At 37.4% G+C, this 55,862-nt stretch overlaps 16 non-coding genes across 16 annotated transcripts; all 16 read right to left on the reverse strand.

Annotated features, from left to right (window-relative positions):
* Positions 1 to 34,874: 34,874 nt before the first annotated feature.
* TRNAS-CGA (transfer RNA serine (anticodon CGA)) lies at positions 34,875 to 34,956 on the reverse strand. The gene has a single exon. It is a non-coding gene; the product is annotated as a tRNA-Ser (tRNA).
* Positions 34,957 to 35,028: 72 nt separating this feature from the next.
* Positions 35,029 to 35,110, reverse strand: TRNAS-CGA (transfer RNA serine (anticodon CGA)). Its single transcript has one exon. It is a non-coding gene; the product is annotated as a tRNA-Ser (tRNA).
* Positions 35,111 to 35,183: 73 nt separating this feature from the next.
* Positions 35,184 to 35,265, reverse strand: TRNAS-CGA (transfer RNA serine (anticodon CGA)). Its single transcript has one exon. It is a non-coding gene; the product is annotated as a tRNA-Ser (tRNA).
* A 73-nt stretch (positions 35,266 to 35,338) lies between these two features.
* On the reverse strand, positions 35,339 to 35,420 carry TRNAS-CGA (transfer RNA serine (anticodon CGA)). Its single transcript has one exon. It is a non-coding gene; the product is annotated as a tRNA-Ser (tRNA).
* Positions 35,421 to 35,493: 73 nt separating this feature from the next.
* On the reverse strand, positions 35,494 to 35,575 carry TRNAS-CGA (transfer RNA serine (anticodon CGA)). The gene has a single exon. It is a non-coding gene; the product is annotated as a tRNA-Ser (tRNA).
* Positions 35,576 to 35,647: 72 nt separating this feature from the next.
* TRNAS-CGA (transfer RNA serine (anticodon CGA)) lies at positions 35,648 to 35,729 on the reverse strand. The gene has a single exon. It is a non-coding gene; the product is annotated as a tRNA-Ser (tRNA).
* A 73-nt stretch (positions 35,730 to 35,802) lies between these two features.
* TRNAS-CGA (transfer RNA serine (anticodon CGA)) lies at positions 35,803 to 35,884 on the reverse strand. The gene has a single exon. It is a non-coding gene; the product is annotated as a tRNA-Ser (tRNA).
* Positions 35,885 to 35,956: 72 nt separating this feature from the next.
* On the reverse strand, positions 35,957 to 36,038 carry TRNAS-CGA (transfer RNA serine (anticodon CGA)). The gene has a single exon. It is a non-coding gene; the product is annotated as a tRNA-Ser (tRNA).
* A 73-nt stretch (positions 36,039 to 36,111) lies between these two features.
* TRNAS-CGA (transfer RNA serine (anticodon CGA)) lies at positions 36,112 to 36,193 on the reverse strand. The gene has a single exon. It is a non-coding gene; the product is annotated as a tRNA-Ser (tRNA).
* A 73-nt stretch (positions 36,194 to 36,266) lies between these two features.
* TRNAS-CGA (transfer RNA serine (anticodon CGA)) lies at positions 36,267 to 36,348 on the reverse strand. Its single transcript has one exon. It is a non-coding gene; the product is annotated as a tRNA-Ser (tRNA).
* A 73-nt stretch (positions 36,349 to 36,421) lies between these two features.
* TRNAS-CGA (transfer RNA serine (anticodon CGA)) lies at positions 36,422 to 36,503 on the reverse strand. Its single transcript has one exon. It is a non-coding gene; the product is annotated as a tRNA-Ser (tRNA).
* A 73-nt stretch (positions 36,504 to 36,576) lies between these two features.
* On the reverse strand, positions 36,577 to 36,658 carry TRNAS-CGA (transfer RNA serine (anticodon CGA)). The gene has a single exon. It is a non-coding gene; the product is annotated as a tRNA-Ser (tRNA).
* A 73-nt stretch (positions 36,659 to 36,731) lies between these two features.
* Positions 36,732 to 36,813, reverse strand: TRNAS-CGA (transfer RNA serine (anticodon CGA)). Its single transcript has one exon. It is a non-coding gene; the product is annotated as a tRNA-Ser (tRNA).
* Positions 36,814 to 36,886: 73 nt separating this feature from the next.
* TRNAS-CGA (transfer RNA serine (anticodon CGA)) lies at positions 36,887 to 36,968 on the reverse strand. Its single transcript has one exon. It is a non-coding gene; the product is annotated as a tRNA-Ser (tRNA).
* A 73-nt stretch (positions 36,969 to 37,041) lies between these two features.
* TRNAS-CGA (transfer RNA serine (anticodon CGA)) lies at positions 37,042 to 37,123 on the reverse strand. The gene has a single exon. It is a non-coding gene; the product is annotated as a tRNA-Ser (tRNA).
* Positions 37,124 to 37,196: 73 nt separating this feature from the next.
* TRNAS-CGA (transfer RNA serine (anticodon CGA)) lies at positions 37,197 to 37,278 on the reverse strand. Its single transcript has one exon. It is a non-coding gene; the product is annotated as a tRNA-Ser (tRNA).
* Positions 37,279 to 55,862: the final 18,584 nt, after the last annotated feature.

The following is a 55,862-nucleotide window of genomic DNA, read 5'->3' on the forward strand; positions in this document are numbered from 1 at the left end:
GCTTTTATTATAAATGGTGGACATTTATGTTCGTGTAATCGCTGAATTACAAAGCCTGCTACATAATGCAACGTATCTAGATTTGTCTTCCGTTCTTCAGCATCCTCGTTGAAATTTTCATATAGAGGAATATTTAATTCTTCTCTTAATTTTGATTCTTTTTGCTTCTTTTTAATACTGATTAAAACTGCATTTTCAACACCAATTTTCAGCTCTAACATTAGTTTGTGGAAATAGTCTTGTAGAAATAAGCTAATACAGAACCTTTTCAAATTGATAGTCATGCAATCGTATGATTCAAGTGTTTCAAATATGGTTTTTAACTGATTACTAATATTTTCATTCATACATATTTTGTGGACTTCCACAAAATAATCCTCACGAGTTTTACTGCTCATCACGTTAGATGTGACAATTGAATTCAAAAAATTGTTCAATGAGTAGAAAGTGGTCTCAAATGACACTTCTTCATAATTAAATAGAACATTGAAGAAAGAAACTGCTTTCAAATGGGAAAAGTCCTTCGATTGTTGCTTCATATATTTCAGAGTGGATTTCAGTGCAGCAATACAAGCATCTATGCAAGAAATAAAATTAATTAAAATTATTTGTCATTATTAAACATTAAGGGTTTTTTACCTTCTCTTTTGGTATTCATCATATTTTTTGAAAACAATTTCATAAAAGTACAATAGATTCTTGGCCGAAATCAAAAAATGTATTTTACAAAACCATGCCGAACTAAAGAAACCTAGGCCCGTAAAAGTACGAAAAAAAAATTATTGAGCAGACGATTTTTAATACCGGAAGTTCCCACGACACCCGAAAGCCGCGGCCAATAGGATCCGACTTTCCATTCCTGGGGTGTATATTCTTTGGTTGAGAGAGACAGCGACATTAATGCAGTGGAAGCTAGGCGATTTCTCGTCCCCTTAGGGATATATACTGTCTATGCTTTTACTGAGTTCGCGCCGGAAGTCGGAAAAATCGGGCTCTATAGGCTGCCGCGGAGCGTCCGCCATCTATTGATCGAATAATGAATTTTGGATTAAAGTAACATTTGACATTTCGAAGATGGGGAAATCGCGTCAATTGAGTTTTGCCAAAACTACTGTTGTAAATTTCTAGAGAGTCAACTATTTGATTATAAAATAAAAGTACTTTAATGAAACAGTTATTTACATGATTGTGAGTCTTCCCTTTTGGGTCACTTGCTTATATACACATTTAGGATCTAGTATAGTTCACGTGACATATATTGTTTAGATTATGGTAGTAGCGCCATCTAGCTACTTGGCCATACATATGGCGCGTAATTTAAATCGAAAGATTTTAGAGAGTTAAACAATATTACAACTACGTTACATCATTAACTAACAGTTCTGTTCGTTTAAAGTTATATCTAAATTTATCGAATACATCAGTTCCTTCAACTGAAAATATTGATAAATAACTTCATCCGTAACACCAGTTATATGATGTTCTCTTAATTTTTCAAAGCAAGTCTATATAAACAAGAGCATTTGAGAAACGCATAAGCTGAAATATTACACCCTGTTTTCACTGGGCCATTTTTATGCGATTTTCGTATTGTTTTGCGGAAAATAAAAAATATTTCCTGTTATTTTTGCGAAATTCGTGTTTTTGCGTCGGGGGTCTTATTTCTATTTTTGCGATATATAATTTGCTGCTTTTTTTTCCCCGTAGACGTAGACCAATCATATCCATTCTTCTAGTCACGTGATTTAGGAAACCGAGGGAGCGCGTGTGTTTTCCTTTTTTAAGTAGCCATTTTGAAATTTTGAGATAAGATCTATAGGCTTAGCTCTTCGATCTGATATAGTATATCATCAGCGGTCTGCACTCTGCAGTGTATGGAGTTAAAATGACAAAAATTAATTCGGATTGTCTTATTTCCTGTACAAGATTTGCAAAGTCTAATTAGCGAAACCTGCTAAAATACAAATAACGCACCCAGAATCGTCTAGTGTATTGTTTTTTTTTGTCCAACTTCGATACAATAAGTAAACTTAAAGGGTATTAATAACTTCGACAACTACGTCGTCCTCCATGTTTGTTTACAGACGAGATTTTTATTGATTTTCTTTTAACACGAGTCAGTTCTGTTCCGGTTCCGAATTCGAAATTAAAAAAAAATCGTTTCGCCCAGTGAAAACTCACAAGCGAAAAAAATTTAGGAAAACGGATTTTACGGTTTCCGCTCTTTTTGCGAAATTATATACGCAATGAAAATTGCCCAGTGAAAACCAAGTGTTAATCATGCAATTATTCACTTTCACAAATGGCATGTCCCGTGCTTCAATCTCCTCTTTCTGTAAAGACAATTCAGTTTCGATGCATTTTCCAAAATCATATTTAAATGTTCGTTGATACAATTTTCATCCAATATTACTCCTATTAATATTTAAAATGAAAAAGTGCTTGAGAATTGTTTGATAAAAGCATGAACGTGTTTATGATACATTCATGATAAAAGCATACAATTTCAAGATTATATGGGGAGGCTGAATAACGTGGAAACTGAATAACGTGCATCCTGAATAACGTGGAAAATGACAGCAACTTGAATAACGTGGAAACTGAATAACGTGGAAACTGAATAACGTGGAAACTGAATAACGTGGAAACTGAATAACGTGGAAACTGAATAACGTGGAAACTGAATAACGTGGAAACTGAATAACGTGGAAACTGAATAGCGTGGAAACTGAATAACGTGGAAACTGAATAGCGTGGAAACTGAATAACGTGGAAACTGAATAACGTGGAAACTGAATAGCGTGGAAACTGAATAACGTGGAAACTGAATAGCGTGGAAACTGAATAACGTGGAAACTGAATAACGTGGAAACTGAATAGCGTGGAAACTGAATAACGTGGAAACTGAATAACGTGGAAACTGAATAGCGTGGAAACTGAATAGCGTGGAAACTGAATAGCGTGGAAATGTTTCCCCTTGTCGTTGTTAGAAGTCGCCACTGACTGAATTTTAAAGGCGTCGTTTTCCATTTAAACAAGTTGGACAAAATCGTACAAATAGTTTCACTTGCTGATTTATTTAGTGAAACATTTATTATTGCTTCTTCTCTATTCTCGAAATTGTTTTTATTTGATAAAAATAGGGCCTAATTATGCATTAAGCTAGAATGGGAATATAGCCCCAGGGCGGTAATCGCTCAATGGTGGCTGTTGTTTCAATATTGCACAGAAAAGAATTACGATTTTGTATAAAAGGGTGGAAAATTTTTGGGCGGCAAAAGTATAAAGACGGCCCTGACTATAGTTTTAAAACAATAATAAATAAATTATATTAAATAGTCAGATTTTCTATAACGAAATTTTCTTAAAAAAAGGTTAATTAACTAAGAAATATAAATTAAATATTATTCTTATATCAATTGTCTAAGAACGAGTGACACTATCTTTAGAAAAGTAAATTTTAGACTAGAAATGAAGTTTATGAGTGGAACAATTTTTACCAAAGAAAATTGCGTTATAGCCAAAAACGTTTCTTTATTCACTATATGAGGTAAAATTTATGAAGTCGCAGATTTTCTTAATGAAATTTGAAGAATTATAGTAAAGTTGCACTTGGAAAATCCACGACTTGAGTTTTGGTCTACAAGTGAGCGGAAGTGATCTGCGAATGACCGGAAGTGGAAGTTTGTCTTCCCCTTATAGATGATTAGGGAAAAAAGGAAAAGTTTTCTTCCGTTAACGATTTTAACAGGCTACTTTGCACATATTGAAACGTTGAATTTATTAGAACTAAATTGAAGTGGTCGTTTATACATAAGAGGTTTATTTAAGGTTTATATCTGGGACGAAAAGTTCGAGGTCGGAAGTTATAGCGTCGTGGCTGGACGGCAACGGCTGCAGATGGAAAGGGAACGATTTGCGGCGGTTGCGGCTCGACGGGAACGGTTGACGGAGGCGGCGGATCGACGGGAATGGCTGGCGGCGGCCGGACGGGAACGGTTGACGGAGGCGGCGGATTGACGGGAATGGCTGGCGGTGGCCGAACGGCGGCGGTTGGGGATCGACGGGAATGGCTGGCGGCGGCCAGACGGGAACGGTTGACGGAGGCGGCGGATCGACGGGAATGGCTGGCGGCGGCCGGACGGGAACGGTTGACGGAGGCGGCGGATTGACGGGAATGGCTGGCGGTGGCCGAACGGCGGCGGTTGGGGATCGACGGGAATGGCTGGCGGCGGCCAGACGGGAACGGTTGACGGAGGCGGCGGCCAGACGGGAACGGTTGACGGAGGCGGCGGATTGACGGGAATGGCTGGCGGTGGCCGAACGGCGGCGGTTGGGGATCGACGGGAATGGCTGGCGGCGGCCAGACGGGAACGGTTGACGGAGGCGGCGGATCGACGGGAATGGCTGGCGGCGGCCGGACGGGAAAGGCTGGCGGCGTCCGAACTCGTTGTAGAATCGGTTTATTAGACTCGGAGTCGGACTCGTTCTCCCTCCCAAATATATTTTTTTTATAAATGTGATCAGGAATTTGAGGAATAACGTGGAAACTGAATAACGTGGAATGTTTCCCCTGTTCGTAATGGAACTGCTAACGGCGGCTGCGGGTGAACGGAAATGGCTGGCTACGGCTGCGGATGGACAGGAATGGCTGGACGGGAACGGTTGGCTGCGTCCGAACTCGTTGTAGAATCGGTTTATTAGACTCGGAGTCGGACTCGTTCTCCCTCCCAAATATTTTTTTTTATAAATGTGATCAGGAATTTGAGGAATAACGTGGAAACTGAACAGCGTGGAAACTGAATAGCGTGGAAACTGAATAACGTGGTAAGTGAATAACGTGGAAATGTTTCCCATGGTCGTAAGGGAACGGCTAACGGCGGCTGCGGGTGGACGGAAATGGCTGGCTGCGGCTGCGACTGGAAAGGAATGGCTGGACGGCAACGGTTGGCTGCGGCTGCGACTGGACAGGAATGGCTGGCGGCGGCTGGCTGCGGCTGCGGCTCGACGGGAATGGCTGGCGGCGGCCGGACGGCAAAGGCTGGCGGCGTCAGAACTCGTTGTAGAAGCGGTTTATTAGACTTGGAGTCGGACTCGTTCTCCCTCCCAAATATTTTTTTTTATAAATCTGATCCGGAATTTGAGGAATGAGTTAAGGTTAATAGAAACCTTTTCTAAGTGGTTTTATTGCAGTGTACGTTTATACATAAGAGGTTTATTTAAGGTTTATAGGAAGTTATAGCGTCATGGCTGGCGGCGGCTGGATGGCATCAGCTGGTGTAGGCTGCTGCCGGACGGGGTTTGCTGGCGGTGGTTAAAATTAACCTTTAACCTAAGAATTAAATATAATTTATACAGATCATAGAATCAATTTAATACACAATCTAAATCATTAGATATGAAAAATTTTAAAAAGTGTTTATAGTGATATTTTATTAAATTCAATATTTATTCTTCTGCTACGCAGTTTTCGAAGAAATACTCTGACACTTCATTTGGGAATTATTCACAGTTTCCTTCACATGGTTTCAAACAAGTGAAACAAATCCAGTCCTAACAATTATCGCACTTTAATCCTTCATCGTTCTTTTTCCTCTTACTATAAAGTAAATCACATGTAGCGCATCTTTTACCACTCTTAAATTTAAGTTTTCTTCTTAAAAATTTTATCTCTCGTTTTCTCTAGCTTTATTTTTCGGTGGCAAAAAAAAAGAAAAAGCAGCATGCTTTTAATCCCCCCCTCCCCTCACACGGCCTTGGCAGAGGTGGGTGGAGTCGACCGTAAACATTTTCATCCATTAAACATCAATACCATATTTTTAGGATATACTTAAAAGGGCTTTCTCTACCCGCTGGTTAAACGTAGTTAGCGGTGATTCTTCAGCCCCTCTTAGTGCTTCCAACCGACTCCCAGATATCAGTTGCGATATCTGATCTGAGGATAAGAAAAAAATCAGATCGATATCTGATTATCTGATTTTAAAACCAGGTTAGGATGAAGTGCTAAAAAATAACTTCATCAAAATTATAATTTTTAATTTGGTTTCCATAGGATATAATGCTAAAAATATTAGTCAGATAACTGTTCGGATAACAGTTAACGGGGAAATTTAACCTGAATGAGCAGATCAGTTGACCGTTGGAAGCGCTAGCCCCTCTCATCCGAACCCCTTAAACACGTTTAAAAAAATACGCAGTCTTATAATTTTGGATCCGATTGACTTTTAAATTAAACCATATTGACATGCGCCAAAGCTTATAGAGCCTACACGAATTTTCTTCGTAGTTTGCATTGGATTTGAGATAGGGGTCTCATTAAAATGCCCTACGCCAGCATCAACTAGCCCGGACAGGTAACAACCCTAGCATGGGTAGTAGTACCCTACTACTGATGGTCTCACTTTCGACGCAAGCCATTCAACGGACCAAAGTCGCAGCAATGGCTTGACCAGTTTACACTTCGCTTACAGCTGTGGGATAGAGAGTGGATGCTATAGCAACTCCAGCCGACACCCTACCTACATAGATAGAGAGCCATACCCTTCATCAAGGGCTCGTAAAGGGGAACGACTGGCACACAGCGGTACACATAACTTGGCACAGCTGGCACCAGAGTTCCGGGTGTGACCCAAAAGACCAGGAAACCGGGCAACAGCTCCTCATACGGAGACCCGCCACCCCTCAGCAGGTTACCCAAACTTCCGAGGCGGCCGGTTTGACCAGATCCTCTCCGCTAGCCTGAGCCGTAGCTCAGTTTCCAGCCCCTACCAATCTTAGTCGGAGGTAGAGATAGGATCATGATATCACGGCTTACTTATCTCAGTGCACCACCGCCCTTATGGTTTACAAGAGCCGGACCTCGCCTCACCCGTAAAGCCAGCTATTATTGCACACCGTGACCCGTTAAGGGCCTTTGTTTGGGAGGGAGAACGAGTACGACTCAGAGTCTAATAAACCGCTTCTACAACGAGTTCGGACGCAGCCAACCGTTCCCGTCCAGCCATTCCTGTCCATCCGCAGCCGTAGCCAGCCATTTCCGTTCACCCGCAGCCGCCGTTAGCAGTTCCATTACGAACAGGGGAAACATTCCACGTTATTCAGTTTCCACGTTATTCCTCAAATTCCTGATCACATTTATAAAAAAAATATATTTGGGAGGGAGAACGAGTCCGACTCCGAGTCTAATAAACCGATTCTACAACGAGTTCGGACGCCGCCAGCCTTTCCCGTCCAGGCGCCGCCAGCCATTCCCGTCGAGCCGCAGCCGCAGTCAGCCGCCGCCAGCCATTCCTGTCCAGTGGCAGCCGCAGCCAACCGTTCCCGTGCAGCCATTCCTGTCCAGCCGCAGCCAACCATTTCCGTCCACCCGCAGCCGCCGTTAGCCGTTCCCTTACGACCATGGGAAACATTTCCACGCTGTTCAGTTTCCACGATATTCAGTTTCCACGCTATTCAGTTTCCACGCTGTTCAGTTTCCACGTTATTCCTCAAATTCCTGATCACATTTATAAAAAAAAATATTTGGGAGGGAGAACGAGTCCGACTCCGAGTCTAATAAACCGATTCTACAACGAGTTCGGACGCCGCCAGCCTTTCCCGTCCAGGCGCCGCCAGCCATTCCCGTCGAGCCGCAGCCGCAGTCAGCCGCCGCCAGCCATTCCTGTCCAGTGGCAGCCGCAGCCAACCGTTCCCGTGCAGCCATTCCTGTCCAGCCGCAGCCAGCCATTTCCGTCCACCCGCAGCCGCCGTTAGCCGTTCCCTTACGACCATGGGAAACATTTCCACGCTGTTCAGTTTCCACGATATTCAGTTTCCACGCTATTCAGTTTCCACGCTGTTCAGTTTCCACGTTATTCAGTTTCCACGTTATTCCTGATCACATTTATAAAAAAATATATTTGGGAGGGAGAACGAGTCCGACTCCGAGTCTAATAAACCGATTCTACAACGAGTTCGAACGCCGCCAGCCTTTCCCGTCCAGGCGCCGCCAGCCATTCCCGTCGAGCCGCAGCCGCAGTCAGCCGCCGCCAGCCATTCCTGTCCAGTGGCAGCCGCAGCCAACCGTTCCCGTGCAGCCATTCCTGTCCAGCCGTAGCCAGCCATTTCCGTCGAGCCGCAGCCGCAGTCAGCCGCCGCCAGCCATTCCTGTCCAGTGGCAGCCGCAGCCAACCGTTGCCGTCCAGCCATTCCTTTCCAGTCGCAGCCGCAGCCAGCCATTTCCGTCCACCCGCAGCCGCCGTTAGCCGTTCCCTTACGACCATGGGAAACATTTCCACGTTATTCAGTTACCACGTTATTCAGTTTCCACGCTATTCAGTTTCCACGCTGTTCAGTTTCCACGTTATTCCTCAAATTCCTGATCACATTTATAAAAAAAAATATTTGGGAGGGAGAACGAGTCCGACTCCGAGTCTAATAAACCGATTCTACAACGAGTTCGGACGCAGCCAACCGTTCCCGTCCAGCCATTCCTGTCCATCCGCAGCCGTAGCCAGCCATTTCCGTTCACCCGCAGCCGCCGTTAGCAGTTCCATTACGAACAGGGGAAACATTCCACGTTATTCAGTTTCCACGTTATTCCTCAAATTCCTGATCACATTTATAAAAAAAATATATTTGGGAGGGAGAACGAGTCCGACTCCGAGTCTAATAAACCGATTCTACAACGAGTTCGGACGCCGCCAGCCTTTCCCGTCCGGCCGCCGCCAGCCATTCCCGTCGATCCACCGCCTCCGTCAACCGTTCCCGTCTGGCCGCCGCCAGCCATTCCCGTCGATCCCCAACCGCCGCCGTTCGGCCACCGCCAGCCATTCCCGTCAATCCGCCGCCTCCGTCAACCGTTCCCGTCGATCCGCCGCCTCCGTCAACCGTTCCCGTCTGGCCGCCGCCAGCCATTCCCGTCGATCCCCAACCGCCGCCGTTCGGCCACCGCCAGCCATTCCCGTCAATCCGCCGCCTCCGTCAACCGTTCCCGTCCGGCCGCCGCCAGCCATTCCCGTCGATCCCCAACCGCCGCCGTTCGGCCATCGCCAGCCATTCCCGTCAATCCGCCGCCTCCGTCAACCGTTCCCGTCCGGCCGCCGCCAGCCATTCCCGTCGATCCGCCGCCTCCGTCAACCGTTCCCGTCGAGCCGCAACCGCCGCAAATCGTTCCCTTTCCATCTGCAGCCGTTGCCGTCCAGCCACGACGCTATAACTTCCGACCTCGAACTTTTCGTCCCAGATATAAACCTTAAATAAACCTCTTATGTATAAACGACCACTTCAATTTAGTTCTAATAAATTCAACGTTTCAATATGTGCAAAGTAGCCTGTTAAAATCGTTAACGGAAGAAAACTTTTCCTTTTTTCCCTAATCATCTATAAGGGGAAGACAAACTTCCACTTCCGGTCATTCGCAGATCACTTCCGCTCACTTGTAGACCAAAACTCAAGTCGTGGATTTTCCAAGTGCAACTTTACTATAATTCTTCAAATTTCATTAAGAAAATCTGCGACTTCATAAATTTTACCTCATATAGTGAATAAAGAAACGTTTTTGGCTATAACGCAATTTTCTTTGGTAAAAATTGTTCCACTCATAAACTTCATTTCTAGTCTAAAATTTACTTTTCTAAAGATAGTGTCACTCGTTCTTAGACAATTGATATAAGAATAATATTTAATTTATATTTCTTAGTTAATTAACCTTTTTTTAAGAAAATTTCGTTATAGAAAATCTGACTATTTAATATAATTTATTTATTATTGTTTTAAAACTATAGTCAGGGCCGTCTTTATACTTTTGCCGCCCAAAAATTTGCCACCCTTTTATACAAAATCGTAATTCTTTTCTGTGCAATATTGAAACAACAGCCACCATTGAGCGATTACCGCCCTGGGGCTATATTCCCATTCTAGCTTAATGCATAATTAGGCCCTATTTTTATCAAATAAAAACAATTTCGAGAAAAGAGAAGAAGCAATAATAAATGTTTCACTAAATAAATCAGCAAGTGAAACTATTTGTACGATTTTGCCCAACTTGTTTAAATGGAAAACGACGCCTTTAAAATTCAGTCAGTGGCGACTTCTAACAACGACAAGGGGAAACATTTCCACGCTATTCAGTTTCCACGCTATTCAGTTTCCACGCTATTCAGTTTCCACGTTATTCAGTTTCCACGTTATTCAGTTTCCACGTTATTCAGTTTCCACGCTATTCAGTTTCCACGTTATTCAGTTTCCACGCTATTCAGTTTCCACGTTATTCAGTTTCCACGTTATTCAGTTTCCACGTTATTCAGTTTCCACGTTATTCAGTTTCCACGCTATTCAGTTTCCACGTTATTCAGTTTCCACGCTATTCAGTTTCCACGTTATTCAGTTTCCACGTTATTCAGTTTCCACGTTATTCAGTTTCCACGTTATTCAGTTTCCACGTTATTCAGTTTCCACGTTATTCAGTTTCCACGTTATTCAGTTTCCACGTTATTCAAGTTGCTGTCATTTTCCACGTTATTCAGGATGCACGTTATTCAGTTTCCACGTTATTCAGTCGGTCCGATTCTATTACTCACGAGCTATAGGCATGATCCATTATTGTTTGAAAACAGTATAACGCAAAAATATCTGGTATCTTAAAAACCGCAAGTCAAAAACCACGGTGCAATTTTCACTAAAACTTAACGTTTTAACTAGATGTCGGTAGTCCTGCCAGCTCCATGGAGGCAGATATTTCCGACTTCCGCCGGGAACTCAGTAAGAGCCTGCGTTACATGCAAGGAGCTTGATTTCGAATCTAGGGTACGTAGTTATATTATCATAAACGCAAAATTTAACCATGGTTAATTTAAACTAGTAAATAGTAAGTATAGTATAGTATATTATTTACTATTTACTAAGTTATATTATCTTATGAATTCTCCGTGTTGTCAGATTCAGATTATTTTGTTTGAAATATACCAAAAGTGGCCAACTTTCGTCTTATCGCCAAATGTGGATATAAGAAATTAATTAATTAATTATATTCGACTAGGACTGTTTCCGAAAACATCAAGTAATTTCACAGACAACGATCATGACGATTCCAAGAGTTTCGTAAGAAGAGTAACACGCGTGACGGTAATGTAAAAAAAATGGAAAAAAAGTAGCTAGCAATCGCAGAAACGATTTTACGGTTGTGACAATCGGGTAATTTATAGCCCTTTTTATAATGAGATTTCGCGAAATTCGTTCATGCTTGATTACCCCGGGCGCGCGCACATACGGGGACCGAGGCCCGAGCGAAATGATGATGCCTTGAGGTGTACATTTCATCGGGTCTCTCTCTTTGGCAGTAATTCCTTTTGCGGAAGATCAATTGACAATGACAACTGTCGGAGAGAACGCAATAATGAACAATCCTCGATACATTACAAAGTGAACATCTGTAAAAAAGAACTAAGAACTGGTGCGCCATTTAATTTCTCGGCCGCCATTCTGTTCTTGTTCGGCTCGTTATGGATCGTTTTCGTGTCGATGACCAATTCCGTGTTATTGCTCTGTTTTTAAAAATCCGTATTTTCGGTGTTGGTCCATTTGATCGAAAAATATGTGATCGACAGTCGATCATTATACGTTGCAATTGATCGAAATTCCATTTGATCGAATCCCATTTGTCATTTGTTTCATAAGATCGAACCTTCAAATGATCGAATTCTATTTGATCGAATTCAAAAGTATTTATAGTACCAGTTGGTATGTTTTTATTTTACCGAATGTCAATATGGAGTGCAGAAGGAATAATGATGGAATAATTAATTGCTTTAACTGTATTAAGCCACAAAGATGAAGAGATTTTTACTTTATACACTATATGATGGAATTTTTTATGACATCGACGATAACGGCCCGTTGTTTTTTATATATATAAATAGGGTCAGGTTAGGTTAGGTTAGGTTGATGTACGCGCGCCGTAGGCGCGTATTCAGCGTTGCCTTTTCGATTTACTCCCAAAAACTAGTAGTTTTACCCTACAGTAGCTTTCGATCAAATGCCATTCGATCAAATGCAATTCGATCAAATGGAAATTCGATCAAATGGGACCCGTTCGATCATTTGGGAATCGATCAAATAGACTCAAACCGTATTTTCGATATTTAAACATTCTTATAACTTAGAAGTCAGATGGTTAAAGGATCTTTAAAATTTGAACAACAGACGAAAAACTATTCTTCAGCTTCTGAGGACATGCTTATAGTGTATGTCTTTTTGTCGAAAAAATTACTATCTAGATGATGGTCACGAATACCACGGACATTCAATATGTCCCTGCTAATACCAGTAAGACGCGTTTATTATCTCAAATTTCTAAACAATTATCCTTGAATAATAATATAATAGTCAATTTTACGTTCCTATTGAATAATTTGTTATAATTTTCCGAAGCCAGCGCCAGTTTTCATGATGAACGCGATTTATTTTTTAATAGGCCTTGGTCTCGGGCAAAGAATATATGGTGATTGAGGAGATTCCATGCCGACCTTTACACACAGCGCCCAGTGCGGCATATGTATGAACTTCATAATCAGGACGATAATTTTTAAGTGCCTACGAGTCTAGATGTAGCACCTATGATGATATTATCAAATTCGATAAAAATGTTGAACCCTAATTTATATGAGGAAAATTGCAATAAAATGCAAATGTTAACCTTCTATAGTTTCTATTTCATCCAACATAATATATTTCGACTGCACCCAAAAAGAGTGCTTATGGTCGCGAATAGAAAGTTAAAAGACAACAAAAGTGACACTGCAACATTGAAGCAGGTACCTTTGACGTTGTATGGCAGCGGACTTGCTTTGAATTAGATCTTGCTTCATTTCCCCCTTTCGCCAGGGTCAAGGTGACGTTCCGGCAGATTTTGCCGTATAGTTTTCCCCACGCCACTTTTGTTTTCCTTTAAAGCAAGTGTCGGCTTGACGTGAAGTAGCTCTTTTTTCAACAGATTTCGCTAGCATCGAAATAAAAACCAGATAGTTAAGCTACATTTTGACCCAAAAGGCGGGTACTCATTGGTACCCCTCGCGTTGATTGGCTCGTTTGTAAATTGATCAATAACATAAATTAAAGTAATTTTAAACAATATATTTTATTTGGGATATATAGTTTAGGTTAAAGTCCACTTATTAGATTATAAGAGGTCTAAATATAATAATCTAAATCTACAAAGGCTAACTAACGACGGTATCGTTTCGCTATTTTAAATATTAGCTTCCTTTTCCATAAATAGATGGCACCACGCTCTCCAGTAAAGTCGTTTTTTTTCCCGAAGAATCGGATAGATTCATGGCCATCTCTAATAACAGGGGCCTTATCATAATAAAGGTGACAATGATAGAGCCAACAGTTGCTTTAAAGCTAGGAGGATGGACATATGGAGAAGACTGGGTAGGTAGGCTTGGCAACGTTAAACCATTGAACGTAACACAATATAGACATCTAGCGGAAATAGTTTGAACTGAAGAAAATATTTTCGTCTGCTAGTTGTTTTTATAGTTTTTACAATGAAACAACGAAAAGCGTTCAAATTAATTTTCCAACAACACAACTATACTGTTTTTTCCAAAAGTAAAAAAGTAATGGTTAATATATTGTTTAATTAGATATTACAATATTTTACTACTTAAACCAAAAATTCAGCTTCCTCCACTAATTAAAATCCGTTTCCACTACTAAACCAAGGAAAAACCCGTTACTACTTCTTATTTCGAACGTCTAGAAGACGAAATTATACGAACAAGCATATACGTTAATCTAGTAACACTGCCTGCCGTAAGATTGCGCTACAGGCTTAGGTTAAAGTTTTAGCTTTGACTGAAGAGCTACGCGACGGGAAGCCCGTATTGGGGGAATACAGTTTTCCATTAGAGGATACGGGTCATTCATATGCCTAGTTTAAAGTCCATGTCGGCTCGACGCGAAGTAGCTCTTTTTTCAACAGATGTCACTATCGTCGAAATCAAAACAAGATGCTTAAGCTACATTTTGACCCAAAAGCGGGACATAAAAGTATCCCTCGCGTTGATTAGCTTGTTTGTAAATTTGTCAATAACTTAAATTATAGTAATTTTGAACATTATATTTAGATGGGATGTATAATTTAAGCTAAAGGCGACTAAAAAGTAAGTAGAGTATAATTTGTCTAACTATAATACTCTACAATGGTCCTCCGACGACGTTATTATTTCGTAAAGTCGTTTTTTTGAAGAATCGGATAGATTCATTGCCATCTCTAATAACAAAGGTCTTAAGCCGCATTATCATAATACAGGTGGCAATGATCCAGGGTTGCCACAGTTTTTTCACAATCAAATTCCCTGACTTTTCCAGGTTTTCCCTGACAATTTCCGAAGATTTCCCTGACTTATTTTGTGCCAAGATTTTGTATATTTAAACCTATATTTTAGTAAAAGTTTCCTATTTGCAAACGAAATTAAATTCCCTGACATTTCCCTGATTTTTAGACTAATTTTTAAAATTCCCTGACTTTTCAATGATTTTATACCCATATTCAAATTCCCTGACTTTTCCAGGAATTCCAGGTTTTCCAGGTACCGTGGCAACCCTGTGATCGAGCCGACTGTGCCGACTGTTGGCTTTAAAAGGTAATGGCTACCAGGAAAAAATGTAATCGTCCATAAAATGGAGGTCTAGAACTTTTGAAAATGACAAAAGGTACCAAGGTTCAAAGCAGCTTCGGGAGTTTAGTATAGTATTCCGGTATAGAATTGGTCTGGCGAAATCAAACGAATGACGTAATTTTGGAATTTGTTAATTATTCTTGAAAAGTGTACCTTTCTAATGGACCCGACGAACCACGGATATTTACCCCGCATCACAACTTAACATTTACCGCCGATATTACTACGAATTACGATGTTAAATGTACAAATTAAACTGCCTAGACTATTAACTCTATTTAAAAATCATATTTTCCAGATGGATAAGTTTCATCGGGAACCTACTAACATATTAATTATAAACTAATAAACAAGGCCAATGAAGATTCGATCCATTTTGGATTCACATAAATCCTAAAAAGCTAATACTGAATCACAATGAATTTGATTGATTCATTTATTATTCATGGAACATGACTGACGAACTCATGGCGTATGTTTCATTTGCTGCCGCCACTTTCGTTATAAAGGACCTTGCTTTTTAGATTCAATAAGTTCAAGTTGACCTTAAAATCTTTTCAACACAGTTATTCTCCCTAAGTATTTATAAATAAATTATCGATTTTTCCATGTTTGCAAAATTTTTATTGCTGATGGTGATGCGATGCTGAATTCATTTGTGGATGGTAACATAATAGTGGTCATCAATTTAAATTATTCAGTTTTTCAGTATAAAATACGGCTGACATTATTTACCACATATTCAGAGTCAAGTTCCGATCCCTTAAAGTGCTATATTCTCTAAAGTAATCGGTTGCTTGTGTTTAGCTGATATATTTATCAGCGCGTCTGTGATAAGATTTTTCCCGTGTGTTCAACTATAACATGCTGCAGGAATCCATACCTCTATTTGGAATGCTTATCCTTCCGTATCGCGCATGGTGAGATCACTCTGACGGCTTTGGCCCCGCCTACGAGAGAAAAAATCCCCTCTGCGCGCGCTCCCCTCTCACGTTCTTGTTTGTTAAGTTAACAGTGACGTCAAAAAACCGTTAGCCACATCGAGACGAAAATCTGTCGCGATATGCATTCCAAGTAGAGGTATGGATTCCAGGTTTCTGAGCCAAACGAGGCAGCGCGTTGGCACCTCAAAAACTTGTTGAGGTTAACGGTAATAGTTAGTGTAGGGAGCTGTTGGCTCGATCGCGTGCCATGCAGGGCTTGCCACCACCCTCCTACGCATTGTAACCCGGCCACCTGAATTAAAGGCTTCAAAAGTCGCTTGACGACTTAGGCCTAAGGTGGTGCCTTGGGTATTAGCCTAGCTGATTATTATTATACCGTATCGCTCCAAGACACAATACACGCGAGCATTGCGGTGAACCTAGGGCTTGCCACGCAGAACCCGGTATAATTTCGTATATAATTGTTTATAGCCAAAATTAAGCGTGAAATTCAGTCGCATATTGCCATATTTTGAAACTCGAATTTCCCTTATGGAATGGATATTTGGATGTATACTAGAGGGCTTTTAAAAAAAATACGTGTAAAGTAAAACTGCCTGAAAACGTGGTTTCTAGACACAGAAATTGAATGTAGACAAAAAATAAAGACACCCATGGACATGATTTTTGTAGTAATAATAACGCCATAACGGGCTATCGAATGTCACCAACGAAAACTTTGTACTCCCAAAGGGAAGCAAACTTCACCGCTAGAGGGCGCAGGGGAAAAATTTTGGTTCTCGGTTAATCACTGTTCATTTTGTATATCAAATATGCAAACATTATTTAAATTAAAGAGTAAGTAAGTAGATGTATGGATTCCTGCATACTGCTTTATTTATCAGCAAAGCGTGTTAAGTAAGTGTGTTCAACTATATCATACTTTTACGTTTAACAGCAACGTTTGTTAAATGATTTGTCCCGTGTGCTCAACTACGAGATATCTCCGTAAAATTTAAGTATAGGTTATCTGTGAATTATTCAACTAAAATATCGAAATCGGTTCTGTATGATCGCAATTATTGGGAGGTGTAATTAGTATCGTAACGAAATAGGAAAATTTCTACTTTTCAAATCGCAATTTCCTAAAATTACAGATACGAACGAAGGGTATTCCATTTTGGGGAATGCGTGCTTTGCGAATAATATAATTTCCGTTTTTCATTTGGCATCCTCGGATAGTGATTAATATATTTGAGAGAGCCGAGATGTGGGCATACAGAGAGAGCCGTGCCCCGATCAATTATTTAGTATTCCCCGTAAATGGAGGTTTTTTTGCTTCGTAAACTTTCCGAGCAGACTAATTATTAGCAATCGTTTATCAAATCGTGAAAAGTCCCTCTAATAGTCGAGAGAATCAAAGATGTTTAATTTGGTACGAGACACATTTGAAAAAGTGTCTTCTGTCTCTGCCGTCGTTAACAGGGTGTACGCTTTCCCGTCGCTCTGCTTTTATCCACATACACTAAAAGGCCTTTGACAATTATTCAACTTTTAAAAGCTAATTAGATTGGCAACCAAATTTGTCTAACTAATAAACGCTTCAAGGAAATCGCCAAGAAGTAATATTTCCGAGAACCAGGAGCGGAAAGTTACTGTTTAAATAGTGCTTGTGGAAATAATGGAAACTTTTCACGTATACAGTATGCAACAAGTGTTTCCTTTTAACCAGGTAGTTTTTTTTTTTGGACATATTAAGGCTTACCAAAAACACGACGTTCTGTTTACCGGTTAAAAGTTTCAATTATTTCAACAAACTTGCAGGTTCTGGCTCTCGGATTTTCTTGAAAATGTTTTATTTAAGCGCCTGACGTATCATAATTATGGTACAATTCCATAATTTTAGCTAGAAATTTGGAACGTAAGATAATTTAACCAGTGTGCCATGTGGTACGCCTTTTTGCAATACATGTAATTTTAACAGACTGTACCATATTTTCATTATTGACAATAATATTGTCAATAATTTTCGAACCCACTAACATTTTGAACTCATGTTCAGCCCCAAAAGGTTATTGGACGCCTTTGTTTCAATTAAATCTTGACGTCGATAACCGCAATTTTTGATGGTTTGCTCTTTAAAATTAACTTTTAATTTTTAAAAACTCACAAAATAATTATTGTACTCTCGAAAATTGAGTACTGGCGCATTATTGGGTGGAAAGGTTTAAACAGCGTAGGGTGACCAATTACTAGGTACATCGAACATGAACGACTAATGGGCACCAAGAAAATTGTATAGTTTGCACGTTACTCAATTTCGAAATCACGTTTCGTCAAAGTTTTAAGTAAAATGAATGTAAATAGCGACAAAAAATACTATTTTACAGACATTTTATTATACAAACGAAACCCAGGGTGACCATTCTTCCTTTATTTTATAATTTTTAATATTATTTCAATGCTTTCCTTTATTTTCCTATAATTTAACCATTTTTCCTATATTTTCCTATAATTAGATATTATTTTGTATTTCGTGCGGTTTTTACGAATTTCCCGCGTGCCTATAGTTCGCTTTTCGTAATACAGATGTACTTAATGCCTTTGATAAAATGTAAACTGCTTCTCTAAAGAACTGCACTGAACGGAATTAAGAATATCATAGTCTGCTTAAATAGAGTTTCTTTTATATTAACACAAATTTAAATTTTATTTATGCAAAGATAATACTCCTATATGTTCCTGTTTTTTTTTAAAGAAAATACTCCTATATTCTCCTATAAATCGACTGTTTAATTTCCTATATTCCTATAAATTTTTTGGGGTTTTTCAGTGGTCACCCTGGAAACCCAACAATAAAAGTGTTCACTGATCGCATTCTCTGACGTTTCTTCACTTTTCGAAATAATAAAAATAATATCATTGGTCTACTTACATTTACGCGTTCCCAACAGACGTTCTATTTTTTAGGCTTAAACTCACTATAATTGTATATTTTATATGTATGTATGTATGTTAAGTATGTTTTAACAGTTTTGGCTTGTTGAAAGTTTAAACACTCTAACAAATGTAAGTGTAATTTTAATAAAGTAAGAAAACATTTTTTTTTAAGTAATAGACCTTGGTTTATTATGGTCTCGAATTTTAAAAACACTATTAAAGTTTTTCTAACAGGCCCCTCACGTAATGTTTTTGAAACATTTGCATTATTTTCTTCTAAAATTTAAAATTTGAGTCACGTCGACCTCACAAATGAACGAACTTTAGCTCGCCGTGTTAATGTACAACGAAAAATCAAATGTTTTCGGTTCAATCTATTATAATATAATAATAATAATAATATTTTTATACATTGCAACAGTATTTACACGTAACAAAGACGCAGTCAAACAGAAGCAGTCCGAGGAACACGAGATATTCGCCTAAACGTTCGCTTACTTGCTGTACAACTACATTCAAATACATAAAATTGCACTCTGATTTTTTTTATTACAACTGATTATTAAACAAATGGAAATTTTAATTTGTTCATGTTTAAATTATTCATGAGTGATATTATTTGCTAATTGATCAAACTCTAGCTGAGTTAAGCAGATTGTCTTTCTCGTAATCACATTAATTAGGGGTGTACAGTTCATCATATATTCCTAAAGGGTAAGTCTCCAAGATATATTCCCTAATCGGCAAATCGTTGATCTCGCACTACTTTCCACATCTGATAATGCAGCGTTATTACTTACGAAACGAAGATACAAAACCGATTCGCGTTATAATAATAATTAGAATATTTAAAACATTAATTAAATAATAATAAATAACATGAATCAAATTAACCAAAATAACCACAGTGGCATAACAGAGTTTCGAGGATCAAATTCATGAGATCATGGCGTTGGAATAAAGTAAACTATCTATTTTTTAAATAATTTAGGAAGAAATTTAAGTGTCACTATCAGTAATTCGGACACCCTGTATATTTGGGAATATCATTTCGTTCAATGATTGCCGGTATGTTTAACTGTCAGGAGAAATTAATTGGTTTATTTGATTGGAATTACAGGTTTGGCCCTCAACACGCCCAGCTGAATTTCAAATATATTCTTCTAGCCTCCCCCCTCCCGTTTCGATTCCAATGGTAATTTTTATATATTTCGATTGCGCTGGTACGTGAGGGGGGCCAACACCGTCGCTATTAATAAGAAAGTCCTGTTTATTCACCTTTGAAGTAGAGGAACACGTTTCTTATCGTCGGGGAAATTCCTGTATCAGGCATTCAATACATTCCCATTTGTCATCGTGATATTTTTATTATTCGTGCCCATGTTTACGGTAATTTGGGTAATAGCATTTTGTCTTACGCGCTTAACACTAAAGGCCGCGAATGGTACTTAAAAAAAACGTAATGGACGCTTAAGATAAGATATTAATTTATAAATTAGAAAAAATTAATAAACGGGTTTCTGTTTGTTTGATTGTAATTTTGGCATCCTTTTTAAGATACATGATTTATATGTGAATACATTAATTATGAAATCTTAAAATTAAAGGAAATTTGGCATGTGAAAAATTTGTCTTCATTTGAAATATCATTAAAAATGGAGTAGTACCTGAAACCAATAAATGTGGCAATTGTTCCGATTTCAAAAGTCTTTCTTTAACATTTGCCTTCTTGTTTTGATTCGTCACGGGTGACGTATCGATGACGTTTTACTACGAAAAGCCACGGACATAAGAGTAAATTCGACGAGGCACCCTGTTTTTAAATATAAACTGAAGTGAGCTTCTACGCATTTCGTGACGAATGATCTACGTAAAAATAAGTTCAGCAAGCGTAGCTTATTTTATAGAAGGCCTAATTCATCCGAATTTTACAACGAAATTTCAGTTTAAGATTTTAACTCGGGTTATGCGGATGGTGGAGCTACACAACGTTTGGGGGCGCTCAAACTGTCTTCCATTTAATAACGGTGCGCGACGCACGCACGCTCGTTGTTACGTGTTAATTGGAACGTGCCCCCGAGCCTGCGTCACCCGCTGTTATTAAATATAAGCTGGAAAATGTTATCTCATTTGCTCTCTAAATCGTAAATTGAATTTAAAGCTAAACGATGAAGTGCATTGGGCCAAAATAGTCACTCTCCCGTAAAATAAATAAGTCCGTTCTTGGTAGTTGCAAAATTGTTGATCTTTTTATTTTGGTATTCGTCGATAAATTTAATTATAGTTGACACCATTACGAAAGGTAGAACACCACAGCATTTCAAGAATTTTTTTTTAAATAATCTATTTTTATATATCAGTACATTTCTTTCGTTTAATCTTAAACAAATCAATTGTAGAATTGGTTAATATTGTGGCTTTGCCGTTGGCTGCAATATATGTCAGCGCACGCGTTAGAGGAACATTTATTTAACGCAAGAATTAAGAAAGAAATTATTAATATCAGTGATATCGTGTTATTGATTGTGGGAAAACTTTAGGTAATAGTTTTTCCACGGAAATCGTATCATCAAAAGTACGTAATTATCTCTCCGTCGGAAGTATATCCCGAAATTATAATTTATAAAAAATAACGTGGGAATCTGAAGGATTTTAAGGGTTCCCCCCTGTGAAACCTTTTAAAAAATGAAATTTTTGAAAATTTCAGAAACGTTAGAAAAAGATTTATATTGATTTAAAAAATTTAATATAATCAAGTTTAAATGCAATTTGGTCAGTTACGGGACCCTTTATATCCTTCAGATTCCCATGGTATTTATAATGGAAATAATTCCAAATCATGTTGTCAAAAACGTTTTCGTTTGCCATGGCAAAACGAAAGCCCGTCGCAACTTTTCCCTTGCACGTTTTTCAAGTTACACGGAGGTGTACATTAGACCCGACTTTGAACAAAATCGGTGATTATCACCTCGGGTCGTCTGCTTGTAAGTGTAATTATTACATTTTCGAATGTTAGGTCGTGTTACTGTGCGGGAAATTAGTGTTTATAGTGATTTTCTGAACCAATATCATCGCCAAAACACTGAATTTTTACATCATCCCAGATCGACATACTTATCACGTAAGCGAAGTATTATATGCTTCTGATAACGTATTTCATGTACACGTAGCGGTACACGTTCTTGTCTTTACTCTTCCGCGGGTGTTGCCTAAGGCGCGATGTATAATTACGGAATATCGAATAATTACTACTACATTTTACGCCGCAATTTTACCTTGACTATTGGTCGCGTTGTCTCTTTCCTTTTTATTTTCCCAAACTCGCATTCAGCGCGTTAGATGTCGCCACCGGTGCCGCGTTCGCTCCAACTTACTCCCTCTCTCTTCGTACGAAGAATAAAATTGATCGGCTTAGCCCAAATAGTGCGTTTTACCGCACCTTTTCCAGCCTTGGGTCTAGCGAACAAAGCTCCCCGCCAAATAGAAGGACTTAAGCCGCTGTCACAGAATTTAATTGGCCGTAAATGTTATCACGGGGTACGGAATCGTAATATAGTAATAATCAGCTAGGCTAATACCCAAAGCACCACCTTAGGCCTAAGTCATAAAGCGACTTTTAAATCCAATAACTCAGGTGGCCGGGTTACAATGCGTCGGAAGGTGGTGGCAAGCCCTTCATGCCAACAGCTCCCTACACTAACTATTACCGTTAACCTCAACAAGTTTTTGTGGAAGGGGAAGAGAAGAGCAACTTGAAATTTGGGCCGAATTTTTCTAACGATTCTGTGGCCCTTTAAAGGGAAGATAAGCACTTTTAAAAGGCTACCCATTTAGTTATTTACGAAATTATATTTTAAAATATCTCAAAATTCAGTTTACATATATCCGCGTAGCGGCCAACACGAGAAGCTCTTTAACTGCTCGATCCTCTCTACCCGTACAATATCGAATGATATTTTATATAATGTCACGAGAAAATGACACGGATCACGCGATGCTAAGGTTGGAATTCTTGAAAGATCGCTATAATTATTTTGTTAAAATCAGATTTCTTTTAAGCCTACTTTTCGCGGTAAAATTAATTGATAAGTTATTGTACTGGTTATGTAAATTAAGATTGATATTTCAATTAATGCCATATAAATTTAATTATTAGATTCAATTTGGTGTGCTCTGAATTGGTATAAACTTTGTGTATAGGTTGTACCATAAGCCTATCAACCCTAAGTTTGAATCGAAAGGCAGTGTTGGTTCAAGCAAACGGCTGTCGAAAGTACAGCGCTAAATCCACCCGGTGGCGGAAAAGAGAAACGTAACGCGTCCCGCAATGCATGATGCCATCTGCTTTGGTAAGAGAGTGGTGCGTAGAGAGAGAAAGGGGGAAGGAAGAAGCTTCAATTTATCTCTACCAGGTGCCGATACTATCGCCTGATTTCTTCTTTTTCGCCCGTCCAGTGGTGGTACAAAGGGCGCTATGCGCGTTTCAAACTTATGGTTGTACCATCTAATATTGGCATTTACTCGATAACCAATCATAAGATCGATTTTTCGTACGTAGCTAAAGTGACCGACTATAATATATGGAACATTATAAAAAAATATTGAGATATATTATTATTGATTTGCGTAGAAAAAATTCTTTAAAATTAAATATATTCATTTTAATCAAAATCCTCTATTTTGGACAAAACAAAATATTTTGGATCTGCCTATTAATAATTTAATTAAAGTTTTTCAAAAAAGCATTTTTTGGAATTACACCAAAAGTTATGCAACAACGAAAAGCATAGCAATAATTGGTGAAAATTAGCATATTTTCCTTGAGCAAAATAGATAATAAAAAATAATGCACAACGTAGTGTTCTTATAATCGAGATTTAAATGTTTATTATAACAAGTATTTTCCGAAAGTACAAAAATATTCATTTTAAGGGGAAACCATATGTAAATATTTAATAACCTTTTCTATCGTCAGATGGATCATGGATGGGGTAGCAACTGTTACGCGTTTATAATTGTTGAAACTGTAATTAACAATTCAAGGTGTGACTTATAATTCAGTCTAAATGGGAAATGTTATCATAGTTTATATTATTACATTTTTAACGAAGTAAAACAAACCACATCCATTTAAAATAAATTGATTTAAAAATTTCCAAAATGTATGGTTTTAAGTGAACCGGGAGGTGTAAGATTTCTTTTTGAACAATAGGTGAAACTATAAAGTAAATTTGGTCTTAACCAACTTGCTAAAATGGGAAAACAAAATCACGTGACTACCATATCACAGCCAACTTCGATTCGGTAACTCGTGTTCATAGTTGGCCGTGCGACGGTAAAGAAAAAATTATTCCTTCCAGATATTGCAGACAGCTAATTAACTTCCACTTTTCTATTACAATTTTTTTTAAATAATAATAATAATTAGATAATTTGGCTGAATCGATAAAAATTTAAACCGCCATTAGCCAAATAAAATGAATAATAGTTCGTAATTCTAAGGATAGATGGCGTTGCCGTTCTCCATAAAGTCACGTGACTACCATCTTTTCAGCCCCCCCCCCCCCCCGACTTTATAGTTTCGGCTATTAACTAAAGTGTGGTAAAAAATTATCACTGAACAAATTTTAGAAAAAGTATAATATTTTTATCTCCAAGAAAAATAAAGAATTATTCTATCGAAAATCAAACGACCTAGGAACTGATTCAGAAAATGAAATAAATCGTGACGTCACTGGATTCCCTCAGTGCCAACTATTGGGATTGAGGTAGAAATTGAACGTTGTTACTTTGGGAACAGTATCCCGCAATCCTAAATAATCCTACATCGATTGGTCCTTCCTAGTCTTTAAGCAGTCATAGGACTTTCAGTAGGGTAGGCTAAAATGTTCGTCTATTTTTAAAAATCCTTATGTCCTATCCTGTGATATCTAAGATAGAACATAGAGCAGACGAATCTATGAATAAGAAAGGACTTAGAAAATGACCCGGTACTACGAGTTAAAACTGTAACGAAGTTCCGAAGTTCCTGTAAATAAATGTTTTGATTTTCATATACTTAAAAGTGTTTTGAGATAAATTAATATATTAAATTTATTAAAAGTGGACCCTGTTAGTCTTTTAGATATTTTGCGTAACCTGGCTTGGGGAGGAGCCCCTTCAAATTGATTTGGGGGCCCCAAGTGAAAAAAAGTAGGTAAGAGGCTCCGTAGACTGCCCCGGATGGAGATTAGCTTTATTTCTAGCATATATCTAAGGTAAACCACATTATACTAATGTATATTCCAAAATCGATCGATATATCAAGTAGAATATTTACTCTGTACCTCAGATTTCGTTACTTAATTGTTACGTTATGTTTTGAAATGTATAGTTTAAAAAGAAATCCGATAAAATTTATGATTTAAGTGCAAATTTTAAAATTATAGTTTATTAGGTCTCTCAAAATGATATGAAATGTTATTTTTGGCCGTAATTTATGATATTAGTAGGGATGCACCGATATATCGGCAACCAATCTATCGGCCTATTTTTCTAATATCGGTATCAGCCAATATCGGCTTAAGCGAAGTCGAGATACCGGTATTCGAATATTTACAGAAAAACATTTAAAAATAGGAAAATTCTGATGTTAATATTTGATTTGATTGGCCGAGCCACGTACGCCAGACTTCAGAAGCTAGATAATACCTTTTTTTACGAGCGTAAACAAATAACAAAACAATGATATTCGATTTGTGATAGAAAATATGTATCAAGTAAAATGAAAAGAATCATATTCGGATATGCTCTTGCAAACATTTTTTCAAGAGAAATGATAATAAAATGGTATGACAGTATACTGAACCGTCTTTTACAAATATTTTATCATATACACTACTGTTATGATAGATAACTTTGCTAATATCGGCCGATACATCGTCCGATATTACCGCCGATATATCGGCTGTACTCATATCGGTGCATCCCTAGATATTAGTTTGTATTGTAAAATACTCTATTAACGTAGGCCATCTTAGTAATAAACAAAATATCGACCTTCTGGTTGGTGAGTTAGAAAATACCAAAATAAATGGTTATTTTCCTACTGTACCATTTATACTGCGTACTGCTAATCAACCATGAAGGCCGGTTATGGTTTGTAGAAAATGGCGCGAGTCAAAGTATGTAGTGTCAGAATAAAACAATCACCAAAATATTTCGAGGCAATGAGTGGTTCTTCGCTCCTTTTAAATTGATCAGACACCCTACTTCTAGCCGTTGAGAATTTCTTTAAATAATAGCAGAGATAAGCGTCTACACTTTTCTCAAGACTGAAACTGCGCGTATTTGTACATGAAGCGGAGAAGCGGTTTTCGGCAGCCCTAAAATCGTCTTTATAATGTTAATGAGGCGCGCTCAGAAACAATTACGACCGAGATAAAGAAAGCGGCGCTTATAATCTGGCCTAAATCTTCTCCTTCTTCCAGATGCGTTGGATTGGCTTCCGAACGGGCGCGCACACCACTCCAGCCGAGATTAGTTACGCTAATTTTACAGCAGTAATGGCTTCTTCGAGTCTGACACGGAAGCTTTTTAAACGGGTCGTTTACTTTCAACGCTCGTACTTCGACTATCTCGCTCCCTGCCGACGCAAAAAAAATCTGACACATACATACGTTCACACTACGCGCCGTTTTCGCCTGCCAAAAATTTAAAGCGTAGTTTGAATAGAAAAGTTAGGCCTTGGTTGGCAACTAGGCGGTTTCGCCAATCGGTCGATTTTGAAATTCATTTTGCGCGTGAAAAAACGTCGCCGTGTTAGGGTATAAACGAAGGTAAATAAGTATACCAGACCTCGTAACGTAGAAGTAGGGTCACGTGCCAATACGTCCTTTTTAAACCGGTCATTTAACCTTTATATTTAACATAAAACCACCTAGCGGTGGACGCCAAAAGTGCATTAACTGAAAATTTATAGAGTAGTGTTTATTAGCGAAGATAGGCCTTTTTTGGTTAAATGTTGTCGTGGTTATCAATTAGCCTTTTCAGTTCTACCTAGTGGCCATCGGCAGAAGTTACTTAACTCCGGTGTATTAAAACCGAGAAATACAAGTACCTTTGCTTGATCGAGGTAACTTGCACGGTTCAAAATTTGCTTCACCTAATGCTAATCATGGAAAATAAAAAAAACGTCAGTCGGTACTTATTTTCGAAACATATTTTGGGAAATCAGCAAAATTTGTTTGAGGTTAACGGTAATAGTTAGTGTAGGGAGCTGTTGGCTCGCGTGGAATGAAGGGCTTGCCACCACCCTCCTACGCATTGTAACCCGGTCACCCGAATTAAAGGCTTTAAAAGTCGCTCGATGACTTAGGCCTAAGGTGGTTTGGGTATTAGCCTAGCCTAGCCTAGCTGACTTACGAAGGTGCATGTTTCACATAACCATAAAATTGACATCTTTGAATATGAGGGAAGTATTCGACCAAGATGGACACGGATCATCTCAACATACTCATTCTGCCTTAGTGTGTATAAAAACATTCTTGAAGGTCGAGATCACCAATTTTAAAGTCGTGATGGCCGTTTAGTTAAGATGACCCATTCGTATAACCGCGCTTTAAGAGATACCAATAATTTATTATTGTGTACTCGGATATAATTACTATGTCGAGACGATTCGCGTGTACCATGGTCGTGTTTTGCTTGTTGGCAGTGTGAATGGGATAAAGATGGCCGTGTTTTGCTTGTTGGCAGTGTGAATGGGATAAAGATGGCCGTGTTTTGCTTGTTGGCAGTGTGAATGGGATAAAGATGGCCGTGTTTTTTGCTTGTTGGCAATGTGAATGGGAGAAAGAGGGTCGTGTTTTGCTTGTTGGCAGTGTGAATGGGATAAAGATGGCCGTGTTTTGCTTGTTGGCAGTGTGAATGGGATAAAGATGGCCGTGTTTTTTGCTTGTTGGCAATGTGAATGGGAGAAAGATGGTCGTGTTTTGCTTGTTGGCAGTGTGAATGGGATAAAGATGGTCGTGTTTTGCTTGTTGGCAGTGAGAAAGGGATAAAGATGGCCGTGTTTTGCTTGTTGGCATTGTGGATGGGATAAAGCTGGTCGTGTTTTGCCTGTTGGCAGTGTGAATGGGATAAAGATGGCCGTGTTTTGCTTGTTGGCATTGTGGATGGGATAAAGCTGGTCGTGTTTTGCTTGTTGGCAGTGTGAAAGCGATAAAGATGGCCGTGTTTTGCTTGTTGGCAGTGTGAATGGGAGAAAGATGGTCGTGTTTTGCTTGTTGGCAGTGTGAATGGGATAAATATGGTCGTGTTTTACTTGATGGCAGTATGAATGGGATAAAGCTACGCGACAAAAAAATTTGTTAGTGCGAACGTACCTTCAAGCGCTATCGAGATAAAAGTAGTCTAAAGTGTGGTCTCTACTGCGCTAAGGTATTTGTCACAAATAAATTACGATCTTAATCGTCAGCTTTATTCCCGGATTAAAAATCAATCTGAACGAACATTTAAGGTGAGGTACTCTTATCTGATTCAAATTGTTAAGTATCTCTTCTTTCACTTTAAACCCAAAAGAAACGTATTTTAGGCTCTCAAAGTTTTTAAACCTCAGAAGCAGGGCAAGGTTATTGAAAATTTATACCGAAAACTAGAAAGCTTAAAGGCGCCATTTATTAATTGGAAAGTTAAATAAAGATATATTATTATATTAGAGTTAGGTTAAATATATTGTTTGAAACAAAAATGGACAGCATTTTTGAGAAACGTCATCCTATGTGAAAAAATGGCAACCCTGTTTTAAAAGAATTGTAAACAAAGACTAACGATCAGACGAAAAACGTTGATTTTCCGAGCTCAAGTCGCCATATTTTAGAGTAAAATTTAGAGTGTCAAAATAATCATGATCAAATCATAAATCAAAATTTCAATCTCCATTTAATCATTCAAATCTCAATTTAATCATTCAAATCTCAATTTCATCATTCAAATCTCAATTTAATCATTCAAATCTCAATTTCATCATTCAAATCTCAATTTAATCATTCAAATCTCAATTTAATCATGCAAATCTCAAATTAAAATCATGCAAATATCAATTTAATCATTCAAATTGCTATTGAATTATTCAAATCTCAATTTATTCATTCAAATCTCAATTTAATCATTCAAATCTCAATTTAATCATTTAAATCTCAATTTAATCATTCAAATATCAATTTAATCATTCAAATCTCAATTTAATCATTCAAATTTCTATTGAATTATTCAAATCTCAATTTATTCATTCAAATCTCAATTTAATCATTCAAATCTCAATTTAATCATTTAAATCTCAATTTAATCATTCAAATCTCAATTTAATCCTTCAAATTGCTATTGAATTATTCAAATCTCAATTTATTCATTCAAATCTCAATTTAATCATTCAAATCTCAATTTAATCATTTAAATCTCAATTAAATCATTCAAATCTCAATTTAATCATTAAAATCTCAATTTAATCATGCTAATCTCAATTTAATCATGCAAATCTCAATTTAATCATTCAAATCTCAATTTAATCATTCAAATCTCAATTTAATCATGCAAATCTCAAATTAAAATCATGCAAATATCAATTTAATCATTCAAATCTCAATTTAATCATTCAACTTGCTATTGAATTATTCAAATCTCAATTTATTCATTCAAATTGCTATTGAATTATTCAAATCTCAATTTATTCATTCAAATCTCAATTTAATCATTCAAATCTCAATTTAATCATTTAAATCTCAATTTAATCATTCAAATCTCAATTTAATCATTAAAATCTCAATTTAATCATGCAAATATCAATTTAATCATGCAAATCTCAATTTAATCATTCAAATCTCAATTTAATCATTCAAATCTCAATTTAATCATTCAAATCTCAATTTAGTCATTCAAATCTCAATTTAATCGTGCAAATCTCAATTTATCGTGCAAATCTCAATTTAATCATTCAAATCTGATTTTAATCATTCAAATCGGATTTTAATCATTCAAATCTCAATTTAGTCATTCAAATTTAAATTTAATCATTCAAATCTCAATTTAATCATTCAAATCTCAATTTAATCATGCAAATCTCAATTTAATCATTCAAATCTCAATTTAATCATTCAAATCTCAATTTAATCATTCAAATCTCAATTTAATCATGCAAATCTCAATTTAATCATTCAAATCTCAATTTAATCATTCAAATCTCAATTTAATCATTCAAATCTCAATTTAATCATGCAAATATCAATTTAATCATTCAAATCTCAATTTAATCATTCAAATCTCAATTTAATCATGCAAATCTCAATTTAATCATTCAAATCTCAATTTAATAATTCAAATATCAATTTAGTCATTCAAATCTCGATTTCAATCTCGATTGAATAATTTAATCGTGATTGAATCATTTAATCGTGATTGAATCATTAAGTCGCGATTGAATCATTTACTCGCCATTGAATCATTTACTCGCCATTGAATCATTTACTCGCGATTGAACAATTTACTCGTGATTGAATCATTTCATCGTGTTTGAATCGTTGAATAACGATTTAATAATTTAATTCTGATTGAATCGTTGAATAAAGTTTTAATAATTTAATCGTGATTGAATCGTTGAATCACGATTTAATCATGAGCAGTTTGATATATAATGTCACTAAATAGGTCATGGTGGAAATATTTCCAATTTTGAATATCGCCATTTTGAATGACGAAATCGCAATTTTCAAGATCGAAGTGGTCTTTTACTAAAGACGAAGCATTTGGGCAGTCCTGACTTGCCGCTGAACTACAGCGCAGCCTTCGATAAACATCAACAAGCAAATATTAATGCATTAATTCGTAAATATCGAAAACTTAAACTTCGGAGTAATATATGTAGCTTTCAATTAAAAGCGATTTTTTTGTAAAAGTATTTGAATCTTTCATGTTATTTATTGAAATGAGTGCTTAAAAATCCCTACGAATCAGAAGCGATATTATTAGCGTTTGCTGTTAGTTAAAGTCGTTAGTAGGAGTATCATTTGGTCGTTGGGTAAACATAGCTCTTAAAATCTGGTCTACTTAGGCATTTGGCCCGTAACGCTGGTCACTGCAAGTGCGTAAACGTTTGTTTGATGACTTTCCGTGCGTTTCCCCCCCTGTAGTTTAGGATTAAATCTGCGGTAAATAAAGATTCCGTAAAAATAGAGTGTACGCCTTTTAAGTAGGACGTCGAACAAGACCCGCAAGACGCGAACACTACGATTCACGTACTTTTATACCTTTCAGACGAGGATTGTAAAACTAACTTTATTTCTCACAGATATTTCAGAATGAAAAGTGTGCTTAAAGGGGAACGGCCAAGCTTTTCCAAATATGGCCTTATTTCCGTATCAAAAGATTAACAAGACGTTCAACATACTAACACGTACCTTTTTTTGTCTTGAAAATATAGCTTTTGGCCAAAAAAAGTTGAAACGAAAAATAACGCCAGGTGTTTGGGTTTGAATTTTCGCCGCCATCTAAGGGGCGGCCGCCAGCGCCCCTAACCCCGTATGAGCGATTTGCGAACTATCCTAACTTTTAAAATCGCGCAATTTAGGCTTAGGTCTCTTACTGGAACGCGCCGAGCGTGCAAAACATATTTTTGCGTCTTCAGCAGCGCGCGCTTTTACGTTGTTTTTCTGTCTCACCGACTTCTCACCAGGTGTCGCGGCGGACGCGCGCTTTTCGATTTCCCGAAATTTCTTTATTTTCATAAATTTTAGTTTTTAATGGGCTATAGGGCTATCTAACTGGTTAAAGCTTGACGTTCCCCTTTAAGTTTAGCAAACCTGGTGTTATAAGCCTTGTTAAAAATCTGCGAATGTGACGATTTAAGCCATTTTTGGATCAGGTTCCCTGGTTTTTGATATAATTATTATTTTTTGGACGTAAATCTATGATACGTATTATCGAATTTGTTCAGAGTTATTGTTTTATTAACTATGTAGTTGTCTTAAAAAAATCTTCAACTTGACGAAACAACTCAAAACCATACATTTTGTCAATTTTGTTAAATAGATAATAATTTCAAATCTGTTCAGAGCACATTTGAAATTTATACCCTTAATTATTTTATAGATATTTAAAACTGACATTTTAATTCACGCTTTAGTCATCGTTTTCGATAGCGTCTTATATTATCTGGTTTTTTATTACTTATTACAGTTTCAACACTTTTAAACAAGTAACAATTATTATTTTTAAATTTGCTTATTTTGAATAATTACGAATTAATTTAAATGCCATGTTTTGAAACGTGCAGGCTCTTACTCGCCTTTGGTTAGAGGCAAGTTATTTGAGCGTAAAGGCCCAAACACACATACGGTTCGCAAGGGATTTCGCCTGCGAATTTTCGCGCACGCGCCCATGCGCCATGACTTCCATTCTATTTAAGTCACGCGACGCGACGCGATTTGACAGCGAAATTTCGCGCGCGAAGGCTATGTGTGCATCCGCCTTTACTCTACCAATACCGCGCGATGCTAACTAAGGAGTACTTACCCAATCGGATGGCAGAAAACGTTTCAAACATTCACAGGGTTTCCCCTTAAATTCAATTCAATTTTATTAGTGAGAAAAAAAATGGATTATTTACAAATTGTCATTGGCCAAGTCTCAATAGACTTAAAGGAATATGATCGGTTTTCACTACCCAATACATATTGTTCACAGTGGTAACGCCCTAGAGGCTGATTTTCAAATACCCTGTTGTCGTACAGATGGCGCCAACGGTTTAAAATGTAGAAATTTTAAGGCATCGTAGTATCAATGATTATAAAAGTTTAAATTGGCGCCATCTAGTTTTCATAAAAGTTTTAAAATCGAACCTCTCAATGTATTTGTTTTCCTGTAAGCCCTTAAAACATCGCTTAAATATGATAGGATTTGCTAAGTGTTTTTACCATTGATAGCGACCATGAACATGGATTACAACAGTCTCGTTAGGGGGAGAAACACGTGCCCCCTCCCGAACCTGTCCGAGGGAGAACAACCAAAAGAGAACGCCGTGGAAAGCTCCATAATTTCGTCTGGTCTGCGTTGGCAGGAAATACCGAAACTAACATCCAAATTGGCTGAGAGGGACACGTGTATCACCCCTATCGTGGCGGATGAAACCCTTTAAGAGTCCAATTTAGTAGTTTCCGTTTTTGTAATGATTACCGGCTTAAGGTTAAACCGCATCGCGTTGCGCTGCGTGCTAGAATAACGTACATACGAGCTTATAATAACAATTTTTTGGTCTTTTGTTAACGTAATCGATTCCGCGGTTTTTCCGTTAGGATTCGTTTCCAGTAAGGCCTTAATTTCAGTGAATTTATACTCTCGGCTTTCTTGAGCCCTAATGCATCTGAAATTTACGCTTTCTTTACATGTTGTTTGTCTTCGGAGCCATTATGAGTGAATGTGTTGGCTCGCTATAAAAGCGTCGTTGGCTCTCCTTGGCAGCGGCCACCTCAATTACGCCCTAAAAGCGACATCCATTTTCATAAATTTATTTTACACTTAATCTTGTTATTTTCTTCTGTTGATTTTCCGAATGCTTCCTGTGTTTTTCAGACTATAATGTTTTCGAAACGGGTACTTAAAATCTTATATCATTTACGGAAATACTATTTCCATAGTGAGTATATAATAGCACTTTGAAAAAATCAAAAGTTACATCAGCCGAAATGATAGTATCACGTGAATCTGTTCTTGATAACGAAGATTATTTTAATGGTGGTAGCTACGAGGGAAAACAACGCTGCTTTTAAAGAAGTTTTAATGAGATACATATCTAGAATTACCATACCTCTTTCGTTGTCATAATGATCCGTGCAGAAATCATTTTAAGTAAAGTATTTTTCTCGCTAGAGACCCTAAGTAACATAATAAGAGAAGTATGACACTGAGTGATTTCGATTAGTGACAAGTCTGCTGTAGAGTAATTGCTTAATCGGAAGTCACGTAAACGGAAACTAGCTTCTTATGTCTCTATTTTCTGGCGAAATTACTGGTCAATTAGATTGATGACTATAATTAAGAGCCAATGGATTTTAAAATAACTAACTAATATAATCATAAGTTTAAAAGCCACATATAGATTCACATGATCATTGACGAAACAGGCTATCAGTAAAAAACTTAGCGCTGTGAGAAGATGAAGTGTCACTCTTATGTTTGTTATGTAGCTTATGTTACTTCACCCCGCTATCAGTCACTACATCGACAAACTGACTGGGCAATAATAAATAATAAAATTAAAAACAATAAAGTTAAGATCAGGATCCACTTAACAAAAGTTGTCTTTTAATCTTTTAATGTTGCTCTTAAGTCACAGTCTCTTACTTTTACAAATGAACTAGCGCGCGCTATAGTCGCGAAGTGTATAGGTTTTTCTAGCGCGCGTGCAAATCGCTCGAGCAAGGAATGCACTAAAAAAGCTGGGTCGTCTGACGTCAGAGCAACATTTTAACAAGTTGGGCAAGATCACTTTTTATTTTATAAAATTCACTATTAAGAAAAACAAGAAAATTTGAAATAACTGAATTTAAATTTAAGATACACAATCAAATTTGAAACTAATGCATTAAAATGTCAGATCAACAATGAAACTTAATTAATACCTTAAAATATCTGAACAGTTGCAATGAAACTTCAACGTAATATTAACAACCGTATTGGTTTCCAGATTCTAAAAACCACTTTACAGATTCTAAAAACCACTTTCCAGATTCTAAAAAGCACTTTCCAGATTCTAAAAACCACTTTCCAGATTCTAAAAACCACTTTCCAGATTCTAAAAACCACTTAACAGATTCTAAAAACCACTTTCCAGATTCTAAAAACCACTTTCCAGATTCTAAAAACCACTTTCCAGATTCTAAAAACCACTTTCCAGATTCTAAAAACCACTTTCCAGATTCTATTACCAGAAGAATGCGCAGTCGGCAAAATTCGAACCTACGCGGAAAGATTCCAATCGGCTTCATTTGACATCACCCCTGAAAACGAAAACTTGTCGTGGGCAGCGTTCGTACCTGCGCCGGAATACCCCTTCAAATTTCAAGCCTGACGCCCTAACCACTGCTTGTCTGACAGATAAAATAGTTAAAATTTGTAAATAATCGCGCTTCATTTGATATCACCACTGAAAACCAAATCTAGCAATCGGCAGGATTCGAAAATGCGCGGGAAGATACCATTACATTTCGAGTCTGACACCTTCACCCATCGGCCATTATTACTTCTGCCCAAGGATAATAGTAGATATTTTTAAGTAATCGCGCTTCATTTGACATCACCATATAAAACCATACCTCGCCATCGACAGGATTCGAACCTGTGCGGGAAAATCCCATCAGATTTCGAGTCGGACGCCTTAACCACTCGGCCACGACTGCTTGCTTGCCATAGAACATAGTAATTAGTTGTAAATAATGGTGCTTATTTTACATCACACAAAAACAAAACCTCGCAGCCGGCAGGATTCGAACCTGCGCGGGAAGATCCCATCAGATTTCGAGTCTGACGTCTTAACCACTCGGCCACGACTGCTTGTTTACCATTGAACATAGTAATAAGTTGTAAATAATGGTGCTTCTTTTTTCATCACACAAAAACCAAACCTCGCAGCCGGCAGGTTTCAAACCTGCGCGTGAAGATCTCATCAGATTTCGAGTCTGACGCCGTAACCACTCGGCCACGACTGCTTGCTCGCCATAGAACATAGTAATAAGTTGTAAATAATGGTGCTTCTTTTTTCATCACACAAAAACCAAACCTCGCAGCCGGCAGGATTCGAACCTGCGCGGGAAGATCCCAACAGATTTCGAGTCTGACGCCTTAACCACTCGGCCACGACTGCTTGTTCACCATAGAACATAGTAATAAGTTGTAAATAATGGTGCTTCATTTTACATCACACAAAAACCAAACCTCGCAGCCGGCAGGATTCGAACTTGCGCGGGAAGATCCTATCAGATTTCGAGTCTGACGCCTTAACCACTCGGCCACGACTGCTTGCTTGCCATAGAACATAGTAATTAGTTGTAAATAATGGTGCTTATTTTACATCACACAAAAACAAAACCTCGCAGCCGGCAGGATTCGAACCTGCGCGGAAAGATCTCATCAGATTTCGAGTCTGACGTCTTAACCACTCGGCCACGACTGCTTGTTTACCATTGAACATAGTAATAAGTTGTAAATAATGGTGCTTCTTTTTTCATCACACAAAAACCAAACCTCGCAGCCGGCAGGACTCGAGCCTGCGCGGGATGATCCCATCAGATTTCGAGTCTGACGCCTTAACCACTCGGCCACGACCGCTTGTTTACCAGTGAACATAGTAATAAGTTGTAAATAATGGTGCTTATTTTACATCACACAAAAACTAAACCTCGCTGCCTGCAGGATTCGAACCTGCGCGGGAAGATCCCAACAGATTTCGAGTCTGACGCCTTAACCACTCGGCCACGACTGCTTGTTCACCTTAGAACATAGTAATAAGTTGTAAATAATGGTGCTTCATTTTACATCACACAAAAACCAAACCTCGCAGCCGGCAGGATTCGAGCCTGCGCGGGAATATCCCAACAGATTTCGAGTCTGACGCCTTAACCACTCGGCCACAACTGCTTGTTCACCATAGAACATAGTAATAAGTTGTAAATAATGGTGCTTCATTTTACATCACACAAAAACCAAACCTCGCAGCCGGCAGGATTCGAACCTGCGCGGGAAGATCTTATCAGATTTCGAGTCTGACGCCTTAACCACTCGGCCACGACTGCTTGTTTACCATTGAACATAGTAATAAGTTGTAAATAATGGTGCTTCTTTTTTCATCACACAAAAACCAAACCTCGCAGCCGGCAGGTTTCAAACCTGCGCGTGAAGATCTCATCAGATTTCGAGTCTGACGCCGTAACCACTCGGCCACGACTGCTTGCTCGCCATAGAACATAGTAATAAGTTGTAAATAATGGTGCTTCATTTTACATCACACAAAAACCAAACCTCGCAGCCGGCAGGATTCGAACCTGCGCGCGAAGATCCTATCAGATTTCGAGTCTGACGCCTTGACCACTCGGCCACGACTGCTTGCTCGCCATAGAACATAGTAATAAGTTGTAAATAATGGTGCTTCATTTTACATCACACAAAAACTAAAACTCGCAGCCGGCAGGATTCGAACCTGCGCGGTAAGATCCCAACAGATTTCGAGTCTGACGCCTTAACCACTCGGCCACGACTGCTTGCTCGCCATAGAACATAGTAATAAGTTGTAAATAATGGTGCTTCATTTTACATCACACAAAAACTAAAACTCGTAGCCGGTAGGATTCGAACCTGCGCGGGAAGATCTCATCAGATTTCGAGTCTGACGCCTTAACCACTCGGCCACGACTGTTTGTTTACCGATGAACATAGTAATAAGTTGTAAATAATGGTGCTTCATTTTACATCACACAAAAACCAAACCTCGCAGCCGGCAGGATTCGAACCTGCGCGGGAAGATCTCATCAGATTTCGAGTCTGACGCCTTAACCACTCGGCCACGACTGCTTGCTCGCCGTAGAACATAGTAATAAGTTGTAAATAATGGTGCTTAATTTTACATCACACAAAAACCAAACCACGCAGCCGGCAGGATTCGAACCTGCGCGGGAAGATCCCATCAGATTTCGAGTCTGACGCCTTAACCACTTGGCCACGACTGCTTGATTACCATTGAACATAGTAATAAGTTGTAAATAATGGTGCTTCTTTTTTCATCACACAAAAACCAAACCTCGCAGCCGGCAGGATACGAACCTGCGTGGGAAGATCCCATCACTCTTCGAGTCTGACGCCTTAACCACTCGGCCACGACTGCTTTCTTGCCATAGAACATAGTAATTAGTTGTAAATAATTGTTCTTCATTTGATATCACATAAAAACCAAATCTCGCAGCCGGCAGGATTCGAACCTGTGCGGGAAGATCCCATCACACTTCTAGTCTGACGCCTTAACCACTCGGCCACGACAGCATGTTCGCAAAGGAACATAGTAATTAGTTGTAAATAATCGTGCTTCATTTGACATCACACATTTCGCTAGTTTTTTCTTTTGTTTTTTAATGCGAAACATTATTTTTTGGGAATTAATACTTAAGGAGATATACTTAATGGGGTTTATAAATATCACCCATGATAGTATAAAGAACGGGGCTGGGGGGGGGGGCGCCGGTACGGCCCCCCAGCGCTCGAGCGAAGTGAGTGCCCGGCGCCAATGTATAGTCTTTGGCCAATTTTTAATTAACTTTTTAAGTAATGATTTGCGGGGAATAATTTTTGCACCATTGGAATCTCCTTAAAAAGTTCTTTAAGGGGGTCGAGAAAGGGGAACAAAGAGAGTTGCGGGGCTATTGTTCCAATTTACCAATATAGGGAGTATGGTCACCGCGCGGTTAACTATGTGATCTTCAACATCATCAATGAAATGATATGAAATGTCATACATGTTTATGACACGGCTCGAAGAACATGTGCGAGTAACAATTATTAGTGAAGAGCCGTCTCGAATATTTTCCGTTCTTTCTCCCTCTCGCCGACAGCCGAGTTGGTCCGGACGGGTGATGCGGGTTCGTCTGGGGGAACCATTAGGATTTAAACGACTGAACGATTGAGTTCGCGCGGAGTTATGTTTCTCCGTTTCCTTAAGCCTGGCCACGAGGGGTTCCTGAAATAGAAGGCGAGTCCAAATAAGCGTATACGGTTAATAGGCCTTTAATATCGTTTATTTTTGCCATTTTACGGTCTGTTTGCAACTTGAAAAGCGGAAAGGCGGAGGAGCACGATTGGACTGACAAGTTGACAACCTTCGCCGCGACTCCGGAGCTCCAGCGGCGGCGCATGTGTTTCCAGCATGTCCCTTCACTTCCTCTTCTCTCTCTCCCTCGCTAGCTTCTGCACAGAGTATAGAAAGAAGGCGAAATAACGAAGATTTGGCGCGCTCAGAACTCAGGTTATTGTAGTCTGAAATAGGCTTGGAAATAAGTTTTTTTTTAAACTGATCCTTGTGACCTTCGGACCCCTACATTTACAATTATTTAAATGGTCCTTGGGATCTAAGACCCCATGCTCTTTTATTTTTTACTAGCCCAATGTATTTGTCCCAATATTAGTAAAATTTGTTAACACAGTCAGGGGCGTAAAAACGGTTTTGAGTTTGGGGCGTATATTTCGAGCGAATATATTATATTATGAAAGTGGACAAATATTTGGAAATTTTATTTCAATTTCACCAAAAGTCGAAAGTTCTGCCAACTTTGATGACGCGCGAATAAATTAGAGTAAAATTTTAATAAATTAACTAGAAAACATTTTTTTTTGATTTTAACCATCCCTTTTTTTATTTACAGATAGAAGATAATATTCTAATAATAAAATTTAAGTTAAATCATATTTTTTACAACAAAACTCTGTTTAAAAATCCGGATAATCAACACCTCACAAGGTCGCCAAAAGAGGGCGTAACGATATCTTTCGATCACGATTCCTGTATAACCTGATTAACCTCGAACTCAATGATTTGATTTCTTTTGATTGATTTGTCGATTAGTGACCAGCACGCGACAAAAAAATTAAAAACATTTGTTAAAAGTAGCGCGTGAAGGTTTATAATAAATTAAAAAAATTACCTTTATTCGTAACCTAAATTTAATCAGTGTACCCTCTTTCTGCAGTCGTCGAAAACATTGAGACGTCATTAACCTTTTTTGCGGGCTAAAAACCCCCTTTAATTATGAGTTATCTAAGGAACTTAAAAATTTAATTATGAGTTATCTAAGGAAATTAAAAATTTAATTATGAGTTATCTAAGGAAATTAAAAATTTAATTATGAGTTATCTATGGAAATTAAAAATTTAATTATGAGTTATCTAAGGAACTTAAAAATTTAATTATGAGTTATCTATGGAAATTAAAAATTTAATTATGAGTTATCTAAGGAAATTAAAAAATTAATTATGAGTTATCTATGGAAATTAAAAATTTAATTATGAGTTATCTAAGGAAATTAAAAATTTAATTATGAGTTATCTAAGGAAATTAAAAATTTAATTATGAGTTATCTAAGGAAATTAAAAATTTAATTATGAGTTCTCTAAGGAAATTAAAAATTTAATTATGAGTTATCTAAGGAAATTAAAAATTTAATTATGAGTTATCTATGGAAATTAAAAATTTAATTATGAGTTATCTAAGGAAATTAAAAATTTAATTATGAGTTATCTATGGAAATTAAAAATTTAATTATGAGTTCTCTGAGGAAATTAAAAATTTAATTATGAGTTATCTAAGGAAATTAAAAATTTAATTATGAGTTATCTAAGGAAATTAAAAATTTAATTATGAGTTATCTAAGGAAATTAAAAATTTAATTATGAGTTATCTAAGGAAATTAAAAATTTAATTATGAGTTATCTATGGAAATTAAAAATTTAATTATGAGTTATCTAAGGAAATTAAAAATTTAATTATGAGTTATCTAAGGAAATTAAAAATTTAATTATGAGTTATCTAAGGAAATTAAAAATTTAATTATGAGTTCTCTAAGGAAATTAAAAATTTAATTATGAGTTATCTATGGAAATTAAAAATTTAATTATGAGTTATCTAAGGAAATGAAAAATTTAATTATGAGTTATCTAAGGAAATTAAAAATTTAATTATGAGTTCTCTAAGGAAATTAAAAATTTAATTATGAGTTATCTAAGGAAATTAAAAATTTAATTATGAGTTATCTAAGGAAATTAAAAATTTAATTAAGATACCCGAAAAAAAACAAAAAATTAAATTTTTTTTTAAATTCTGGAGCCCTTTTTTGTATTATTTTAAATAAATAAAAAAGATATTGACGACTCCAAATTAAGCTCTCTCTGTAACCCGGAACTTTCTACGCCCGGGTTTTCTCTTAGTTATTTATTTTGAAAAACCATGAGCTTCTTCTTTTAAAGATTATAACTTATAAAATTTTGGTATTTTTTAAAAAAGAGCTCCACCACAGGCCACGTGTCAAATTCTAACGCATTTTGTTTTGAACATATGACGGTAATAGACACTACGTCCTCATACACTCCGAGCTAAGCTCAAAAAGGGAGCCGATCACCAGGCCCGTCTTAAGACCTTTTGGGGCCCTGGGCTAAATTATTTCTTAAGACCTTTGCGATCCCCAACGGTCAACCTTTCTATGTCCGTTGTCTAAATTCAACTACACAATAGGCCTAATCAAACCAAAACTTTTAATTTCAAAAGTATAACATAGACCTACTGAAAATAAGATTTTTACTGGTTTTAGAAATTGTTGGTACCGTATGATACGCGATGTGACGATCAGTCAAATTACATAAATAATATCTAAACAACTAAACCCTTATCCCTAGAGTAGAGGCTGTATGGCTGGCCTTTCGTGGGCCCCAAAACTGGCCGGGGGCCCTGGGCTGTAGCCCATTTAGCCCATGCCTTAAGACGGCCCTGCCGATCACTCTGAGATTTAATGACTTCCCCCTAAAGGTGGTTTTCACAACGTCGATCAGAATTTGTATAAACCTCGTTGACATCTTAAAAATTATCAGGTTTAAACATTTCCCTCTAATTTGAAAATAGCAGATGCTAGATCATAGGCGCCACCTCGGAAGAGTGTAGCGCTGTAGCGCCACCTAAACTCGTAAACACCTATAAAAATTATAAACCTGAATACGAAAGCGAGCTTGGCGCTGTGTGCAACTTGCAGATAAATAATGTTATTTCAGAACGGTTTTTAAATTGTTAAACTAATAAACGTTGAAATAATCAATATCTGCAGTAACAGAAACTTAAATCCTTGAAGAGAGAATAGAGTTCCACATCAATTAATTTCACATTTCTACCACCTAGCTAATTACGTTATAAACAATTCGTAGCGCCGGTTAGCATTTAGTTTCTACTCCCTTTCATGAGAGCGGCTATTTGTTTCCAATTTTTGAGAGTGCATTTTGAGAGAAAAAAGCCTCCCCTAGACGACGCCCCTAAAATTGGTCGCGTGCCAACTTGGATCATTTCAACAACTTAAACGTTATTTATAATCCGCGGGCGTCGATCATTAAGGGTGATTAATCAGCTCCTAAAGTAGGCAGCGCTCCAGAGAAAGATGTGCGGAAGAAAAACAACCAAACCGTCAAACATCCGGACCTAATATAATGTCAGGCATATTACACACCACTCTCAAGAAGGGTGATAGGCTAGGATCGAGTTACCGCGTCAAACCGAGCGCTGAGAAAACTTCGGAATTCTAGGCCGAGGCCTAAAACAGCGGCGAGACAGCTCATTACAGACTACGCTACTGCCATAGTTGCCAGGCTTAAGCGACGTCCCCCACAGACAAAATGGAAATAAAACTAGCCAAAACGTCTATCGCCAGTTAAAAATAGCCCAAATGATCATCCATTTCTTTAAAGAAAGAAGCTTAATATTAAAAAAAGAGAGTAGAAACATTTTAGGTAGCTAATTTTGATCATCTAATGATGTTATTGTTTTTAACAATAACCAATATTATTGAAGATTAATTTTATTTTTCGAAAATTAAAAACATTTACTCTAATTGTTACCCATAAATAAAAAGTGAATAAGATTAAGAAATAGTCCTTTAAATAAAATATCATCCATAGCCGATTATAGAGTTTGTGCTGCTGCGAATGGACATTTAAACGGTTTGTCGATGGTTTATATTTATACTGCCAAAGCTGAGAACTTCCTATGCACAGATCTGGCAGCATTTGTCAACAGGGGGGCAAAACAGTCAGAATGGGGTTTATTTAAGCGCCTATTAGCTCAGTTTTTAATCATAACTCTCATAAACAAGCCCATCAAAAACAGACTGCAGCTACTCAAACATATTTTACTCGTAACGTAACTTTTAAAAATAGCCCAATCGGGCGAGTAAACTGGGCAAGTGGCAACTCTGGCTATTGCCACTGTAACGGTTGCTGGTGAGTTCTTCCGCTACTTATCCCTCTCAATCAAGCGAGACAGTGAGACTGCCTCATCATTCCGGGTTTCACGCGTTCACTCTCCCTCTTTCTCTGGGCACGCAACTAAACTTTGCCGAGGCTTAGGAGATGGACGCATTCCAAAGCTAGAAATAAATTCCGCAATCTGTATGTGACGGTCTAACTGAAACGTGGTGATTGTGGCTTATTACCAAAAATTAGACTTGAAAGAACAGTAAATGGGAAGTTGGAATGTTTCGCGTTGTTTTTTCCCCCTTCGTATTATTGTTGAAGGGTGCCAATTAAAGTTGAAATAACGTACTGGGCCGGGCTGTAATAGGTTTACACGTTTAGAGGAAAGGTTTTTTCGGGGTTTCTTAATTGTTTAAATTAGGGAGTGCTCCCATTTCTTTTATTTTTCGCAAGGAGAGTACCAATTTGCCCTTTCAATTTACAGAGAAACTTAGCGGCCAACGCGAGGAGCTTATAAACTGCTGGATTTTCATTTAATGCTAAGTATTTAACGAAAAACCAGCAGTTTAAGACCTGCAAGGAGAGTACCAATTTGCCCTTTCAATTTACAGAGAAACTTAGCGGCCAACGCGAGGAGCTTATAAACTGCTGGATTTTCATTTAATGCTAAGTATTTAACGAAAAACCAGCAGTTTAAGACCTGCAAGGAGAGTACCAATTTGCCCTTTCAATTTACAGAGAAACTTAGCGGCCAACGCGAGGAGCTTATAAACTGCTGGATTTTCATTTAATGCTAAGTATTTAACGAAAAACCAGCAGTTTAAGACCTATGTTAACAGAAAAGGCTAATTATATTTATCTGTTTTCATTTGCTATTATAAGACACAAAGCGTCTGCCTAGCGGACGAAAACCCTGCGTTGACCACTTCGTGTATTGATATTAACTGGCAAGACTAATCAGGGGTGGCCCCAAAAGGGGGAGTCTCTCTTTGAGTTTCAAAAATCCGGGATAGTGCTGTGAAATCAACGGTCCCCCCCCCCCCCCCAAATCTAACCACTCAAATTAATATATTGTAGTGAACAAATTTGAATCTTGGCATTTCAACTTATAAGTTTATAATGGGTCTATTAAATTTAAAATTTAAAATTACCGTTGGTGGTTTAAGAATTTTTATCCTAGAAATACGAAGAAAATTATGGACTGTTAATCCTAGTTTAGAATCATTTTTAGTCTCTCTAGAAAAACAAAGAAAATAAAAGTAAAAAATATGCGAAATCGTAGAAACGTCCATAATAAAAAGGGGGCAAAGAGCTAAACCCTAACAAATTTAAAGAAAGTAATGATAAAATTAACGAAAAACTCGTACCAATAGCTCTTCGAGAATAAAATTAAAACGCGAAACTCGGACCAAATAGATTGTTGAGTCAAAAACCAATTAAAATGGAATTAAAATAGCCAGAATTTCCAGCGGTAGACCGGTTTCACCCTATTTGGAGCTAATCAGTACCGGCCGCGCAGGGAATCTGGCTTGCGACTAAACCGAAAAGAGAAGCTAAGCCTAAACATTTGAAATTTCAAAATGCGTTTCGTAGCAACGGAAAGCCGAATAGGCTTAGCTTCTACTTTCGGTGTAGTCGCAAGCCAGATTCCCTGTGCGCTATTGCGTATTTTAACTGCATTATAGTCCATAGTTGTTTCTTATTAAAGAGATAGTGTCAGAATTTTCTACGTATATGAAGTTTTTTCATCAATTATTGAAAAATATAGTAAAGAAAAATATAGTAATAAAACATTTGGTATAAATATAAACATTCACGATTAATTTCCAATTTTAAAATAGAAATATAGCGTAACTTTTTTTTATCACATACTGTCTACGTCATAGATAGGTTGATGTTTATTGGATGCTTTAAAGTAATTGATTTCTACTATTTGATTTTACTAACGACGTAAGATCAAAACTGATGATTTAAACATAGATTAAACACTAAAGGATGTTCCACGAGCGAAAAAACGCAAAAATACTCTGTAACCTTGCCCCCTAGCGGCGCGAGCCCGCAAACCAGAAATTGTTTTCTATCCAGGGCAAACAAACAGGCATGCAATGATACTTCGTTTATATACTTACCAAAGATCTTTATTTTTGGATTTGAAGCTTTAGTGTTTAATCCATGATTTAAAAAACGCTTTTGGATTAGATATCCTGATAAATACATGTAACTATATTTGGTATTTATTAATTTCTCAAAAATATTAAGAAATTTTTTTAAGTGGTTTAAGAAGTGTTTTTTTACCTTCATTAACATAAAAAAATTGTTGGCCCAGCTGAATATGTTGTTAGCCTATTTTTAGTTTTAAGTTTCATAAAACATTCATTGAAATAAATAGAGTAATTTAATATGTACGAATTCTGTTTATTATTTTCGCATTTTCCAGCCACAAAATGGGAATAAACATGTTTAGGAAAAAAGTTAATATAGGTCTTAATAATACCAAGACGTACGACGGTCAGAATACACACAATCCCTCTAATGTGTTAAGTTTGTTTCAGCTATTCACAGCAACCTGCAACGCCGGTATCACAACCAAAATATATCTACGGTCACATATACAGGGTGTTAACTAAAAAATGTACCAGGGCGAATATCTCAAAATGTGTTTTAGCTACGATTTTGAAATTTTAGGTTGTTATAGAGCGCTCAGGGGGTCACCCAACTATGAAAATTTCAATGACCTTGAACCATGTCTTCAAGGTCATTCGAAAATTAACTTGAGAACCGTAAGAGTTACGAAGTTGGTTCCAATTAGAAAGTTGTTCCCCGTCACATTTTATGGTTAACTATCTTTGACTCGATCTGATTTGCGAAAAAAAATTTACTTTCAATTTTTCAGACAAAATATAATAAAATCAATAATTTATCTAGCATTAAAACAAATAAACATTTTAACATGGGACAGCGAGAAAAATAATTAGGCCAAGGGTCAGTGGTCCTAGGAGCACTTTAAAAAAAATCCTTATTTCCTAGCCTGGTCGGTAGTCTGTCACTCTGTAATTTCAAAATTTCGTCTGCTACGATAGGAATTAAAAGTAGGTTGAACCTCTAGTATGTTTTTACCAACCCGGGGCGGTATCCGCTTATTAACCCACCAACAACAATTAGCATATCAGAACTCGAAATGAATCCGGGAGCTTTCTTTGGATTTCATGAGTATTTAAGCAAAAACCATAAATTCTCATTGCATATTAATTTGACATTTAAACGTAACCGTTTCCATCCCGTGTCCAGTCGTAGGCCTTTGCCAAACCGGTGCGTCTCGCGAAGGAGGGAAAAATGCCCCAAGAACTGAATTCCAAATACGGTTTTTTTGGTGGAAAACATTGGGAAAAAAGACGTGTCTCTCGATTGGCGCTTAAAGCATGGACTAATTAATGTATACACAGGGACGGTCCGCATAGGAAATTTAGCGGCTAGCGATTGCTAAATGTGCCCTCGAGCGGCGATTGTGCGAACTAACGACAAACTGAGTCAAGGGGGATGGAAACGGGAGGAAAGGTTTAAGGGTACAAAAAAAAGCAGTCGCCTTGCCGGCGATGTTGTAAGCTCCACGTGCGTTTGGTAAATGAATTCATTTATATTAACAATTAAATTGATTGATATTAATTTTTCGGCCCATACATTCGAGACGTTATTCTCAATTTCTCCAGACAAAAAGAAAATTAAAAAAGTGGATTTAAGTGATTCCGATAATGGTAAATCAAAGATTTTTTTGGACAAGGCTTAGAAAAATATGAATAGGAAAGGTATAAAGAAATCTTTCGTGTGTTCTTTATGACAATACTTCGAATAACTTTTACACGAAGGGTAAACACACAGCTTTTTCCTCATAATTAATTTGTAAAACTACTGAAATAAATTAAAGCTCTTAAATCATACACCTTATTCAAATGAACGAAAAAACCGTTTGTTTTTCAAATCATAAGCAGACGCCAACATCGATAGACTCCAAGACTTGCAGATAGAGGGCAGCATCGTTTTTCCGTTTGATGACGTTTTGACTCGGCTAACTTTGCTTAAGGGGGGAGGAAAAGAGGGAACAGCATTAACAAGACTTAGTCGCCGATTTTATGAGAGAGTGGCGTTGTGCGGACCGTCCCTGTGTATACATTAATTAGTCCATGCTTAAAGTGTGGGTAGGCGAGTAAATTACTTCTCGTTTCGGAGGTTTGTCGCCCCCCCCCCCCTTCCCGACGACGAACGAAGAAGGCATAACGCCATGTCTGCCGGGTGGAGGGAAAGAATACGATGCAAAAAATATTTCGAGGGGTTAGCAATATATTCGCAATTATTCGTAATTAAAAGTGGCTAATTATCGCAATCCTAATAAGTAGGAATGAGACGTGATCGCAATATCACGAAAGAGCGAGAGAAGCGGTGTGGTGTATTAGGGGCGGCAGCGAAAGAGATTATGCCACCGATTCGCGATGGTCGCGCTCGCGGGAGTTCAGCCGGGTTTGTTCGCATTGGAGACTATGACTGGCGACCCCTAGTCCTAGAATTTGACATAAGGATCATTACAATTCGGGGTTTATTGGATATGGGTTAGAATACATTTTTTTCCTGTTATTTTGTCGGTTTATATAGGACTTCTGGGTGGTTTTGTTGTGTTTTATTTTTGCTGGTTTTGAAGGTTTATCTTGGAATTTTGGGTGGTTTTGGTGTGTTTTATTTTTGCTGGTTTTGGCGGTTAATATTGGAATTTTGGGTGGAATTGGTGTGTTTTACTCTTTCTGGTTTTGGCGGTTTATATTGGAATTTTGGGTGGTTTTTGGTGTGTTTTAATTTTGCTGGTTTTGAAGGTTTATGTTGGAATTTTGCGTTGTTTTTGGTGTTTTATTTTTGCTGGTTAACCTGGTTTTGAAGGTTTATGTTGGAATTTTGCGTTGTTTTTGGTGTTTTATTTTTGCTGGTTAACCTGGTTTTGAAGGTTTATGTTGGAATTTTGCGTTGTTTTTGGTGTTTTATTTTTGCTGGTTAACCTGGTTTTGAAGGTTTATGTTGGAATTTTGCGTTGTTTTTGGTGTTTTATTTTTGCTGGTTAACCTGGTTTTGAAGGTTTATGTTGGAATTTTGCGTTGTTTTTGGTGTTTTATTTTTGCTGGTTAACCTGGTTTTGAAGGTTTATGTTGGAATTTTGCTTTGTTTTTGGTGTTTTATTTTTGCTGGTTAACCTGGTTTTGAAGGTTTATGTTGGAATTTTGCGTTGTTTTTGGTGTTTTATTTTTGCTGGTTAACCTGGTTTTGAAGGTTTATGTTGGAATTTTGCGTTGTTTTTGGTGTTTTATTTTTGCTGGTTAACCTGGTTTTGAAGGTTTATGTTGGAATTTTGCGTTGTTTTTGGTGTTTTATTTTTGCTGGTTAACCTGGTTTTGAAGGTTTATGTTGGAATTTTGCGTGGTTTTTGGGGCGTTTTGTTTTTGCTGGTTTTGAAGGTTTATGTTGGAATTTGAACAACTTTAGTGCTTTTTGACTATACAAACATGAAGGTATTCGCGACCGAAACGACTCGAGGTGGCACAGCGGTTCTAACTTCTCCAAGGTAGCGCCTAAGATCATCGTCTGCTACAGTCAAATTAAAAAGTCATAAGGACGTTGTTTCTTAAATAAACTAATCAAAATGTAATCAAACGATGCAAAATTATATTAAAATGCAAGTATCATTATTTATAAAGTTAAATTTACGAATAACGATGAGGAAAAACTAATAGCGTCTGCTTTAGCCCCTACCTATCTAGGTTTCAATGGCGAACCAAAGGAGGCGTAGCGATAGTTTTCGGTCGCGATTAAACAATATTAAAATTTTAATAAATTAACTTGAAAACCAATTTTACCCAATCCCTTTATTTTTATTAGCAGATTGAAGATAATATAATAATAACGAAAATTAAGTGAAATAATATTTTCTACAACAAAATCAGGTGTAAATATATAACGTTGGTCACGCGCTGCCGCTCAAAAATTGTATCGAAGGGAATGAAACTTGACTAGCTTTCAGTGCCAAAATTAAGGCTTAGAGCGAGATTTAGTTTCAAAAATTTTAATTAACATCTTTTTGATTGAATGAAAATAGGCAAGAATATTAATAATAATCTCATTTATTAATGATTATCAAGTATTTTGGTTAAATTAAAGGTATTATCACGAGTAATTTTCTTCGCCGGTTAAATCATGCAATTCCGCCAACGTTTTGTGGATCGAGTCAAGTTCAGTCAACGACAAACGCGTGTCTTCTGAATCCTGATTGGCTGAAGTGATTACGTATAACGCAGAAAGGCACCGCCTATCTTAGCCACAGATGGTAGAAAGGGTCATGATATAGTTCGATATTCATGGTTGAAATGAATACATTCATGCTAACATTTTAAAAGCGTACCCCTCGGCAGGTCTACCAGAGACGTAGTGGACTAAATAGTCCCACACACAACTCTGCGATGAAATATAATATTCTTCCATCACCCCAGTGGTGTAACTAAGGACCCGCAGACCCCGCGACCGCTGGAGGCCCATGACATTTTCACCAAATATGGGCCCCTTCGTTTTAAGTATTGATTTTTTAAATTTATTTAAATTTTTAAATAATTAAAAAAATTATCCTTTAACTTTTGGTAAAAATGTAGAAATCTGGCAATATTTTCAGAGACCTTGTAAAAATGTGGAAAATAAAAAAATATCCTGCGGGGGAGCCCAAATTTTGTCGTTACGCCACTGCATCACCCCCGGTGTGTATTCATCCTAGGGGGGTGGAAATTATGGAGAGGACATTATGGAGTAGACTTGATAGGTAGGCTTGGCAACGTTAAACCATTGAACGTAATACAATATAGATATCTAGAGGAAATAGTTTGAACTTAAGAAAATATTTTCATCTGCTAGTTGTTGGCACGCCACGTGTTTTTATAGTTTTTACAATGAAACAAGGAAAAGCGTTCAATTTAATATTCCAACAACACTACTATACTGATTTTTCCAAAAGTAAAAAAGAGACAAATAATGGTAACTACATATTGTTTAATTAGATAACTACAATATTTTGCTACTAAAACCAAAAATTCAGCTTCCTCCACTAAAATCAGTTTCCACTACTAAACCAAAGAAAGCCTGTTACTACTTCATTATTTCGCACGTTTGGCAGACGATTTTATATGTACACGCATATATGTTATTCTAGTAAAACTATCTGCCGTAAGATGGCGATACAGGCTCAGGTTAAAGTTTTAGCTCGAGCTACGTTACCGTAGGTGCGAGGGGAACCCGTATGGGGGAATACAGTTTTCCATTGCAGGCTACGGGTCATTCCTATTCCTAGATTCATCTACGGTACGAGGGTATCAAAATAACTAGCGTATGTATGTATGTATGTGTGTGAATTGGCTGTCATGTAAGATATAACGGTGTGTTAATTTTCAAACTTCTCCATCCGTAATATCATAAGTCTATCATAAGGTCCCCATAAGCAAAGGTCTAGGCCAAATTTTTGACGATCACATACCCGTTATTAAGAGGTAGGTACTAAAAATTGGCACCTCCTAGTGGTTATGTTCTGCACTAGGCATTTCCCCAAATGAATTTCGCGCGTTGCATGATGAATGCGCGGAAGGCGTGCGCGAACGTGTTTAAACTTAGAACCACGCGCGAGAAAATTCCGCCGCAAGCCCTTAGCACCGTAGCCAAGGCTTATTCGCAATTTTATCGCTTTAAAATTTAAAATTAACATTTATCTTTGCAAAATGATTCATTAGAACCTAAAACTGGCTTTTAGAAATAAGAGAACTTGTTTCGAAAGGTATTTATGTTTCAAATTTTAGATTTAGACGCATTTTAGTGGCATTTATCAACCCGAGCGTGGCTGCTCTACCAAGGAAAATAATATGATGTAGAAATTTCGAAAACGAAGATGGCGCTACTGCCCTATTGCCGTACGTTCATTTTATTCTCTCCAGGACAACGCCGTTACCATGGGCCCCTATGGTAGACCTTTACTTATGGGGACCTTATGATAGGCTTATGGTAATATGTTAGCGTAAATGGGTCGCGCATATTTTTTTATTTTAGGGAGCAAGATATACATGTAAAAAGATTTTATGCTAGCGTCTATTGTTTAATAATTTTTTCCCATGCCCAGTTAGGCGAAAAAGCAGACCTGGAGGGTACTTGGACGACATATTGAAGTCACCGATTCGTTTGGCTTTCCTTTTTCGCATTAATATCCTATTAGTCGAATTCAAAGATGATAGATGGCGGGGCGGTCATTTCAACTGGTTTATTGTTAGCTACCTAGCTTTCAATATAGGTGTATAATATCATATATAATGTTTTCGGCCTATACGTATGAAACTTTAGGTATTCCAGAACCCAAACTTGAAAATACGCATGATTGATGAAATTATTATTTTTGTAGGCCAAGACCAATGTATTTAAAACTGGTTTACAGTTTGAAAGCCTTTACACAATTAAACGAAAAATGAGGTGATATACATAAATGGCTTAAAAACAATATCAAAAAGGTCGCTTACAGTATTTATTCGCCACAATTAACCCGGAAACTCCAGAGTCACTAAGGTACGAACCACGATTGAATATTTCAATTTCAAATGTTATGTTAAAACAAACCGTTTGAAAAATATTAAATTAGCCGAAAGCCGCCGCCAGATGGCGACGTGTCAAGAAATGTTGTTCCGGATTTGTATCGGTAAAGGGGATAAAATTGAGGGGATGGCAAAAATATCTGGCAGCCTCGTTTGAAACAAACCTCTTCAACTCGTAGTATAGTAAAATGTATAAGAGATAACCAGGGAGTACAGAACGGGAGATGAAAAGAGGGAGGTTTTTTGGTTCTGCTGCAATGAGCTACACTTCAGCAGGCGCCTCTGCAAAATACGGGACACCTCGACTATTTAACGCCATCTATTATCAGCGGCCATGCGGTTTTTGTTGAGAAATTCAAATTTTACACTCACGTGGTGAAAATAAGCATGGACCATTGTTACATAAATCGACTTTCAAAAGTAAAAATAAAATAAAATTGTAATTATTTTAACAGATCTTAGAATTATTTTATATCATTTTATACAATTTCTTTTTCTATTTTAGGGAATGTGTTTAAAAAGGCCATGTTAAAGGCCAAAATCGGAAATATATTAGCCAATCATTGCAAAGGCTTAAGGTTTGAAATATGATACAAAATTATATTTACATTGATTTAGTACTATGATTTCAGTTGTATTATATCCTAAAAAATATACGCTTTACTCAAGAAACTTGGAATATTGCCACTCGTAAGATAATTTAAATATTTACAATTAGGATCTACGTTATCTAATGAAAGACGGCAGCATCCACTTCCTCCATAAACAACAAAGCCACAAAAATTAGGTAGATGGTGCAAAAAGCCGTATCTTGTCCCGTATTTTGCCAACCTTTCCACCCACTTTCCACCCACCCCACCTCGATTCTCTGGCTTCTTGGTTAAGAACCCTAAGAGATCTGTCAAAACGACTCCCGTTCTGTACTCCCTGAGATAACTATCCCTGTCCGTAAGCTCTTCCCTCCCCCTATCAAATCAGCTCGGCATCTTATTGGTTCCCTTCGAAATACATCTTCCGACGCCAGTGATGCCAGATCACGAAAATTTAATTTTACTTTCATGGCGTTAAAACTTCCCTTTTCGGATAAAAAAATTTCCTTGTTTATTCAAAACCCTAAGAAACATTTACGTAAACATTTAACCCTGGGAAAAGTGGTATTCATTGTTTTCGAAATAATTATTCCAGTAGGTCTATATACTATGGGCCCTAGCATGGAACAAAAACACCATCTACATTCTATATATCAAACTATATGCCCTTAATTCATGTATTATATTGTTTGCTCTTTCAGTTTTATATTTGTTTCTTTAATAAACCCTTACAATAGTGAAACTAGAACGCAGTAATTTAGTTTTCAATTTTAATTTTTCCGATTTGTGGAAAATTTTCCGCATTTAATCTTTCCGGAAAATTAACAACTCTAGTTCGCTTTAAAAAATCATCCCTGTCTCGAATTTCTCGAAATTTCAGTCTGATCAATTTAGGAAAATATTTTGGGGACGCAAACTTTGGTGCGCAGAAACAGCGTTGCCAGGCCAACAAAATAAATAGCCGGCCTAAAAAGAAGGTATTCCCGCCAAAATGTGAATAAAGTAAATTAATATTTTGTGGCACAGTATCCATTAGGACTATATAAATAAATACATTATCGGTTAGATTTCTTCGGTCGAATATCTGTCGTTCAGGTGTGAACGCGGACAGGGTATCGAGCAATAGTGAGGATAGGTGGATCAATGCAGAGAGAGAGAGAGAGAGAGAGAGAGAGAGAGAGAGAGAGAGAGAGAGAGAGAGAGAGAGAGAGAGAGAGAGAGAGAGAGAGAGAGAGAGAGAGAGAGAGTGGAAGAAGACTGATTGAGCGCGCGAGAGATTCCGCCTTCCTATAAGCTATGACATGTAATTACCCCGAAATGAAACGTAATAAAAAATATACAGCAGCTCTCTACAGCTAACTGGTAATGGTAAATCAGCCATTAGTCATTGGTGTGTGCGCGCCTCTCTGTACTTCTTTCTGTATATTTTTCACCGATAAATAGAAACGCTTCTTTAATTGCGTGTTTCAAATGATTGAAAATGAAGAGAAAATATATCGATATAAGTGTTTTTCGAATGACATTAGTGGGCTTATACGTCTTCGATGATATCTCCAGGCTGCGTTCACTAGTAAGGGTAAGGAATCTGGTGGATATTATCTATGGTAATTTACGTCCAATTAGAATTAAATTAAAATCCACTTTTCTACAATAAAATTTTAGTCTTTGGTCTTTTTAACGAAGTGGTTCTAGGCTGGATAACCGAGGGCTCCTCCTTTAAATAATGTATTTAGTGATACAAATATTAGTCAGTAGATACTTACGGCTAGGAGCAACAAACGCAGCGCCCCACACAAGGAGTACGCAACCAGTCAAAAGTCGTGCATTTTCATGTGTACATTTTTCATTGGTTAGACTAGTGTTGGAGAATTTTCCGGAAAATGACCGAGGCCTTTTTCCGGAAAATTTTCCGTATTTTTCCGAAACAAATATAAAAACAGGTTTTCATTCCATGATTAGTCTAATATATTGTTTGCAAATTTAAATAAAGCAGCTTTTTCGCCTCATTTTTTCGAATCTAAAAGTTAAACTCAACCTCTAGACTAGTTTAAACTGATTTACAATGTAACACTATTAATGTTTTGTAGTTTGTTTACTGATATTAGACATTTTATATCGATAAAAAGTTAAAGACATTAAAAATCCTTGAAAAGTAATTTCAGTTTCAGTTTTTTATTTTTCCGATTTGCGGAAAATTTTCCGCTATTCTGGAATTTTTCCGCATTACATTTTTCCGGAAAATTAAGAACACTAGGTTAGACGCTTAAGCGCCTGCCGGCGTCGGAAGGGGAAATTTCCGGTATTGTCTTCCCCCTTTCCGTAAAACGTTCAGCGTAAAGGCTCATCCAATAAAATGTGCACACAACACTGCGTTCAGTGGCGTAGCTGATGGTCCGCAGGGCCCGCGGTGCGGGGGGGCCTCGAGCTTTAAGGGGGGCCTCGAGCTTCGGGGGGGGGCGCTAACCATAAAAAAATTAAAAAGGGGGCCTCATAGATATTTTTGCGGGGGGGGGGGGCTCTGAGTACTCAGCTACGCCACTGACTGCGTTAGCGTGTTTAAAGGCTAGCTGCGTTCTCCTTGTGTTTGTTGCTCCTAGCTTATGGAAACTTCTATTTATATTAATTAATTATATTATAATATAATATTATAATATATTATATTATATTAATATCTTTGTTGAGACGACTGACCGGAATCATCGAAACATTGCTGGTTTTTCGACATATATTATTATTTTTATTGTATACATTATATATTTTCGTAATGAAAGTTAACCAAGGCCCTACTAAGAAGAAAAACATGGGTAAACTAACAAATACATTTAAATTCCGTCTCCTTGTCAATCTGAGCCAATAAAAAATTGGCGCCATATTGCTTAAATTATATAAATCCCCTACCCACAGAGCCACTCGGCGGAAGCGAAAAAAATCCCAACTTACGTAGGTTTATACTGACGTGCGCGCTCCTGGCACGTGGGTTGGCGAGTCACCATGGTTACCGACGAAATTCGAAGGACGGCAATCGTTGTTCGTCCAAGTTTCGGAAGAGGGCACTGTTGTCGCTCAGGATAAAACTGCCTCTGAATGTTATTGAACGCGGTTTTCGCCTTAAAATGAAGTTTCTCTTTATCTATGCTTAACGCTTGATTTAAGCATAGATAAAGACTTAAAATTATCGAACTTACCTATATCACCATAAAAACTGTCATGTACATGTTGTGAGCCGGATTAAAATAAACATTTCATTTCATAACCCGGCCACCTGAATTAATGGCTTCAAAAGTCGCTTGCTGACTTAGGCCTAAGGTGGTGCCTTGGGTATTATCCTAGCTGATTATTATTATTATATATATATTTTTATTTTTATTGATTTTTAATATTTTTTATTGATTTAATTTATATATATTTTTAATATTGCAGACGGATTTGACTTAAAAGATTCTACAACTGTTACACTGAGAGAAAAAACTGTAGAATTTACAGAAATATTTTACAGCACCCGTTCTGTATCTTTTTTAATACAGTACTGTACTGTTGAAATTACTATATTCAAGAAATATTTACAGTATAAATTACAGGATCTTTTTAGGTATTTAAAATACAGGGGCTTCATGTGGTATTTATCGTTGAATTGTAAAATATACAAACATTTTCAGTATTACAATTTGTTTTACAGTATAAATTACAGGATGTTTTAAGTATTTAAAATACAGGGGCTTCATGTAGTATTTATCGTACATATTACTATTTGTTTATAGTAAAAATTAGAGGTTTGTTTCAGATATTTGTAATAAACGACAGCCATGTAGTTTCTATGGTAGAAATGTTATATATGTACATATTTGTTCAATACATATTACTATGTATTTACAGTAAAAAAATCAACACGTTTTAAGGTATTTAAAATACAGGTAGTTCCTGTAGTTATTGTGCTCGAAGTTGAGTTGCTACCAAACAGTAATAATCCATAAAAATGCATTATTTGTTGTAAATCAACTAATATGAAGAAAAGATTTTTAGTGACATCTCGTAAAAGCATTAATGGAGTCTTATTTTTAATTACCCATCAAATGAAATCAAATTAAT

Source organism: Leiobunum rupestre, chromosome 7 (genome assembly GCF_980474605.1).
Source record: "Leiobunum rupestre chromosome 7, qqLeiRupe1.1.hap1, whole genome shotgun sequence".
NCBI lineage: Eukaryota > Metazoa > Arthropoda > Arachnida > Opiliones > Sclerosomatidae > Leiobunum > Leiobunum rupestre.